A 70029-nucleotide genomic window follows, 5' to 3' on the forward strand; every position below is an offset into this window, starting at 1 on the left:
TGTCCTTTCAAACTTTCTCTGTAGGCCACGTACTCTGAAAGTCTGATCATTCATCTGCTCTTTGGGATTTCCTCCAGCTTGTCCACATCTCTCTTCAGCTTCTGGTACTTTAGAAGAAGCCTGACCAGTGTGGAATGGTTTGGACAGATTTCTGTGTCTTCTATGCAATACTCATGTTAAGTGTCTCAGCATTGTCTTTGCTTCCTCTGCAGCTGTATGATATTTTTGACTCATACTGGGCTTGTAAATGAAATAACAACTTATGCTTAAATTCTGTTTGCAGTATTTCACATGCAGAAACAAAGAAAGCTGGCATTTAGCATTGCTCTCTGTAATCTCATGTCTCATTTTCTTATTCAAGAATTTAACGCAAGTAGCCTTTTATGGAGTGAAGTATTTAAATGCTGCCCATCAGTGAGGAAGAATGGTTGTGAGCTGAACAGATCCCTTAGTGGTTGTCCTGAATTTCTGAATCTCTAATGTCTCAGAAGACTCATTATTAATATCCAAAAATAGGTAGGTTTTAAACACAGCTATTCGGTACTGTTTTAAAATTCAACCTCCCTGAAAACTGGTGCAATAAAATGACAAAAAAAAAAAAGAAAAAACTCTGCTACAATATTCTGCTCAATATTGTAAAAATACAAATGTAATAAGGTAGATTTATATAATTCATACAAATTACAACGAGGTCCACTTTATAAAGTTTTGCTCAGGGTTTGTAATATTAAATTGACAAAATCCCTAATAGCTTGCCTGAGATCTGAGGATTTTAAAGTTAGTTCTTGAGAATGAGTTACAAAACCAGTAGCTTTTTGGATAAATGTATGCTGCAAGATCGTCAGTGTTTTCTTCTTCTTGTAAAAGAGAGGACTGGTTGCCAATGCTACTGTAATGCTGGAAGTGGTCAGCATAGAGATGGGGCTGATATTTAGACAAAAATGCAAAATATATCTTCCATCAGAACTATGTCTAGCATCATATTTACCCCATATTTTACATAAAACTCTTTCAGACTCTTGGGGAAAAAAAAAGTGTCATAAGCTGTTTTTGTTAGAACATCAAGAAATAGTTTGAGTTTCTACATTTGTATTTCAATAATTTTCTATAATTTCCTAAGTAAATTGGTTGACAGTGCTGCAAATCTTCATCTTTGAGAGCTATTCATTGATAACAAGAAAACATTTCAGTTACTGACACAGAACATACAGACTTTTTTTTTTCTTCTTCTAGGAGCATCGTCTTGTTACTCAAAGATGTCCTTTGTTCCAAGGCAGACATGTAAAAAGTACATTTTCTTGCTATTTTGTGTTAAAAAACCTCAGCTTTAATTTTAGTAAAATCACTATAAGTCCCACTTGGAGTCACAGCCCTATATCATAATTTTAAATCTCTGATAGTTAAAAAGTGAGAACGGATCAGTTAAACATGTTAAAGCCCTCTCATCTTTAAATTAAATATATTTTCCACCATTACATTAAATAGTATGAACACAAACTGTCTAATTTCACACTTGTATTTTAAGGGGAATTACAATGTAAAGTCATCCTCAGTACATCATAGAGAAAATGAAACACATTAACCTCTGGATCACGCTGCTGTCCCAGTGCAGGGCCCCTGCGCACGAACAGGCAAACAGGGTGTTAACTCCCTGTCCATGACTCCCACAGGAGATGGGTGCGGTGATCTGCCGGGGTTTGTGTCTGATTCATGAGACTCCCTGAAATGTTCATTCAGCGCTGATTGAAGCATGTTGTCAAACCTGCCATCAGGCTTCCCGGGGGAGGATAAGGATGTTCACATCACCAAAGCCTGATGGAAATGTGAAGCATGGGGATAGTAGCTGCAGCTGCATCGCGAGGCAGGGAAGCATCGTACCTTGTACTTGCAGGTGCTGAGGAGGGAAAGAGCTTCCTATGGCCGGGCCACCAACACTCTGCCGTGGGAAATGTGCTCCTGGTTAACTAGCCAGCTGGTTAACTAGCTGGCTAACTTCACGGTGTGGGTGGTGAGCCTATGTTCATGTTACTTAGTATTGAACAAGAGCTGTAATGAACAAAAGCTGTATTTTACAAAACTTCTATCCCTGGGAGAAGTAAGTTCTCACTCCCCATCAGGATGGCCCAACACAGACATTGTTGACTGAGAACTGGGCAGAGTTTTATGTAATATTTATCAAAAATGTTTAATCCCAATCAGAACAAAAAGCTGAAATGCTGACATTTGCAATGTAACATACCAGGGGGGAAAAGTAAATTTCAGAACAATTAACTTATTTCAGTTTTCTTTTTATTCCAATTTTGCCTTATATTATGTAAGATTTTTATTTAATCCATATGTTACGATGTTTTTTTTTATTTGATATAATTTCTTCATAATTTTGATGCTGAATAAATTGAATATTGAAATGAAAACTCCAAATATCTGTTTTATCTGTTTTAACATTATACTTTTTCTTTTTTTCAAAATGAAGTTTTGTTAGATATGACTCATTCACAGAATGAGTTGATTTCAATTACTGGCAAATTTTCTGCCAGCTGTACATTTTCTTAAAAATCTCCCATATCATTAAAACTCGCTTAGGGATGGTCTGTATAGTGTTGCAGAAAAACGTTGTTGTGACATCTACAGGAGCTTATTATTTATTTATAATTTATTTATCTTTATTTATATCATTACTGGCATCAGAGGAGATTTTTTAATTGTAGTACATACATTCTAGTACCTTTCTACATCCTTTTTACATCCCAGTCATCCCATCAGAACCACAAATAAAAATTCCTGGGAGAAGCTTCCCAGTACAGCAGTTGTCTTTCACTGTCACCTTGGGACGGATGGTCTGCACTGGCACAAAGCCATGAATATGGAGAGGATTGTATCTACTTGTAAAGTTATCTATGCAGTCTGAATTTCCCAGCTTCTGACAGACACTAAGACACTAGACAGTTCTGTCACCTTTTTATTTTCTCTTTTTTTTTTCTTTTTTTTTCTTTTACCTTTAACATTGTCAACAATGCCTCACTGAACCGAACTGAACTGGTAATTAGAAGTAAATGAAAAGTCAGAAGAAAGGATAGGAAGGCCAGTGTGCTCATGTCCTTTGTAGGCTCGTGGAAAGATATATTTCCCATGAACTGTAGAGGTCAGGGCAAGAATCATAGGAATTAACTATTATAGGTATTCTGTAACTTGTATTTCTTACATAAATATCCTATCTGTTTGTCTCATGTCTAAATATTTGCATCAGGCTTCAGCTTTTTTCTGCTACAGTAATAACCAGCCTACCCTAACCAGGTTTGAAATTATTCCAATTCAGCAGCTAGTCTTCACCAATAAGAATGCTTTTCCTCTGTAACAAAGCAGAACTAATAAAAAAAAATGAAATTAGTCCATCTTGGATTTTTCATTTCTTGTTGATAAAAGTCTTGATTTGTTATGGAAAACACTTTAGGATAAATTATAAGTTTTCATGACTTTTTAGAGTACCAGAAAGTCAAACTATCTAGGAAAACTGATAAATATTAGGCTAGTTTAATTTCATTCATATATCTCAGTCTAAATCCATCATATGGTAAGGTTAGGAATATTTTGACATTGGGAGTTTAAAATGCATATAATAAATACAGCAAAATGGAATGTATGAGTAGGTAAGTGGGTGGAAAGCAGGGATTACTATGACTGGCAAGAATTTTTCTATATGACTTACTTTTTCTTATTATCTATAATTCTGTAGCAGCTGTAAGCTTCATTCAAAAGCAAAATCTTACTGTGATGTTTTACAGACACAAAACAGAACTGCTTAAAAGCTAAATATGAAGCACCACCTGAATAGCTGCATTTGGAATTGATCACTGCGTTTCAAGAAGCCCATGGATGGGCTGGGGAAAGTCTTGATGAGAGTAATCAGGCATCTTGAAAACACAGTGTTTGAGGAAAGCTTGAAAGGATTCGAAATGTTCAGTCTGGAAGAAAGAAGGCAGAGAGGAGACATGGTAATGAATGTGTCAAAGGCTGAAGCAGAGAGAAGAATTGAGTTGCTGTTGGCAGGGCAAAAGTCATGGGCTTACACTGCCCCTGGGGAGATAGAGGGCAGACAACAGGAAACATTTCCCGTTGCTATGGTGTGTTCAGCAGGAGACTGGATTGTCCTCTGAGGTAGCGGGATCTCTGATAATGGAGGGCTTTGGCGATGCACTAGGCAAGTATCTGTTGGGCCTGATGGGGACTTAGCTGATCTCATGATGCAGGATTAGATGGTTTTCATACTCCATTTGCTATTCTCTATATTCTGTTCAAAGTAATTTCCATACCAACAGCAGGGAGAAAGCAGAAAGACCTGTAGGTAGGAAAAAGAATCCCCCCAAAAAGCAGCTTGGGAATGTCATGTAATAGCTTATTCACAGGGAGAAGTAATGACGGAGGGAATGATGGAGGAATTACTCAAAGATGGCAAGAAGCAGAATTTTGGCAGCTTGCTTCCATCAGTCATGTTTTGTAGGTGTCACCCAGAGTGAAAGGCTTGAGGGAGCTGTTTACTACAAAAGGCGAGAGCTGGGTCTTTACATAAGTTTCAGAAAAAGATATGCCAATCTATTCAGTCGCCCATGCCGAGTTAGCAATATTGTGAAAAAAACCCACAACCCGTTACATGTAATTCATCCAGAAATTACTTGCCTTTCATAAGCACATCTCTAAGTAAGGATAGTGTAGGAGGGTCTTATAAAGAGGTAACAGTGACTAGAGAGTCTGAAACAACAGGACACCAAAAAAGAGAGTCAAAGCAGGATGTTAAATGACAATTTTAAATGAGGTGGCTTTTCAATCTTTATTATCTTGGTCTTTTACCTGAAATTCACAAATCAGTTTCAAGATCCTGTGAAGTCTTAATTAGCAGGTTTTCATGGGCATTGCAGCACTAACTACCCTTTTTCCTAAGAAAAGGAAGCCAGGTCAGTGAATCCCTAGCCTGAGAAAATGCTATGGTCTGTACTGATTTTCTCTTCAGTGGTGACAGGAATTCAAAACAAACTTAAAACTGAAAGCTGCTAATTGAGAACTGAAACCATGCAGTGCAAATTGGAATGCCTTTTCCTCTGGAAAGAACAATTTTGCTCTCTGTGTGGTGTTGTTTTGCAGCTGTAAGTGCCCACATCTCCAAAGGTGCTCTTCCCATAGTGCCTGCCTCCCCTTCCTTTCTTTCTTGAGGCATTTCTCCTGTTCTTTCCAGTATCTCTTTCCTATAATTTCCAGCCAATAATCTACTTTTAAAGGAAGAGTAAGAACTATTATGCAGTGAAGTCACAGCGAGTGAACAACTTGGTGGGATATAAATACAAGGGAGACAAACAAAAAAGGATATAGATGTCTACTGTGGTTTTGTTAGTGAAGGGATGTTGCTGATTTCTGTGAGAAGTGGAATCTTCCTGTGCTCACTATGACTCACCTGTTTTTCCCTCTGTTCCTTGCAGCCAGATGGCATAAACCAGTAAAGGCCAAATAATTCATCATTCCCAAGACTTGTGATGGACTGGCCCTCATATGAAGCCAGGACGGTTGGAAATCTTTCCATGCTGCTACAGGTAGGACAGTTTCTTTGTTTGCAATATTGTAGAGTTGAATCATAGAATCACAGAGTCGTAGAATTGTCTAGGTTGGAAGGGACCTTGAAGATCATCAAGTCCAACCAACCACTGCCAAACCCACCACTAAATCATGTCCCTCAGCACCACGTCTACCCATCTTTTCAATACCTCCAGGGATGGCAACTCTATCACTTCCCTGGGCAGCCTGTTCCAATGCTTAACAACCCTTTCTGTGAAGAACTTTTTCCTAATATCCATCCTAAACCTCTCCTGGTGTAACTTGAGGCCATTTCCTCTTGTCCTATCACTTGTTACTAGCAAGAAGAGGTTGACCCCCACCTCTCTACAACTTCCTTTAGGGAACTGTAGAGAGTGATAAGGCCTCCCCTAAGCCTCCTTTTCTCCAGGCTAAACAACCCCAGTTCCCTCAGTCGCTCCTCAGAAGACTTCTTCAGCAAACCCCTCGCCACTGGAGTTGAAGTTACGAATGCTGCAGTGGAGTAAAAAGTGTTAATAAAATCCTGGTCTCGACAGGTGAAAGTTTTTTCTGGAATTGTTTTATAAATCCTTGACTTTATGCTTAACAACATATCGGTGTTTCTTTAAAAAGAACAACATCACAAGTAGCCTAGAGATAAACCATGAAGAACAGCTAATTGCCCTTCAACGAAAATAACTCCACTAGCAATCAATCAATGGAAGAACTGACAGCAGCATTAGCTGTCAGTCATACAAAGCCAAACGACTATTTGGAGGACTGTACCAGCATCACTACCTTCATTAGATTATTGGTTCACAAACAGACAGCAGCAGCCCAGCCTTTCACATGCAATATAGCGAACATATTATGTTATTGTGCTCATTCCTCCATTCTTCCAGATTGTTGTCATATGGCTGTTGATTGTGCATGACAAACACATTAAAAAAGCATTTCTTAGGCTTGATTATCCAGTCTCCCCAGGCTTGGTGAGGTGGCCAATTCAATGACTTGAAAAGATGCAGCTTGTGGTGACAGGATGAGAGGAATGATAGAAATTCTAATGAGTATTCTTATAAATCCCCAGGAGACAGCTGCACTGACTGGCTCATGCTGGGACACCCTTCTCAGGTACTTGTGATATCAGCCGTTATTTCAAGTAAGCCCAAGCCACATAATTTGTGATGTTATTCGTAATATTTTCCTTTTTTTTTAATGCAAGCTGTTAGCCAGTTTGCAGATTAATGGGTTGCCTGTGTTAGAAGACAGTTTCATGATGATGTTAGGCATTGCCTTGATGAAATCCTGTTAATTTACAAAGTATGAAAAAGTCTTCTTTCCTAGAGTGTTGGATTAAGTAAACCACAGATTTTTGCGCATGGTTCTTTGATGAAAGCCAGTATTTTGACAAAAAAAAATTATTTTGCATCAGCTGTCTCAAAATACACTTTTCCTTTTTTCCCCTCTGTGTCCCTAGTATGTGCTTGTTTGTATTTTTTGTCTCTCACACAAACACAAAGCTCCGGATTTCAAATGCCCTTTTTGCACTTTCTGTGTCAGTCCAGAGGGAAGCCATGCGGATAATGTGCAATGTACAGGAGCTTTGCCATGTGCCTCTCATTTGAGCAGTAGTTGCTGTTGTTTCAGTTCTCTGATTCTAGAGAGGCATGTATTTATTTTTTGTGCTTATTTTAAGGAACAGTTATGGTTATTCACTGATTTTATGAAATTCCATGAAACAGATCTTCATTTCAGCTTAGCAGGACATTGGCACCAGTAATTTGAATACTGATTTTACCTAAACATCTCCAGTGAAACATTTTGAGGGTGCATCATTCTTTTTAGGGCCTTCATATTTCCTTGTTCTGAAAAATAACCTTCCTTCCTTGTATAGCAAGGACATAAGATTGCTGCCTAGGACTAGTTTTGTACATTTTTGTATTTCATTTCCTCAAGTGAAAATGGGCATTCTGAACAATGGGATACCATGTATAGCACATGGTGATATCTGAAAGCCTTAATTTTAAAAACAATTACATCCTAAGTGCATCTGTCAAGCGAGGGGAAAACCTCTATGTCAAGTAGGACTGACAAAATAGATGAAGATGTAATTGCTTCTGGTTTAGTCTCCTATTTTCTTCATGAGGTTTAAAGCCTTTCCTAGTGCTACTTGGTGTGGTTCTCTGCATCCCCCTGACTTGCTCCAATGGACTGAATATATCCCTTTACCTTTGTGTACAGTTTCTCGGTGTTATAATGGCAGATTTTACCTCTGCTGGGTGTCAGAAGTCCAATGTGCTCAGTGTATGTAAAGTAAGAGAAGTTATTTATTATGATTATTAAAAAAAGATCTGCAGGCAAAGTGATAGGAACTGCTAACTGGACAAAATGTGGAAACACAGAATGTCACCAGGGACTCTTTTAGTTGTGCTGTCCTGTACAAATATGATGGACTCAGTTCTGCAAAAAATTACATTACAACTGATAAATAGGACTATGAAAGCATTTATTCCTCATGCCACCTGTGCCAGTCTTCAACACAACACAATGTTTTTATTTTTTAGTATTAAACGTTGATAGTAGAGGAAGATTAGAATAATGGATCAGGTCCCCTCCTCAGTGTCATCCAAACATTGACTTTATTCTTGTATGTACTTTAGAGCATTGTTATAAATTGTATGTCTGCAGAAGTTTAAAGTGCTTCTTGAGACCTGATATGAGAATGTATTACTGCTATTCTGCAGGTATGTGAACACTGACCTCACTGAAATGAAGTTACTTTTTCAGAATCACACAGAAAATCAATACAGCTGAGAAAGAAAAATTGAATTTCTTTAATCTCAAGTAATATTTTGACTACCATGCTTTCTCTCTTCTTATCATTGTTACTACTACGAAGTATTTATGTCTGGTATAGCGTGAAGCATGGTTAGGTCATAGAAGTTGCTGGCTGTGTGTACAGTCTATCATGTAAAGTCATTTCCACTGAGAAAGATAAACATTGAATTAATGGGTGGAAAAAACAGGATAAAATGAGCCAAAAAAGGCAGTCAGCTGACAAAAATGTTTTTTGACTCTTCATCTGCGAGAGGGTCAAAACTGGTCTGATCTAAAAAAATACCCAACGAATGATGAAAAAGCAACTAAACAAGTAAGAAATTTCATGGTTGCTTATTGGCAAGCGTATAAATTCCACATACAACCATCACAGACCAAACCTCTTGCATGACTCAGTGCAAATGTTGACTACAGCCAGTGGGACTGGCTCTCTTTGTTCAATTAGTAGCTTCCTGAACAACCAGGAAAAAAAATAGCAAGAACTATTATGAATAAGATCCATATAAAAATATGGATGTAATTGCTCTAATTGCTTAAACAATGAGTTGTCAAGTGCTTAGTGCAGACTGTAATGCAGGAGAACTGGAGAAATCAAATTAACAGGTAAATAGTTCCCCTTTTCCTGCATCCTCACATTCCTGCACAAGCCACTGGGAACTTCAGATGCTGTCTCCAAACCAGAATAGGAGCAGGAGCTCTTAATACTGTACCCATACGATTATGTCATTTATGTGACCAACTACTTCAGAACAATAATGACAGAAGAAAGTGTAGTGGAGTTTACGTGACTCTCTGATGTAGTTCTAGATCTCTTAGATTAAGCTGTCCATGTGTCCGTCTTGTAACAGAGTAATAGTTAAAATCGTAGGAGCCACTGAAATTTGTAAATTGGTATGGTGCTTAATCCCCTAAACAGCACCGGGAAATGGTCTGATCCCTTATCCTAATGCGACTTTAACAGACCTCAGTAACACAGCCTTCACAGTGAGCCAAGGCCAGGGCAGAACTCTGCTGTCCAGTTTCAAACTCAGCAGGGTAATTATTTGCCTGGAGTTTTAAGCACTGGTTAGAAAACCGTAAAAAGCAGTTTTGGTCTTAAAACCAAATTTTAGTAAGGAGAGACCAAGAAGCCCTCTTCGCTGAAAGACAAGAAACAAAACATACTGAAAGAATACACAGAGAATCTGGAACAAATTCTGTTAGTCAAATCCATTTGGATGAGTTTCCTAAAGCTTCAATCATTTAAAATGAGATGGGAATCAGCATTTGGAGAAGAGTGGAGGGAGTTCTCCAGCATTTGCTGGAGGAAGGCTGCCCAGGCCAGCTCTTCCCTATGAATGGCTTCTCAGGTGATCTTGCCTACATTTTCTATGAGGCTAAAGCAGTGCTGCTTCCATGCGGTGAAGACAAAGAAACTGTCCCCAAATTCTATTTATTATTATTGAGCTTGTGGGGAGACCCGTAATGACTTTTTGCAGAAGTAGGGCTGGGTATACCAGTGGCAACTGTTCTGTGAACTCCGAGGAGAGGGAGGGCAGGGATCAGAAAGAAATTGCTGGTGAAAAGGTTCAGCTATCCCTGTGTGACAAGGCACATCCTATACGTATCCTATAGCATAGATGAACTGAGTAGCTGATCACTAGACGTCTGGGCATTTGGCATATTTTCCTCAACGCCTTGCTAAAATGGTATGTGTGTTAGTCCTGTAAAAGCGCTTTCACATTCCAGCTGTAGTGTCTTCTCTTAATTAAAGTTAAAACCAAGTGCGTTGCACCTGAAATGCCAAAGGTAACATTTTCCACAAAACTGGCACTGGAAAGTACTTTGTTTGGCAAATAAGCCTCAGTTTCTCCTAAGGCTCCTAGTCCCAGTAGCAAAGCTAGCATCTGCCTCCCCGAGACTGCCAGCCAACGTGGCAGCTGGGACACAGCCTCTCCAGACTGGGCTGAGTCCACCAGGTCATTTCAGAGACAGCTAGTAGGTAAAAATAGGTGCCTGTAGATAATAAGGTGTTATATCTTATTACTAATTCCCTGAGAAAGCCAACATCCCTCTATCTTTCCTCTCAAAAGGATGCTTTATTATAATTACATATCACTTTATTAGGCAGCTGAAGCAAAGAGCACATTTGATGCTAATGAAGTGCTGCTGTGGTTGAGTCTGTCACTATTTTTGGACCTGCACATCTCCAGCACTTTTGATTGGGCGACTGAGGCTTTGGATGTCTCTAGCTTCTTCTGTGGGGGATGCTCGGTGAAAAGCAATGACTCAGCTAGCCAGGACTGCAGAACTGTTTACATGCTCAGAATGAGAAAAGCTGCGGGACAGCAAGAACGCACACAAAAGCTCTTTATATGGTGGAAGTATTTTTCAGGTAGTGGACAGTATTATCTAGATCGAAAAATCCTTCTGAACATTCACTTTGTTTCTGCGTTGGTCATCCGTACAGTCCTTGTTTTTCCTCTTTTCCATCCCCCACCCCAGAGCATCTCACAAAAAAGCCAGTTTTCACAGAACTCAAGGAAAATATTTTAGAGGTTAAGAGAGAGACAAATCACAGCTGTCCACCGGCTGCCTTTCCTATGAAAGATGAGGGTTTTGCCGTCTCCATTTTCTGCAGCATAGCCCGAGGAGCTGCTTGGCACTGTGAAGGCATGATTTGGTGTTAAAATTTGACTTAACAGCTAGCGCCCCCAGAAGCAGGCCTGCTCCCACGCCCCCCTGTGCTGACACCAACACTCATCTGGTCCCACAGTGACTCAGTTCAGGGATCTAAACCAGCATGAAAACATTTCATTCCTCCCTCTCTCTCCCTACCTTGCAGGGCTGTGTTATTGGTCACTACCCAGTCAGACAAGTGTCAGGACTGGGGCGAGGGAGGCAACAGCAGCACGTGAGACCATTTCTCTGAACCAGCACCTATTAAGACAACTTAATTATATTACCAAATCACTTCCTGACTGCCCACTAGGAGACAAAACCTCCCTATTCAGTAAACAAGGTTAATGGTTCCAAGTGTCATTTCACGTCATGATACACAAATGAGGAATGTGTCAGAGTAATCAATAATTATAGAAAATACCATTGTATCTAAATGCCTAATTATTCTTAGACTAGCCCATAGGGCTATTTGGTTACTACAACTTCCCCATTCCCAGAGGGGAAGGGACCGACTAAAGCACTAGTACCTCTTAAGTGTTCTCTTAGACTGCAACTGCATGACTGAATCTTGGTTTGCAGACTTTGCCATACCACATGCTGCTACAAACTATTTTGATCAAGAGGTCTACTTGCTGTTTTTGGAGTTTTTCCCATTTAAGTATTCCTATGTACGATTTTTACTTTAAGTCAGCTTCCCAAGCGTGTTGGGTTAAGATCTTTCTTTGGTAGTATCAGAAAAACTATCTTAGTACTAGCAGTGTCTCGCTGCGTGCCACACTTCCGTATCTTTTTGGAGTTGATTTATGTAAACAGGCCAGTCCCACCACTGCAGTACAATCTCACATCAACTTAAGAAACCCGACCGTACCCATCGCCCACCAAACCACATACAACAGAAGATGTAACTCATCACATACACAGTTCTGATGACAGAGAAAAATAAAGACCATCTTGACAGGGCAGAACACAGCAACATGAGACATGCACCCAGCCAGCAGGCCGGAAGCTCTGCGTCTGGACAAAGCTTGCTCACTGGCTCCCTCTGCTGAACCACACTAATATTTAATATGTTAATTATCAAGCGGAAGATGGTGGAAGAGTAACCAGTGCTATACACTGCCATACTCTCTAACACCAGCCAGTATGAGCTATAAAGATGACCGTAGCCCCTTGGTGTGACAATCCACTAAGCCAGGTATTCTGCAGGTATTTTTGATTTTATTTTTTTTTTTTCATTGACCCTGGAGCACTTGAATCCATTCCTCCTTCCCAATAAACATGGCTAGCATGGGTCATGTAGGCTTCCACCTCAATGAGGGTTATATTACTCCCTTTTCTATCCCCTGTTCATGAAGCTTGTATGAATTTGATGAAATCTCTACTCCCGTCGAGTTTGACCCCATTGGCTACTTTCAGCTAAGAATTAATGGGAAGACAGATGGTGCAGTTATATAAGCCTTGTTTCCTGCATAAGTCTGGCTAAGAATGAGTTCAAGCATGCCAGATTGTTAATATGTACATCCTTGGTTTTTGTAAGAGCAGAGCTATTGCTTCCCAAGCATCTTATTTCAGATATCTGGTAACTGACCTCAACAAAGAAAACAGACAGGATTAACTTTTTCAACTCGCTTTCTGCCAGTTTCTGATAGGAAAAAAAACGTTGAGACTCCGGAATTCTCCCAGGACAGAAAAATACTTGCCTTTCACAGAAACAGCTTCTGCTTTTAACTAATTTCTGAGTCTACAAAATTGAGAATCATGCTTTTGCTTTTTCATCTAAGCAGGTATTCTTCCCAACTAAAAGCATTACATCCCACATGGACAAAGAGAAAAAAATAGCGACTTGGGAAGGGACATACAATCCAATTATTTATTTTTTTTATAGTTCCAGGGATTATAAGTAACCCTGCAAAACTACAGTATTCCTGGTGCTTCCACTTCAAAATGCAAGGCACGGCTCCTGAAATGCCTCTAAAAAGTTGCTATATTTGCTGAGGTTTATGTGGTGATTGATAGATCAAAGCTGTTTGTCAGAAAAACCATCTCAACAAAGCTGTACACAAGCTTTAAAATGCTAACGAGTTACCTAGCAGTGGTTTGTTGCTAAGACCTGATCTTTACAAAAGATACCTGAAGCATTGGTTTCAGCACAGTCAGGGTGTAGAAAAATACACTGGCACAGACATTGGGCTGGATTTTATTCTGCAACATGTCCTGATGGGTAGTCAATCCAGTATTTATATTTGCTATTCCCAAAAGAAAATCTGTTGGGTTTTGTTTGGGTCCCCCACCCCCCCACCATAGTTAAGAAAGCTGAATTCCTGTTTATAGTAAATAGTTAAAAAAAAAAAAAAAAACACAACCACCAAAAACCCAAACCAACCAACCCCCCTACACCCAATACCTTACACACTCGAAATTCTAGTTATCTACATAAAGCCCTTCAGAATGTCATGCCACAAGCAGTTTTCTTATCCACTAAATAATGCGCATTGCAAGATTTGTGCAACATTCTATTATGGATTGCAATGAAGACACCAGAAATGATTTTTTTCCTTCAAATTTAATGTGGTGCTTTCAGAACAGTTAGAACACCAATTTGTGAGGATACACTCCATTTGAGAGACAGAATGTAGAACGCAGGTACCCACGGAGCTGAGGCACCTTCTTGATTCGTGCAAGGATCTGTGAATCCACTGCCTTCTGGTCTGACTTGCGTTGCTCCGTTATCTCGTATTTCTAGAAAGTATGAAGAATAACATTAAAATCCTGCAGACTCTTCTACACAGATGAGAAAATTCAGGGCAAACCCTGAGTTCTGGCATTTTCAGGAAATCTTTTCTCCCTTTGTTCTAAATAAGGGAAAGGTGGTAGGAGACCGGACGTGGCAGAGAGAACTGAAGCCACTGTTTGGCGTATGTTGCAGCTATCGGAGCCAGCAGCATGCTGTTGGCAGTATCAAAACAGTAAAGGTATTTCTCAGTCAAAAAAGACATTTAGCTGGAATAATCATTGCTGCTGTTCTGCTAAGGCAGAAGCCAGGAAGAATTCCCAAATTTAGAAGGGGTTTACCTCAATGTTGCTCTATTCATTCATTTTAATGGCATTACCTCACTTTACTGAGGACCACTGAAAATTCAATTGTCCAAATTTTTAATGGTATTACCCCCTTTCCAGACTGGCTTTAAGTAACAAGGACATTCAGAAAGAATGAACAATCATGTTCCTTACTTCTTTTTCAGTGTCAAAGATCTCGCCTTCCTGGTGCTTGGGCTTACGCAGCCTCTTCTTCTTAAAGTACGCATCAGTGAGATGCTTGGGAATTTTCACTCCAGAGATATCAACCTTTGTAGATGTAGCAATAACAAATTTCTGATGAGCCCTACGCAGAGGGACGCGATTGATAACCAAGGGTCCTAAAGACAGAAGAGAGAACGAGGTTAGCTTTCCTGGCAACAACCACTGCTTTAAAGTTGAATTCTTGAAGCATATGAGATGACCCGTTGCCTTCAGAGATGCGTACAGCTGAAATCCGAACAATCAACAAAGCCCTTCCCCACAGCCTCCAGAAAAGCCAAAAAATGCTTCTTGATCTCTTCCAGGTATTGAAGCTTAATTACCTCCCCTCCACCTCCCCCGAAAGGCACGAAACATGATTCCACTTAGATACATGAACACATAATGTGCCAAACCATCCACATACAGATCTGTAGTACTACTGACCCCGCAGACAAACCTGAACTTAACACCTCTCCAATGAAATCCCCCAAAACAAACAAATCATCACACTTATGCAAAAATTTTTACCTGTAACAAGCAGAAGGCCAGTACCAAGCTGCTTTAAGAAGACGACACGCTGAAAACAGATGAGATGTGACATTAGTCCTCAGGTCCCAGCACTGAAATACTACAGCCAAACGGGGGCCGTGCCTGCGTTACTGGTACAAGCATCCCTACAGCACCCAGGCACGGACACAACTGTGTGAGCAGAGAACCAACCCCCACACAAGCCAAGCTACCAATGCTTCTCAGACCACAGCTTTGCCAGTTACCACATCTCTGACAGATCAAGACCCTCCTCGTGCTTCATCATCTGAGGCTGAGCAAAACCAATTCGTACTTTTTTTTAATCTTTGTCTATTCTACAGGATGGAGAAACAGCCATCTTGTCACCCAAATTTTTTGTACAAGTTAAAGGCAAGAACTAGATAAAGCCCAGAAGAGTACTGCAACGTGTCACGTGGTCAGGGCCATCCCCCAGTTGCATTTTTTTCTTTCTGGTCAAGACTTCCTTCCCTGAATGACAGCCTTTTAACTAATGTGACATCAAAGTCAAGGAATTCAAGAAAATAAAGGATGTCAGTTAAGACCTGTTAGTAAACATCATTAAGACCAATAACACAGCTTAGTGTAACAATCAAGTGTTACCTCAATAATTAGATTAAGAATAAAAATGTAATTCTTCCTTTGCAATAGGTAGTCTAAGACAAAATTTTGGCCTCATTGCAACAGTAATAGGAACAGGCATCGGGTCTGCCATTCTGCAGCGCAGTCAGCATGACACAAGTCTACACTCTTTTCTGCACTGCAGTAAGACTCCCTTAATTTTGTCTAAGCAACTGGACTAGCCTGTTTTAATTCCAGCTCTGTGTAGAAGAACAGTAGTTTAAGGACTGTTTCCCCTAAAGGCAGGATGAGAGAAAGCATCTAGGCAGAATTCACAGAAAAGCAGGTTTGCAGATTCGCATCTCGTGGCTGAGCAGTGCCTCGTGACATCGGCTGGTAAATTCGGGTTACCTCTGCTCAGTCAGAACGGTTTCAGTGCAGAAATGCTGCAAAGCCACCGTGAGAGTGAAGAGGAAGAAGCCCCCCATTACCTTGCCTCTGTGACGACCAGTCAGAAGGATCAGAACAGTTCCCGGAGTAATAGAGGCCCGCAGCCTCCTCTTGTGCTGGCTAAAGGGCTTCTTGCCGTGACTCAACAGCTTGCGAGGAACATCTTCAGTGGGATAGTATCTGGGCTAGAAAAAGAGAAGCAAAACATTGTACCAATGTATTCCACAAGACAAAAAGCTTTCACTACAGTTTAGAGTCTTCCTTTCCTAAGAGAATACCCACAGAATTTGGGGTTCTCCAAAAGGCAGAAACTAAGGCTAACAAGCGCACAAGCTGTTCCTGCAGACCCTTACTCCTTCTGATGTTAAAAATACCCTTCTCTCCATCTGAGGAGATCAGGCATCACTGCATAACAGTCTCCATGTTGAAGCTTGGATGTCCTAGGGCATGGAGTGAATTTCCCACCTTATCAGGGTAGTTCAGCGTGTCACTGAACAGAAACGGGAGTTAAGCCATTGATAACCGGTTCAATGGACAGTGTTGGTATCAGGCAGGTTATAGATACTGGGATGCATTTATTACATTTTCTCCTTTGTATAAAGGGACTAAACCAGAGGTGTGAAAAAGTAATTGGTATCTTCTGGAAGGATGAGATGGTTCATACTATTTCACTAAAAATGACTCTTCCAAGATTTTTTTTTTCTGCTGCACTTCAGGAACACATTGAGTATTTTCTGTACAACTACGCAACAGCAGCAGTCGAGACCCGCTCTGTGTTTCCCAGCACACTCCCAGTTCAGCACAGCAATTCAAACATAGAGCAGAAGCCATTCTTTAAACTACCGACATCTCCCGTGAGAAGGACAATCACTAGGTCCGTATCTCGAGGAGTTGACTGCCAACAGCTCAGTGCAGCACAGTACAGGCTGAGGCGGCTGCGCCACCCCAGCCCAGAGGCACGTCATCCAGTCAGAAGTTACACGAAACAGCCTTAAACTGTGAGTGTCTGATTTCTTTTTCTTACCATTTTGCGGATTTTAACCACACGACTGCCTCCATTCTTGTCTCCACCAACTGGCTTGGTGATGGTTGCGCGTGGCGTTTCTTTCTTCTTCTTTTCTATCTGTAAGCAAAGAAAAGGAGAAATGTAGGACACTGCAAACCAAAGTCACCCTGAAAAACATGACTACTTAAACACAGTATTTACTGTCCTACCTTTGTTTCTGGAGCAGTGTACTTGCGCTTGTACAGTGCTTTTCTGGCATACATGGCTGACCGGGAATATCTCCCGATGCCCCGGGCCAAGACAGGGTTACGGCTGGCATGATACTTCTTAATCCTCTTTTTCTTCTCACCTACTTCCTTCTGGCTTGCCTTCTGCTCAGCCGGCTTCTTCTCACCTGTCTTCTTCTTGCCCGGCTTCTTCTCACCAGGCGCCTTCTCGCCTGGCTTTTTCTCACCGGCTGCCTTCTCACCCGCCATCTGTGGATCCAAATAAAATAGAAATTATGATTTATTACAAGATGTGCAGAGGACTGTCTAAGTTACGGAAACAAAAGAATGGGAACTCCATCCTTCCCACCATTGGAACAGTTGTCAGCCACTTCTTGCAGCCGCAGCTAGCCAAGACACCACAGTGCCAGAAGCCATCCCGCTTGCTGCACGCCCATCCGTCACACGGAGCGCTGCTCCACGCCACCCAGAACACCTACAAGTCCGCCATTCGCACCTTCCTCAGCAGGAGGCCCCAGGAAACGCAAACACCCGCCGAGGCCGCGGCCGCCCCGGGGGTGGTCAGAGCCACCTTGGGCTCCGGATTCCCCTAACCCCGCCGCAGCTGCTCGGCCCCGCCACACCACGGGGCTACGCCGGCCCTCCCTGGGCTGCCGCTCAGCCCCACCGGGTCCGGTTCCTGCTTCTCAGCCGGGCCCCGGCGCGCCCCGGGAAGCTCCGGCCCGGCCTGCACAGCCAGCCGCGGCCTGGCCTGGCCGGAGGCGGCTTCGCCTCCCGCTCCACCCCCGCCCCATACGGGCCCGTGGGCCTCACCACCGTCTCCCCAATAGCGCCGGGCCAGGCCCGTGAGGCCAGCGCAGCCACCCGAGGGCAGATGGCGACGGATGTCACCCGCCGGGCCCCGGCCCTGCCCGCCGCCGTTCCGCCATTCTTACCTTCCGGGGAGGGAAAGGGACCTACGTCCGGGTACGCCTGGCCTAAAGAGAGAGCTGCGTCTGACGTCACCGCGCCGGCCGCGGAGCACGCTGGGACTTGTAGTCCGGGCGGGTCCGGCAGCGCTCCGGCCGGTCCCGGGTCACGCGAGGCGGGTGGACGGCGGGAGGGGACACCGCACACCCGCGTTCCGCCTCGGAGGGGCTATGCGGTGACCGGCGGCTCCGGGAGCGGCGCTGGCGGTCCTGCCGCTGCCCGACCGTCCCTCCAGCTCGGGGCACCGCCGAGGAAAGGCTCCGCGCCCACCCGGCCCGGCCCCGCGGGACGAGACTCCGCTACTCCCGCGGCGGGTACCACCGGGTCGGGCTCAGGAGGACCGAACCCCCGCGCTCCCGTTCGAGGCGGAGGCGGGGCGGCGTCGCAGCCCGATGACGCACGGGCGGGTGACGCAGGGCGGGCCGCGCCGCGCTGCGCTCCGTGCGCCTCCGGGGCCTGAGGCGGCCGTTGTTCACGCTCCCCTCAGGGCGCCCGTAGGCCGCGGCCCGCGCCGGGGGGGAGCCCACCCCCCATGTGAGACGCGGCCGTCGAGGGGGGCGGTCGGGAGCACCGCGACCCGCCAGCGCCACGGGGGAAAATGACATCGCGGAGGTGAGGCGGGAGCCAGCGGCGCCGAGCCCGGCGGGGAAGGGAAGGGGGTGGGCGGGCCGGGGGCCGCCTGCCCCCGGGGCGCGCAGGGCCCGGGCCCCTCCGCGCCCGCTCCCGGCGGGGGGGGCTGCCGGGCCGCGCCGCCTCCCCGCGGCCGGCCTGGCCTGGGAGGGCCTCCCGCGCCCCACGGCTGCTCCCGGTCCCGCTCCCTGCCCCTTCCTGCGGCGGGATGTCCCCGCTCCCGCCGTCGTGGGGCTGCGGCTCCCGTCGGGGCCTGGCTCGCTCCGCTCCCCGCCCCTCGCCTCGCTTCCCCCGGCGAGCGGAGCCTCAGCCAGCCGGCACGGCACGGCACGGCGGGGGACGCCCTCCCCGGTGGGGCTGGGGGCCCGGCGGGGCTCGGGGCCGGCTGGCTTCGGGGTCCGCCGACCCCCCCCCCCGCAAGGGCCGGAGCTGCCACAGCGGCGTTGGCTTCGCGGGGTGGTGGTGGTGGAGGTGGTGGTTCAAGCGAGTCTCCCCGCGCCCGAAGGTGCGTTTGAAGCGGAGCTGAGAGATGGATTTAATTGGTGCGGGGACCCACTCAGTTCTCGGGCCAGAACGCGAGGCCGGGCAGGGTCGCGTGGCTATCAGTAGTCCAGCACCAGTGATGTTACTGGAACTAAAACGGGAGCCAACTTTAAAATGAGTGTTAGTCAACTGAGCCGATGTGGACCCTCAGCTTATTAGCAGCATTCAATCTAGCTTCAAAACCTTGTGGCGTTGGAAAATCCCGATGATAAACAGTTGAATGTGTTTCTTTGTTGTAGCTTCTCACTGTCCTTAATGTGTTTTGATGTTTGCCTAGTGTTAGCAGGCCTTTTCGGGCTGAGAGGTTCAGGTGAATGTTAGACTTAAGAGGAATTACTGTCATAAAAAAGGAAAAAAGACGTTTATATTTTTATCTAACATATCTATGCTGAAATTTGATACATCTCTCTAAGTGATATCTATTAGAGTATAACCTTTCCAACATTGGGTTGTCCTCTTTCTTATTCTGCTTAAGATGGTGAAACTAGATGGGCTCGTTTTCAGTCTGTCGCCATTTATAGTTGAATTTGGATTTTGGCTCTTCTGAAGTGTGTGGAGGATCTCTAGTGTGTGTTGGGTTTTCTGAATGTCCCTACCCACGCTTCAGAACAAGTATATGAGTTACCTTTTTGAAACATTTGCAGACTTCCTCATTGACGGGAGTAATCCTCTTATTCTGCTCAGGTTTAAATTGTAACTTGTGAGGGAGAGTGAAAAAAGATGAGAAATATAAACTGATGAGCCTATAAATAGGAGTAATTAAACTACTAGTCACCACCTCCCTGGCTGCTGTGGTTGTGACAGCTGAGACTAAGAACCGGTTTAATCTCTCCTGCTCTTGAAAAAGTGATTAGAAAAGCCCAATCGTGGCATGGAAAAGTGTATTGATTTTTTTCTTTTCTCTCTTCAGTTTGGTAAGAGAGAAATATGCTGGCAGTGTATGACACAGATCCTGCTGATCTTCTCTGGACTATGCTAATAAAACAAGAAAAAGAGAGAATTGTAGCAAGGCTGTATTTCCTACCATATATTGGTCTTCAACAAAAGGTTTCCTGCTTAGCTGATACTCCCTTAGTTTTGTAAATGAGACCCCCACTATTTCACTGGCTACTTTTCTGCCAACATTTTCATCTTACTGTAAACTAATAAGGGACTTGGAATGGTACGCTGCTGAACCCCTCAAATCAGAATTGCTGTAAGGAGTATTCCACACATAGTGAGGACAGCCAGTTTAATTAGAGTGTGGGTTTATGTCTCCGTGTGTTACTTTCTTGATTGTATTTATTGGCTGTGATGTCCTTTGCTTGGGATAGCCTCTGCACCTGCTCGTAATAGAGGTTGAAGAAGGAAAGTAGAAAAAAAGTCTAAAATGCATTCCATCCCTATAAAAGGAAGTGTAAGAGAAAGTCCTCTATAGGGCTTACGTTACTGGTATCTGTGTCTGCAGTCCCCTTTGCTCTCTCCTCCAGTTTTGGAAGGGATGTAGCCGCCAAGGTTCAAAAGCACACATGTGATGGCAGTACTTCAAATGATGTGATCTTGATCACTGGTCCGGAACCATTTAACAGAGATCACTAACACCCCCATTTTTCTATTTGGGGTGCCTGACAAATGCATCTTCCTACTCAAAGCCAAAAATACAAAGATGAGAGAGCAGGAGTACAAGTTACCGTTAGAACAAAAGTTGCATAAAGTGCGATAAACTCCATCGGTTTCCCAGATGCAGCTTTTCTTTTGCTGCACTTACTTTTTGCCATCTTCAGTAGGAATATATGCATATGTGGGGGTGAGATTTTTGTTTTCAGACAATCGATCATCTTTTAAACCTCTCTTTTAAGCAAAAGGTATTTGTAGTCCATTCTGTTCATTAAATTATTACGTTTCTGTAATTTTACATCTTTTTAACAACTACTGTACAGTTACTTCCAGATGCATTAGGGTTTAGGGTAAGATATAGATGACATTATGTTAATTAAAGTTTATGGGATGTCACCATATAATGTAGGGCTGATTCCAAGAATTTCTTCTTTGTGTGTTTATACGTTTTTGGATATAAACTCAAAAACTTGCAAAGATGTCCCTTGATTCCGGTGCGTATTTAAAAAGCTTATAAACTGTTTAAAATGTTGCTGCACTTTTTTCTGTTGTCTCCTAATGGAAGTAAAATTTTGGAAGTGGAAGTGTTCAGAAAACGACAGGTTGGTCTGCACTATATTATTTCATGTTCAGTTCATCCCAGGTACCGATGCTTGTGCAGTTTCTTTTGTGAGATTTCATAAAAACAGAACTTTTCTTGACCTTAGTAGTCATTAGATAAACGTAGCATTATTTATTAATTCGTTCCCATTTGCTGTGGTAACTTGGAAGTGTTTTTTGATATATTTTTTTCATGATCAGAGCTGCATGGGTTTGATTTTTTTGTTGTTGTTGTTCTTCAGTTAAAGATATGGTCATATTCAGTAGTTTTTCTTGGTGCAAGCAGAATATCCTTAACTAGGAAAAAAAAGCAAGATTTGCAAGAGGAATCATTTACTTCTAAAATGGAATCGGTACATAAGTAATCCTAATTCCCATTTGAAAGGCTTGTTAGAGGTTTGGATATTTTAGAATCTCTAAAACTCCGGAATGTTTCCATGAGCAACAGTGCCCGAAGAGAATAGGCTGGATAAAGCTTTCGTAGGAATATTGTCAGGTTTTCAGAACAGAAAGAATTGCTGCAACAATTGAAGTAATAACCCTAAATTTAGACATGCACTTGCATATTTTGCTGTCTTAGCAACTTAGCGTGAAATGCTCACCCTATCAGGAATGATCAGAAATGCTATTCAATTTCTTATTTTTTTTTAGATACAGCACTCATATCTGTAATGAGATTGGTTGCGGAGTCTTTTGCCTTAATGTAATGTTTTGCTTTACTTTGGAGAAACGAAGAACCTCATGTACAAAGAGGAGTAGCCCGTGTTCTTTCTGCAGATATGGCTGTGCGTTTTCACTTGTGCCCTGTGTAGGGTCTGATTTATGGCAGCTCTGAAAAATAAAAGAGATCATTTAATTGCCAAATACAAGTCTGATGAAGCCACTAAAACCGTTCTTAGTTGCTGTGTCCGCTTCTTTGTCCCTGGGCTGTGTGGTGGTTTGTGTTTGGGGTTTTTATAAGTTTGTCTTCTAAAATTCTGCCTCATTAAAAACTTCTTTCATCCAGAACGCACAGATGTAGTTTAGTACTGCAAGAGCGCAATAAAAATCCTCAATTACAGATAAGAGGAAACGCAGATGTGTTAACTGAATGGCTAAGAATAAGCCTTGCAAAAGTTAACACCATAGGTGGGGACACTGAGCTTCTTAGATATAGACCATATACAGCTCTCCTTTGGCAGGGCACTATATTAGTCATTCAGAAGGCTGTTTGTGGGTGGTGAGTATCAATATGAGATTCCTCAGTGTTCGTATTTAAGCGGGGTATGTTCGGACCAGAGAAATTGCCATGGTAGTTGGAAGACAGAGCGGTGCTCTTGTGTCTGGCAGCGGTCAGCACCACGTTCCCGTGAGGAAGGTGGAAGAAGACCGGGCAACTGAAGAGCTTGTCCACAAGTTCCTTCCTGACCCCTATCAGCTGGTGGTCAGCCTGTGCCTCAAAGCATGAGGTTTTGTTAGATTTTTAACCTTTAAAATGTTGTCAAGTGTCACTTTAAATGTTTTTCTTTATTTTTAAGTATTTTTCCTGATTGTCGTATAGTTTTTGTGTGTTCCTGTCTTCCCGGAGTAAGGAAAATGACTTGTGGTGTCTGTTTACATTGTATGCCTCTGATATCATTTCAATCCAAGCAGTCTGAGTAGGTATCGGTATAGCTCTTTCACTTACAAAGCGTCTCTTACAATGCATGAAATTGTAACGCAATACGAAATGATTAATTTATACTTTCTGCTAAGGTAAAGATTCGTATTAATTTAGGAACAAAATTCAGTACCTCCTGGTTTTGAAGCTGTTGAATTGTTCTGTTTAGTCTTGTCATGTAAGTTAACTCTGAAAACCAGAAGATCTTCTATTTGTTTATTGACACTCTTAATTTTTAACCTCTTATAGATGGTTTCATCCAAATATTACTGGGGTGGAGGCAGAAAACCTACTGTTAACAAGAGGAGTGGATGGCAGTTTTTTGGCACGGCCCAGCAAAAGTAACCCAGGAGACTTTACGCTCTCCGTTAGGTAAGTTTTAAAAGTTTCTTGTCTTTCTCCCCAAATCCGTAAGTCTTCATTTGATGCTGTTCTGTGGGGAGAGGGTTGTAAATGGACTGTTTGTAAGAGAGGAAAGAAGGCTCGGATAACTTTTTAGTCAGTTCGCTTTTTTCCCTCTTCTTTTTCTCCTGTTGTCCCTGAAGAGGTTCTTAAATACTTCTACCCAACTTGGGGAAACTATAGGTTGGAGGGTAGTGAATTCTGATCCTGCAGAGAGACAGAAAAGTTAAGGGGAAGCAGAAGTTTCATGATAGCATTACTTTGTGCCCTTTAAAAATCTATTTGATAACCATGTGAAAGTAGCAGAGGTGATCTGAATTACTGATCAAGCACATGCAAGGAAATGCTATCCAGGGTCTCTTCTTACAGGAAAAGTCAGCGACTTTTTAAGGGCAACTGTGGTGGTATTTCGGATTCCAAAATAGGCTTTTTGTAACACTTGTCCCCTGACACCGTGTGTATAGTGGTAGGGATGGGGAAAGGACGGCAAGAGGAAGTAGATAAAGGAAAAAGGAAAAGTGGGATTGGTGATAAGAACAAAGCTGCTTGGATAACTTTGAGATAATGTTCTGTTGAACAGAAGGAAACTCTTTCAGAGGGCTGTTCTTCATTAATACTAGAGATTGGGGGAGCAAATAACTTACAGCAGGCAAAGGCAACTGTTGACTGAAGGAGAGATCTTGGCAGGTAGTGTGAACTTCTAGGGAAAGGAGCAAACAAGCTCTGATGGGTGTTTTGACAATGCTGAATTCTTCTCACCCCTCCATCCTTTGTGCTTGTGTGTGCGTGATTCTTGGGGGTCTGAGGGGCTTCTGTTGGAGATCATGAGGCCGCAGAGCTTAACGCTGGCTTCGAGGATCCCTTTGTTATGGAATTAAGAGGTTTTTTTTCCTTATTCGTCCTGACTGTTGGACATCCCTTTCTTCTTGCAAGCCACTGAAAGCACATTTCAGAGGTGCGCTATCTTAGCTGTTCTGCAATTTCAGTTGTAAAGTGATGCAAACGTAAGTATGGAAATCAGCTGATTTGTGTGGGTTTTTTCCTTTGTTTCGAATATTAGACGAACTGGAGCTGTCACCCACATCAAGATCCAGAACACAGGAGACTATTATGACCTCTATGGAGGAGAGAAGTTTGCTACGTTGGCTGAGTTAGTCCAGTATTATATGGAACATCATGGACAGCTCAAGGAAAAGAATGGAGATGTTATAGAGTTGAAATATCCACTGAACTGTGCTGATCCTACATCTGAAAGGTCAGAGAAATAGTGGTGAAAACCTCAGTGCCCACGCACTTCTTAATAAACACATATATTTATCCCTATTAACGCTACAGTCAGCTTCCCTTTGATGAAAGGGTGGCCACTCTTGTACTAAAAGTGGTCCCACTGATTTCAGTGAGGTTACTTGCAAAGCAGACTAATAAACATGATTAAAGGTAAAACAATCTAAGCCCCAGAACCGATTTTATTCATGATTCTTCCTGGTGTTATACAATACTGAGAAAGACATTTGGGGTTGGAACTCGATGATCTTCAAGGTCCTTTCCAACCTAAACCATTCTATGATTCTATGACATGCAAAACCTCAAATTGCTCAAACGCATGTTTTTAGGAGCATGGCTAGTAAGGAGAATCTGAGACTTTAGACTTGATGTATGCTGAGGAAGTATGTGTATGTCAGAAATAAACCTCTACGGCCAGTAGATATCTGTTTATTCTCAGAAGTGAAGGAACAAGGAAAAATATTAAACCCAAGTTCTCTCACTCCTAAGAATGGCTTGCATTTAACCGTAGTGGGGAGGATTATTGTCTTTTTGGCCATGTTTCTTGAAGAAATGAGATTGATGTGATTATCCTGTCCAGTTCCTGATGTGCTGGAAGGGTAAGGTCTCAAAGATTCTAAGTTCCCACAGGTTTAGCAGGAAAGTGCATCTTCATGAAGGAAATAAAAGAAGAATAAACGTGTTGACTGAGGAAGAGGTTGCAGCGTAAACTCGTGTTTATTGGACACCAGGGAATCCATTTGGACTGTTGTAAAAGATCTAAATCAAAGCTTCATTTGAGGCTTGTGTGAAATGCAAATTTCGGTGCTTGCTTTGAAGTGTTCCTGTAATCACTCGTGTGTATGTACATGTACGCTTTCAAGGCTTATTTTGTTTTTTCTTTTTGTAAACTGTGAGGCTTTCTGTGGGCCTGGACACTGTTGGTCAGTGTGCATAAGTGTTTTACTTTATTATAAATGCATAGAACAAGCGGATTCAGCCATGGCTGGAATGACCAGTAGGGTACCTGTCTATATCTTACTTTATTTAAAGGTGGTTTCATGGGCATCTCTCTGGAAGAGAAGCTGAAAAACTATTAACAGAAAAAGGAAAACATGGAAGCTTTCTTGTGCGTGAGAGTCAAAGCCACCCTGGGGACTTTGTTCTTTCTGTCCGGACAGGAGATGATAAAGGAGAGAGTAATGATGGGAAATCTAAAGTGACACATGTCATGATTCACTGCCAGGTATGATGAAGCACGAGCTTCTTTAACAGGGCTACTTCCATGGGCAGTGGGTTTATTCTAACAGAAGGGCCATCTTCCCCGTCACTACGGAGAGCTGACTACATTTCCCCTTTCCCTGTGGTACTGTGCGTGCTATATATCATCTGTTTGATTGAATTGACTAATTTGATAGCATCAAAATTCTATTAGCGTTTTATTTTTTTTGACTGCTTGCCTGACTGAATCGTGTCATGCTATACTATGCTGTCAAGTACCTTCTAATAGATTTGCTTTTGATTGCATCAGAAATCTGTCTCAAATCCTCTGCTGACGGAGCCTTTCATGTTCATGAATCTTCCTAAGTGAGTTGCAGTCTCCTGGATAAATTATATAAAAATATGACTAATTGGACACAGAGATCCATCTGAATATATTTATTTCTCCTGTCAGTTTATAAAGTTGCACCTGATAAATTGTCAACATTCTGTGAAAATTTTGAGCATTGAATCCGAGGAACAGTTTTAAATCTAAAGCTTGAATTTAATATAAGGTAGTTCTTCACCAAAGTATTATTAAATTATATTATTTTTATATTTTCATATATGCCATGGGCTACTGTTTAAAAAACCAAATTCTTCTGTTATCCTGAAAGATGGTGCAACATCTTAATTGTTTAAAAACAACTAAAGTGCAATAACAGAAATAGTTTGGAGATAGCAATGCCCTACCAAGACTGTAAAAGCTAAACTACCAGATTCTTTTTTTTTTTTTTGAGAAAACCTCTTTGATTTGCAGTTAACTGCTAGTAGCATTTATGACATTGAGGAAAATAACTTAGCATTGCTTCCTTAAAACAGGCATGGTGGCAGTCAATACCAGCGTTTCGGGAGCCAGTGATAGTCGTTTAGGAATTTGAATTGATTTACAAGGCTTTAGATACTTCTTTTTTATTTTATTTTTTTGGATTTCCTGGATTCTAATCATGTAGCTCAGGTAGCCTGATTGAGCTGACCGAACCTCAGGTCAGAAGGAATCAGCTCTCCTGAAAAGGCAGACAAAATGCTTTTCAATTAGATGACAAAAAGGGTAATGTCCTCCATAGTGTGTGTGTTTCTTTTTATTAAGATTCTACTATCCCTTAGCAGAAAGATTTTGCTAGATTCTTCTACATATAGTTTCAAAGAGTACTTCTCATGTGTTGCATAGCCTAAAGATGATATTAGAGTAGATGTCATTGTTTGAAGTGCATTTATTTTGATGAGCATCTGTCTGTCTTTCAAGGATCTAAAATACGATGTTGGTGGAGGGGAGAAATTTGACTCTCTGACAGATCTAGTGGAACATTACAAGAAGAACCCTATGGTAGAAACTTTGGGCACAGTATTGCAACTCAAGCAGGTGAGTGAATGGAGAAGACACCACTAAGCTTTGTTACCTTCAGCATATATTGTTCAAGTGCACGTGTTTTCATGTGTTCTGAGAGGCATTTTTTTTTTTAATTTCTTAACGCAAAAATGAAGAATTAAACTTCATGAAACTGGATGATGAAGTCAGTCATTTAAACAGGAACAATCTTTTATATGCCTGTGAAGGATAGACTCTTGTGTATCTGATGCATGCAGAACTTCTCTTTGTTTCATCATGGTCCGTAGGGATTGTAGGACTAGTCCAGAAATGGGACAACTTAATGTACAGAAGAACAACCATGAGACTTTACCTAAAAGCAATTGTTCCCTGCTCCCCTTCCTCTCTACCCTCACTGCCCTTCGTTGTTTGATTTGTAAGGTTTTGAAGTCCAAATAGGTGCCTCAATCCTAGAATTGCCTGTATGAAATATACTTGGTGTAGGGGATTTGTGTTTTAACTGTCTGCTCACAGTTGTCATTTGTTATACCTGTATTTAATATTTGTATCTTTCTCAGCCTCTGAATACTACTCGTATTAATGCTGCAGAGATTGAAAGCAGAGTGCGAGAGCTAAGCAAGCTAGCCGAGACTACAGATAAAGTCAAGCAGGGCTTCTGGGAAGAATTTGAGGTACTTCATTACATTCCAAGTGTTACGGTATTAAATCTCTACACTACTAAAAAGTTAGGTTTGTTACTGCCTTCCTGATGTTTTCTTATCTCCGCCTCCATCCCTTCAGATCCCTGTTCTTGCTCCCATCTCCTGCGTCAGGTACAGCATGGGTGAAAACTTTACCAGTTCCACTCTTGTGTTTGCTAGTAAAACAATTGAAATATTTGCCTTTTTTCCTGATTCTCAGAGCTAATTATGTTCTCCAATGCTAATTCATTCAGTACCTAGCACAATCCCTCCTGAATATCCTCCCCATCACGAGGGAGCCTTATGTACACCTGTATCTGGCCTACCAGGACAGTATCATCGGATCTGACCCACCAGGACAATTAATCAGGTTCATTCCTGTGTTCCTTTTCTTCATGTGGACAGGAAGAGGTCTGTAGGATTAATGTTTCTGGAGGCAAAGGACTAATTCCTAGCCGGTTACTCTTGGTGAGCCGAGTGCTAGTACAGTAGCGGCAGCTGGTGCAGTTGGAATACGTCAGGTGTATTGTGCGTATGAGGGGGGGGTCGCACCATGCGTTCTGTTGCATGTGTCAGTGCAGAGGATGTTTCAGTTTGCGCTCTGCTGTGTTTGGGAGGTTGAGTGCTATTGCTTCAGTGTGATTTCTTAGTCAATATATGCACTTGCCCTTGAGTTTGTGGCTTTTTGATAGCTGTTTTAGGGGATCTTAAAACTATTGTGAAGTAGTAGCGGTAGCAAGCTCTGAGATGAAGCAACATTGATTATATGTATTCCTTGGACTCCTGGAGATTTATTTTTGTTTTGTATGGGTGTTTCATTTCTGCCTGCAGCCAAAATTCCATTTTCCTCCCAGAAAGTAGCACTGCCTTTCCTGATGTCTTATCTGCACACCTCTGGTGTGTGTAACATAGCTGTGCTGGCCCAGCTCTCCCCTTCTTTGAAGCGTTAATGATTTCAGGGGGCTACTTATGTTTGAAAGAAAATACAACTGAAACAGTTAATTTTTCAAGCAGAGGAAATTGATATGAGCATTAACTAACACATTCCAAACTACGAGAGGCTAGCCTGCGTCCTGACCCTTCTCTGACAACTGGAGTCACTTAACAGCTGCGTGCAGGTGATGGTTGTGGCCAAAAGCTTTGGAAGTGTCTTAAATATAATGGACCACACGCACATAAGAAAATCACAGTGGAGTCTGGAACTCCACCAGCAGATGGCAACAGGAAACCTGAAAGACCCGATCTTTTGACAGAGACAGGTTTTGGCTGTGTAATAATGCTATTTTGAGAAACTTCTTGTATAGTGATGAGTTTGCAAAGCAACCGTTCTTGAAGAAACTCTTGATCAGACGTATTAATTATCTGAATGTGCTGTCCAGTCTGCTCTGAGATTATTGTCAGGAGGAGAAAAATAAATCCATGGAAAGCAAAAGACGCTTCTGGAGAGACCGTGTTTCATTACAAAAGTTGGTGGAATATAAGAAGGTGAGGTCGTGACAGTGGGGAAATCATAAAAAGAGGATTAAGCTTTCTCCTCTGTGCCCAGTGCACGGGGGGCAGTCCTTGACCCAGGGCTGCTGAATGGCCAGACTCCCACCTGGAGGGGGAAGGGAGCCAGCAGAGGCTGCTCTGGCCATTGCTGAGGACCTGGGACTCTGCTTTACCCTGACAGGAGAGTGGTGGATCCCCTGGGGGGCAGTTCTCGTCTCTTGCTTGAGAACCTCACCTGGATGTGAACCGGCCTCAACCTTTGAATTGGTTCTCTTGCAGAGTTCAACACGTGAACTTTGATATGGGGCCTGAAGGGTCGGGAGGATTAGCCCCACCTGCTCTGATGGCTAAAACTTCGTAAAAAGCAGTTTACTGATGTGCTTTATCATATCATGATACAGTCATGTAGATTGCGCCTGTGATCAGCGTGGTTTAGCCTGGACATACATTTGCAAGTTAGCCAAGCAAAGGGTGTCTGTTGGCTTCCCTGGAGACTCATAAGCATACCTTACTCTTATTCAGAGGGCATAAAAAGGCAAAAATGTGCCCTGTTGGCTTGCCCTTCTTGTAATTGGTGCTGACTTACTAAAAGCTATGTGAATTAGTGGTTGTTTTTTATTTTTCCTTGAGGGAAGCACTCTCGTGTGGTGCTTTTAAGAGTGGATTGTTGATTTGTCAAAGTATGACTGAACTGTTACTTGACACTGATGACTTATTTTCTGACCTCTGGTCTTTGTTGAATAAATTTGTCTTGTAATGGATTTATCAGTTGGTCATCTGCAGCAAGGTGTTTTCCTGGTGTGTGGCTTTCCTGAAGAAGAGTATTTGCTAGCAAGCCACAAGTCTTACAGAAAAAGTAAATGTAAGAAATGAATGATTTTACCTGTGAGGCACTGCACTTCTCTTTCCCCTTCACTGCCGTTGGTGAGGTCAGCACTAAGTCTTATTTTTTTTTCCACTGTATTTTTGGAAATGAAGCAGTCTCGTCGCAGTTTGTGTCCTGCTTTTTCATTCACCTCAGGTAAGCTCTAGCTGTCAGCCTTGGTGGCAGGAGGCAGGGCAGCAAAAGTCCCTGTTGTCCGTGGCTCTCTGCCTGTGCTGTTTATGATTTGGCAGTCCAGATGGTAGTTATAAATTACTTGTCTTCAGGCATATTTAAGAATGTACCTCTTGTCCCGTGAACCACTAGACAGAAATGTCGACAGTCATAATGTTTTTGCTTCTGACAAATGGCTGTTTGGTGAGCTTAATTCTTGGATGTTGTAGTGAAATCGAGTGCTGTGTTTCAGATTTATTGTTGCATTGTCTACATCTCTTAATGGGCTTGTTAGAAGTCGCTGCTGCTCATGGATCTCTCTCAGGGATGCTCAAAGCGATAATAATTAACTGTATGAAGTGAAGATATGTTTGAAGCCATGGTTTCCACACACTTAATTGTTTCCATTTTTATTTAACCTACTAGCAAAGTTTAGCTTTTGGTTCTTTTGCTTGGTGTTTCACTTGGCTGAGACTCAAAAGTGTTAATATTCTGTAAAGGTGCTGGGTGATAACGGCACTGGAAAGACTCTGGCAGTGTGGCAGGAGGTGAGCTTACTGCAAGGTGCTGTTTCACCCATCGCTAGTGGTAGCAAGCAATGCTTTATGGGGATGTGTTTTCTGTCTTTGCTTCGTAAGCGTGAAACCTCACAGCTCTCCTGTTTGCTTTTGTTCTTTGGTTTTTCCCTGTCTTTAGGATGAGCCTAATTGTCCAAGGTCACTAAGTGAGGCAGTAACGATAATGGAGACTGAAATAGAAGTGAGCAAACGTGCCTGACATGCCCAAGCTTCAAAGTAAAAGCAATCTGTCCAAGAGTGTTAAGGGTGGTAACAGCAAGGGGAGCAGCTTCCAAAGCCCAAGTGTTCCTTTTAGTCAGGCCAGTACTGCTTTTGGGATTAAAACTTGGAACAAAGGCATCGAGATTATGGTCCCTCCAGCTTCATTGCAAGTAGGGAGACTTGCGACTAAGCAGCGTGGCTGTGCAGCATGGAACTGGTGTTGTCCCTGCTGTATTAATTGTGAACCAGGCACCGAGAAATTAGCTCCTTGCCAACAGGAGAAATTCCCATGCAGATTTATTGTTTCTGCACTGGAGTGATTTATGGATAACACTGTTTGTAGTTACCTAATGCCCCCCCCCTCCTCCCCCAACAGGGTAGTATGAGAAATTTGGCGCAAAATTTTGGACTGGTTTAGTGAAATGGCCTTGTGTTGGTAGGAGAGAATAATTGGAGCACTTAAAAAGTGTTATGTGACTGTGGTGGGGGGTTGTACATTGGCGCTTTCCCTGTCTCATCCATAGCTTTGAAAATACTGTAGCATTCCCGTGTGGACTTTTGTTTGGGGGGAATAGACAAGAATATCGTCCTAATACTTCCTAATACTGCTGAAGGGCTTTTCACTGTGCTTGCTATTTAAATACAGTTGCTTGTGTTGATGTGCTTTGTTGGGTTTTCTCTTTGCTCCTTCCTCCTCTTTGCCTGTCTAGAGTTGGTCTGGCAGCAGCTTGCAAGGATCTGCTCTTGTGGCGTTGCTGTAACACAGCCTTCATAGTCTCGGGGACTTGTTTTGGGGGCTTTTCAGCACCGTTAGTACAGCCTTGCTGTAGCTGAAGGAGCTGAAGAAAGCTGATAAGGCCCGGAGGAATCCAGTACGGCCTATGCAGAGATGCGGTGGTTCATGAAGTGCCTTCCTCCTGCAGGTTGGCAATGTTTTGGATGCGTTAGTTACTAATCTGTATGGGTACTAAAGTTAAAAAAAATTCCACCGAACTGGCATTAACTCCTTACCTGCCTGATTCAGCAAAAAGGAGAAATGCGATAGTACTCTTTCCTAACTTTTATGCTTGGTGAGAAAGACCTAGTGATAAATATGTTTATTTGCACCTGCTCCGTAGAATGCTGCTTGTGTGGTTTGGTTTATTTAGCGTGCCTTTTAAGATGGCCACATTTCCACAGGCACGATTTTGTTGTCTCCTTTGTAACCCTTTACGGTTTCCTTGCACAGTGCTTTACAGCTAAAAGCTTTAAGGGACCAACTTGCGTCTGCTTGCTCAGAACAGTATCGTGAGGACTTGCTGGTTATATTTGTGGTTTAAAGAAGCTTTGAATTCATAGGTGTTTATAATTACCAGCTGGAAAATAGCTTGCCTTGTCACTCATGCTCCTGTGTTTCTTACATACCTCGGAAGCGATGCTGTACTAAGCCTGAACGGACATATCCAGTACCTCTCTCTCTTTCTCTGACTGTCTGGCATTATAATCGAGTATCACCATTTTTGTGAGAAAGGATCGCTATAATGACGGTGAAACAGCCCATGCTTTATCTGTGCTGTTACAATTTAAATTTTATTTGTGCTGTTTTCATTTAGACTTTACAGCAGCAAGAATGCAAACTTCTCTATAGTCGTAAAGAAGGTCAGCGTCAAGAAAACAAAAACAAAAATAGATACAAAAACATTTTACCCTGTAAGTATTGATTTCTTTCATTATAACATAAGCCTGCTACTTTTATATGCGTTACTTTCTGGAGCTCGTAAATACAGGGTTAATTAAGCACCACTGTGCTTTTTCTTCTCCTTAGTGATAATTTCCCTTCTTATGTCGTCAGTATTAGCCCATGCAATTTCCAATTTGTGTTCAAACATTGACACTTTGTAGATACCGATACTTTGATTACCAAATATTGTTTTATATCTTCAGCTTTCACTTTAAAGCATCACATCCCTAAACTCTTATTCAGCAAACTGGAATGCTTAAATTTAAGTTAAGAGGATTAATTTGTGGTACAAAGCTGCATGGTGCGAATCCAGCAGCCATTTGCCTTGACTTAATGCTTGACTGTCCATGTACTTATGAGTTACTAGGGGGCATGAGTGCTTGTTTTGATCTAGCTTGCTATGAGTTGGCTGCTTGTTTTAAGAACTGGCAAAAGAGGAAAGGTTGAATATTCTAGCAACTAGTTTACTGAGTTTGATAACTTCATAGCTTCTGGTAGCAGTAAGAAATGTACCTGTCTGGGGGATATTTAAAAATAGCTGTATGTTCACAACTGTGTGGGATGCAAGCGCTTAACGTGCGTATATATTCTTCCAGTTGATCATACCAGAGTTGTTCTACATGACGGTGATCCAAATGAACCCGTTTCAGACTATATCAATGCTAATATTATTATGGTAAGTAAACTCCTACCTGCAGGAGTCTTGTTGGCGCAGCCCATGTCTGCCCACTTAAGTCCAGGTTAGTCTTGGTACCATTTGTCACCATTTGTTAAATTGTTTTTTCTCTAGCCTGAGTTCGAAACCAAGTGCAACAACTCAAAGCCAAAAAAAAGCTACATTGCTACTCAAGGGTGCCTACAGAATACAGTGAATGATTTTTGGAGGATGGTGTTCCAGGAGAATTCTCGAGTTATTGTTATGACAACAAAAGAAGTTGAAAGAGGAAAGGTAAAAACAGACTCAAACTGCCCTTAGGAAAGGTCATGGCATTTGAATGCAAGTAAGGACTAAACTGACTTGGTTATATCGATTTATATGCTGACATCTGGTGTGCCGCCACTGACTTTGGAGACCTAGAAGGTGCTGAGCGTCCTTTTTTATTGGTGCCTGTGAGAGTTGGAGGTCTGATGATATGATAGGAGCGTACCCTCCTTTTTTAACGGTTGACTGATTAAATTTTAGCTACTGAATGCGAATCTATGTATTTTAAAATTATTCGGGGGATGTGGCACTGGAATGCAAGATGTAGCCAAACAGGCATTCTGCGTACTTGAAAGGGTGAACTTCCTGTTCTTGTAACAAAAGTATTGCCATTTATTTCAGCTTTCCAAGCTTGTGTAGACTTTACCGGAAAAGCAGAACTGTGGGACTTTATTTCTATAAGAATGAATTTAGGTGATATTGCTTCTTACCTAAAAACTACAATATAATGTGAAAGTTATTGCCCCATACTCACCTCATTCAAGTCACATTGACTAGACTCTACCAGAATGCTGTTCTCTCTCCTGGCGTTACTTTCTGTGCTTGAATTTGATAACATTCTCATTATGTGCTGAGCTAGTGATTACAACTGAAACTGTACCTGGTTAGGAATTGCTCAACCAGGTGCGGTTTAGCACTTTTATTCCTAAAGTCAGGGCCTTTGCCCTGTTCTGCGTGAACACAGCTGCCTGTTCAGCCTCAGGAACCTGCGAGGCCCTTGTGAACTGCTCTGGCAGTATTTAATACTCTGAAAGAGGAAATTTTCCTGCAATGCTGTATCCCAAGAACCTTCATTTTACCTTTTAAGTGCAGAGATCTTGTCCTGTTCACTGTCTTCTGGCAAATCTGAGGCTCTTACTTTGTTTCTGGGTTCTAATGACATATGGCAGGAAACAGGAATAGGAAATAGTTGAAGGCTGATATTCTATCAACAGTCACATACTGCTTCCTGTGTATAGTACAGTCTTATCTTTGGAATGTGTTGCTTCTCATCTTTTTTGGTAAACAGTTTCTGTTCTCTTTTTTTTTTTTTTAAGTTTCTCTGCTTTTTCCACGTACCATTGTCTACCTTTTCCAATAATGCAATGATCTGTTTCAGAATGGAAAGTTGTTAGCTTGTTAGATGAGTGTCCCTTCCAAAAAAAACTGAATTGAAAGTATAGCTAATGTTTTTCCATGGGTGACTGATAATTGCAGGGGCTCCTTACCACTGCCACAAAAAAAGAGGCTTTGTGTATACGTACTGAAGACAAATAGCAGTAGATTTTTATGGGCTTCTCTTCCTAATCTGGGTATCAAAGCTGCCATTGGTGGTGTTTGTAGAAACTGTTAGATTCTGTCTTGGGAATTTTAGGCTTTGTAAACTTCTGCCCATCCATCACCCTTATAAAGGGGCCTGATTTGTGTTTCCTTCCTGGGAATGCACTGAAGGAGGGAGGTGCTACACCTTCCCAGTGACCTTCCTCTTAGATCTCTCTCTTAGAAGAACAGAAATAAATTACAGGGTTGCTCTGGAAGAGCTGACTTGCATACATTATTATTTTTTTTAATAACCTACAGAATGGCCTGTGCTCCTCTGCAGGTTCTCCATGATTCTTTCCAAATTTTGCTAAGCCTGTTTTCTGTGCTCTGGCTGTATAAAGCATTTTAATGTGTTATTACTTAATCAGTGCTGCATGCATTGATTTTTTTTTTTTCTTCTTTTTAATGCCTGTTTCACTTCTTCGAGAATTTCAAATAACAGTCCTGATATAAAAGAAAAGCTTTTTATCTCAGGCCAAGATACATTCAGCTGTGCAGGAAGGAGAGAAACCTCTACATCAGAGATGACTTCAAGAGCATGTTGCCTAAGGAAGTGAGGAACTGTGAAATGTCTCAGATCTGCATACAGTTCTGAATGTGCTTTAGAACACAATGTAGAGGCAGCAAATACTTACAAATTATACTGATGGTGTTTTGGAGGCAGTCCGTTGAGCTGAGAATAGACGCACCCCCTCTATCAGACTAAAGCTGGTTTTAACATTGTGTGTTACTGTTCAGACTTGCTATGCCAACTGTTCCTGTGTTCAGAGTTCTGTATTGAAACGGCAAGTTATGTTGGCATATGCCAAGACCAACATCTTTTCTTCAGCTCGTACCTTTTTGGAGGTGGCGGGGAAAGAAGGGCAAAAGTAACAGAAAAGCATCTTGTTGCCTAAGTAGGCTGGAAAGCATGTGTTCCACCATCTCTTACTGTATCTTGTGTTGGCAGAAGGAACTTTCTTGCTGCTGTGTTTTCTCATAAATATGCAGTAGTAACTGCAAATAGGAAATGTTTCTCCGTAGTACTCGGTGTTTGGTTGGCATTTGCTGTCGCTGGAAGCTGCATCTATATACCCCCTATAATTTCTCATTTGTTACTGCGTGTACTTGTATTATGTTCACAGGCTAAGAGGATTCACTCTGTCCTGAGCTTTTACAAGAACCAAATGAAAGTAGTAATAGGTGAAACCATTCTTCAGTGGCCGGAATATATCCCTGGCCAAAGATAATCTTGCGAGAGAAGCAGCGCAACAAAAGCTCTACGTTTCAAAACCTACGTACGCAAAAGGCTTCAGTCCTGTGGCACAGGGAGCAAGTCTTTGTTCCTTTGGTGATTGAGAGCTATGTTAGCCCTTTCTGCTCCAAGTGATGAAAAAGCAAGCGTCTAAGTTTCATTTCTTCTAAAAATGGCTTATACCTTTGACTTGTATTTATTTTGCAGGCTGTTGGGTTTTGACCGTGGAATAGCCTGTAAGGCTACAGCATTCCACTGGAAACTCGTGGTATTTTGAAACCCGTAGTCGGGTGGAGATACGAGTATTTTAATTTCCGTGTTTTGAAACTATTGAGGCAAAGCAGGTACTTAGATGATCATGAAAGCTGCTAAAAGGAGAGATTGCCTGTAGCTGTTTGTCTGAAATCGTCTGGCATTTCTCATGGGGAAGGGAAACTTCCCCCTCAAATGTACTTTACCCCTTTACCTTGTCAGCTAGCTGGCCAGTTGGCGCTAGTAATTGTCTTCTATGTACTCAGAAATAAAAGCTTCAGAAATGGGTTTGTTAACTAGTTTACGAACCAGCCTTCTTACTGATTGCTCTTTTTTTTTTAAATCTTGCAGAGTAAGTGCGTCAAGTACTGGCCTGATGAATATTCCCTAAAGGAGTATGGTGTTATGCGTGTTAGGAATGTTAAAGAGAGTGCAGCACACGATTACACACTAAGAGAACTTAAGCTTTCTAAAGTTGGGCAAGTAAGTATGTTAGTAACTCTGTCCTTTTAATTTAGGTTGCAGATCACAAAAAAAAAAAAAAATTGCAGAAATAGACTGTTTCTTTGGAATCAATAAAAGCACTAAGAGATTAATAAATTGAGCCCTGTCTCTTTCTTTGAAGCTCCAGGTTTAGTTCCATACATCTTTCTCTTTGTCCTTGGAATAATTGAAGGTTCTTATACCTAAGCACTTTTTTGGCAGAAGATGCATGGCTGCAGAGCTTTGAGGAAATTTGGAAAGAGGGATGATGCTTTTAAGTAACTGCACTTAAGTCTAGCTAGGCATTTGCTCCCTTTCGTGGAGATGGGTGCACTAGAAGAATGGTGTTGTGTGGGTCCAGGATGTAGAAAGAACACTTAAGGGAAGCAATAAAAAAGATGAGGAAGGAAATAGTGAACCAGTGTCGAAATAGCACTTCCTTCTTAAGGGACAGTTTGGATCAGGGTGCAAAAAGAATTGTGTAAGAAGCAAATAAGCAGAATGGATTAGATTGGTACATCCATGGGATGGAACCGAGTAAGAAGAAGTGTGTAAGGTAAGTGCCACTAAGTAGGAATGATGAGTAGGACAGATGAAGGTCCCTCGTTGTTGGTCACCCTGAGACAGAACTTTGCTGTGGCTTCTAAAGGTGAAGATGGAAATGTTGGAAACAACTGCATGAGAAAGAGGGAGCCGAGGAAGCAGGTGGTGTGATTGACTTGTCAGGTCAAGAACAACTCTGGCTTGTTCCCTCCGTTGAGGGTTGTGGTGCTGTGGGTACTGAGTAACAGGTTGGCTACGCCACTCCCTGATGCGCCTCAGCTTTGGAACATAAATGCTTTTAGTTGGATTTTGATCTGAAGGATTTTGTTTTCATCTGTTGGCATCTTCCTTCCAGGGGAACACAGAGAGAACAGTCTGGCAATATCACTTCAGAACTTGGCCTGATCATGGAGTCCCGAGTGACCCTGGTGGTGTACTCGACTTTCTAGAGGAGGTGCACCATAAGCAGGAGAGCATTTCTGATGCGGGACCAGTTGTGGTCCACTGCAGGTATGGTGGTGTACTGCACCTCTCCTACGACTTCCTAGGCCTGTGGAGTTCTGTTGGATCCCTCTTTCTTTTTCTTTTTTTTTTTTTTTTTTAATGTGGGAGGAGCTGAAAATTTTAAAAGACGACAACTTTCTGCTAGAGCTACTCAGACTTTCTTCCATCTGTCAAGGTGTTTGTGCTTTCTGTTTTGCAAAATGATATGTTCTAGATGGGTGTCAAATGGTTGCCTTCTAAGCAGGCTGTCTTTCAGAGCATGCATGTCTGTATGAGTAAGAATTTCTGGTGTTGTATAAGAAGGTGGTGCCAGTCTTGGCTCGATACATTTCAGGTGCAGGATCACGGGAATTCTAGTCTCCCATCCCACACCCTGTGAGTGCTCTCTCCTCAGTATCGGCTTAGAAATGAGATAGTTTTTATAAGGCAAAGAAACATTAGATCTGACCTTTTAATTTTTATTTTCTGATTCAAGGATGTTAATAAATGCTGACATACAGAAGTGCTGTTATAACCTCTGTCTCTTCCATGTTGTGTTGATTAGGTCTCTAGTTACTTTTGGCTGTGTGGCTGGGTTTGACTCTGGCTATAATTTGGAAGTCTAATGTCTCTCAATGTTAGACTCTTACTCGGACTAGTGTTTTGGTGTCTGTTCAAAAAGAGCAAAACAATTAACTTTATTTTCCCCCTTCTCTCTTTACAGTGCTGGGATTGGGCGAACAGGAACTTTCATTGTGATTGATATTCTTATTGACATAATCAGAGAAAAAGGTAGGTTCCTTCCCCCCCTTTTATTTTCCTGTGGGACATTGACAGATGCATCACAGTAAAACAACAGGAGTGTTCGTAGAACAGAGGGATTCTAGTGATGCTACAAAGTAGGTGTGTGTGTTTGCATTGAAGGGACTTGCTCATTCTTCTTGACTTAGCTGGAATCAAAGTGCTGAAATGCTGCTCCAGTTCAGCGTAATGAAAACTTTCAGCTGAGGATTAGCCAGGAGTCTGATAATGGTTTTTTATTATTATTTTTATCATTTATTTTTCTTTTAAAATCATTCATGAGTGTGTGGCTGTGAAAGTACCCTTGCATGCTGAATTTGAGTAACTTGTTTTCGGAGAACGGTGTTGTATTTATGTATAAACTGCCATAAACACTAAATCGACATCCATGTTGAGCTAGGTTGTGTTTAAAGTTGTCTTGGGACAGTGTGAAGTGTTGCAGTTTTCTCGCCCAGGGCAGCTTTCCACATTATGCTACACTTCTACAGATCGGTGTATTAGTAGTCAAGCACGAGTCCTCTGTTAAATATTAACGATCATTGCAAGATCATTCGGCAGTGCTGTCTTCTGCTGGAAGATGAGACCAACCTCTCCTCCAAAGACAAAGTTTATTTTACTCTTCTTAACATTATGATGATTCTTCCTAGGTGTGGACTGTGATATTGATGTTCCAAAGACCATTCAGATGGTGAGATCGCAACGGTCAGGGATGGTTCAGACAGAAGCACAGTACAGATTTATTTACATGGCAGTACAGCACTACATTGAAACGCTACAGCGCAGAATTGAAGAGGAGCAGGTATATTTGTCCTAAATACAAAATGTTATGTCGGAACATGTTATCATTTGAACGGGGAGGGAGCAGAGTTGCTCAGTTGCTGCCTGTGACTTTTGGAGGTACGGCTGCTGCCTGTATAACCAACGCCTCATGAAAAGGCTGTAACCTGTTAACCATGTTCAGAGAAGTTAGCCTGTATTTCAGTTCATTATGCTTAAGATTATGCTATTAGGTGGAATTAGAAAACTGTAAAATAAAGACAGTGTGTTTGGCCACTGGCAGAGGAAGAAAATCAGCAGTCTGAGAGACTTCTCCATAAGATTGCAGCTAGTACTGGTTTACCTTCCATGAAAATGCTTGCGTGTATGGGACCTGTCCCCCAGTCCCTGCACCCCAGATCTCAAATTCCCTTAATATTATCTAGTTTTCTCTGCAAGAAGAATTAAAGATAAGGCTCTGTTAATTAGTACAGAACCTTGCGCTCTGTTGAGTTTTAAAGAGATTTCAATTCTGTTAGCGATATTTCTAAAGCATGATAATCAAATTCAAATGCTAGTCACTCTAATACCAATTCTTGAGTCTTAAACTACATGTTTATCAGTAAGAGGTAAGTATGCTGGACTGAAAGATTAAAGAGTGAGTGTGGTGATCTTGCAATATAGTGTCCAACAAAAAGCAGTTAAAGGAGCGATTTGAGATGAGAAAAGTTTTGGAATATATGGTGACAACTACAAGACCTTGACCTCATTCTTCCTGTTTAAGTACTTCATTGCACTCAAATTCTACAGTCTTACAGAAGTTACCTTGTTTTGTAATATAGAACTGACATTCTGCTCACTGTTGCTTTCATTCTCTGCCCTAACTCTGGTCATCTGGGAGTTTTATCTTTTTGTTTCAGAATTTCAGTACCTTTCTGCAGCTGGCTTGCTGCTCAGGAGGTAAACCCGCGGAACTGATCAGGCAGATGTGGGGAGCTGTGCAGTTAGCGCAGTGCCAGCTGTGAGATGTAATCCCTGTTTAGAGATAGAGTGTGCCAGCTCCAGCTTGGCACTCTTGTCTGGCTTCTTGCTGCTTTGGAGTGTGGCAAAGCTTATTTTGTATTTGCCTACATGATGTAGGTGCACTGTTCAGCAGAGAGGATAGAGAGACTTTATTCCTCTCCCCAGGACAGCTGTTGTGTGCTCTGATGGTGATTAGACACAAAGTGAAGAACAAGAAATCCCTCAGGTGTACTTTTTTTCCTGGCTTTGTTGTCTCACTTCGCCTTTAGAGCTGCAGCATATCTCTGTGTGTGTAATTATGCAAGCCTTGCGTCCTCAGCTTTTTGAATATGGTCTCTTTCTACTGCTGCCATTTACAAAGCAGATCAGTACCTCTCTCTTGATCATCGTAATGGGTTTTGAATAGTATTTTTGCTATTGCATGGAGCAGTGTATTTCTCCTACAGCGATGAGGCTCAGTTGTGTTTCATCCTCTGTTCCGTTACTAGCTCAGAAGGCACAGGTATAAAAGTTAAAGAAACTGGAAATAGAGCATTGCTTTACTTCAGGAGGTCTTGACCTATAACTAGGGCTAGTGGCAGCTATAGGAATAAAACAATATAGACAAAAGCAAAGCTTTGCGGTGACTATAGCAACTAATGTCCTGAAATAAACCTGGTGAATTGGGAATGCTCCAAAGCATGTTTTGATAGAGCAGGAAAAAAAAAAAAAATTGGCTGCGTAGTACAATACTATGCAGAGTGCTTGAATTTCACCCCAATAAGGTAGTTTGGGAATGGAACGCTGTGTGTTTTGAGAAACTTTAACTTCTGGAACCTTCTTCTCTACTCTTGCTTTAATTGCAGTTGCAAAAGTTGGGGAAAAAAAAACGGTGAAGTCAATTAGGGCACCTTTGTAGGAAACAACATGAGGTGGTGCTCCCTGTCTGCTTTTCCATCTGGACGAACACAAGCTTTCTTTTCCAGTCAGAAGTTAGGTAGTCGCACGAGCTGGCCTGTTGTCGTGCAGGACTGCCGTCCAGCTGGGCTGAAGAAGTGGATACGTGAATAGCTGCATCCGTTCACGTAGATGTGCCGGCTTTTTGTTTGTATTCAGGAAAGCATTTCCCTGCTCTGCTAGCATTCCCTCCTGCATTGCAATGCTGAAAGCCTCAAGTTTTCATAGAGTTAAGCGTTGTGTAAAATATTGCCTGTCTCCTTACAAGTGTAGAGGAAAAGCAAAGTTAATTTGTTTTAGTTTTGCTTTGTTGTTTTTTTGTTTTTTTTTTTTTTTTTTCCTGTGGATATGTGTATATTGTCTTACATCTAGGAAACAAGTAGCTTGTACCACATTTCTCTTATTCTGAATTAGAAAGGATAATTCCAGTGAATTGAGAGGAAGGAAGAGAAGCCAGATATCTACTTTTTCTTGGCTTGTTTTATCTGTTTCAGTCAGCTTAAGTAATAGAAGAACTGACTGATTCTTTTTAAATTGCTTCTACTGTACAGTACATCTGTAACTTGAACCACCATTCATCGCGCGGTTTGAGGTGGAAATCGAGCTCTACTTTTGGGCTTCGGAATTATTATTGGCAGGTGAGGGGCTTGTAGCCGTAACACCATACAATGCAGTAGAGTTTGAACTTTTGCATTTTGTATAAATCTTACTTTTTAGCATTAAGTGTCCAGGTAATTGATCTGGACTGGTGGTCTGTTTGAAAGGGATTTGTTAGGAGTAAGTAGGAGGCTGAGAGGGGAGAAGTTCAGTAAAATAACAGAACGAGTTGAGCAAGTTTTGAGCAAGTCTCAGAAGGCCATCTCGGAAAAACTTCAACCTACGTTGCTGTACAGAGAATTCTTAGTGGAAACTCAGCAGCCAGAACTCCCCAGAGGCTGTGAGAACTTCTGTTGCAAGATTGAATCAGGCCAGTTATTTAGTACTTGTTTGAGTATTAAAAAGCAACCCGAAATAAAACAAAACACCAAACCCCACACAACCCCCCTCCCCCAAACCCAGTACCCAGTAAAACTTTAAAGTGAGGCTTTGATTTATACGTAGGTTTTGGTGTATGGGTGTGTTGTGAATGTTTGTCTTGAAAAAGAAGCAAGCCATATCCCCTTTCTTTCCCAGTGTCGCTTTGCTTGCTGGAGCCTTCAGTAAGTATCTTTAGATGAACGCCAGCAAAATTGGCTGCAGCTTGTAACATATGCTGCAGAATACAAATAACAGCTTGGGTTCTTTTTATATCAAACCTAATGGGCTAAGATGTTGTTTTATTAGAGATCTTGTGAACAACGTTGTTACTCATTTGGCCACATCTCCAAGCTGGAAGTAAGGTCAGTGGGAAGCCCACTGGCTGGTACCGTCTCTTAAAGAATGAAATGTGGTTTCTCCTGCCAAGTAAGATGAAGATTGCGTACGAGTGCTGGCTCATAAGGTTGGTGCGTCCTGCTGGAGATGGTGGTGGAAAGAGGAGTACTGAAAAGTGAGGCTTTGCAGGTCTTGTAACAAATAGGTACGCCCAACCTTTAGGTCCTATCCATGTCGTGCATGCGGTCTGCAGAACTGAGCTCTCTTCTGTTCATAGACAAACCTTTTTTCTAAAAACATAGGTGGCTAGTTATACATGTAATTTCTGCACTACTTCCTTGATTGTTTTCTATTAGTAATTCAAAACCCGGCTTTTTGTTGTGTTTTGCTTCACAGAAGAGTAAGAGAAAAGGTCATGAATACACAAACATTAAATATTCTTTATCGGACCAGACAAGTGGGGATCAGAGCCCTCTTCCACCCTGTACCCCAACCCCAACATGCCCAGAGTAAGTTTGCTTCTGTTAGCCTGTAAGTTTTTAACTGTACTAACTAATCTTCAGGGACTTCAAATGAGAATGAGTTATCATGGAATCTGCCCGAGACCGTCGCCCTGTGCTTTGCTCTTAAACTAAATTGAGCAAAATAAACTGTCACTGAATTACATTGGTGTGTACAAATGCGGTTTTCTCAAACTAGATTCTCTGGCCTGTAACTATTTGTTTCATTTCAGAATGAGAGAAGATAGCGCTAGAGTATATGAAAATGTGGGGCTGATGCAACAGCAGAAAAGTTTCAGATGAGAAGATGTACAGAGACTTCCATGCAAAGGCAGGTTTGTATGTTCAGGAGCGGGTGTGCGTGTCCAGCCTGGAGTTGTGGGGTTAGGAGAAAACGTACACAAACCTGAACCATGAGAAGAGCTATAGGAAGGACTTTCTAATGCCTGAAATGCGTGTAATCCAGCCCCCTTAGGGCATTTAAATTCCAGACGCTAATTTTGATTGAGTTGTGTCTGTGTCTGCCCTTTCAAAACTATGTGGGATATCAACCTGGTGGTTTGGTCTTTGTTTCATGCCCTGCCCCACCAGTGCCATAAGTTGGAAGTCTGTTATTCAGGATTCTGGAATTCTGCATGCTAGCAAAGGATAAGTAGCAACTACAGTCTGAACCTTCTGTGTCTCTTCTAAGTGATCTTTGATCCTGGTCAACGTTAAGGATTTGTGTCCGTTTAACGAGATTCAAAGAACACTTAATCTCATGCTCAGCCTCCTGAAAGATGCGATGAGCAATATTGCTGTTGTGCCTGTCTGCTGTGAGCAGTTGGTGTAGTCTTATTGTCGTACTAGTAAAAATTCAATCCTTGCTTTTGCTGGGAGAGAAATCTAGATTCTTTGTTGTTCTAAATATCTGTTATAATTTGGTTCTTGCAATCAGACAACTGAATATATATATATATATATTATTGGTTATTAGCTAATAACCAGTATCTGATACTTTGGTGAATGGGCTTTGAATTTAAGGTGTCTTTAGTCATTAACTTCTTTTGGATTCTAATCTAAAGCCTTTTGTCGCCTTTCCCCCTGTGTTTTCAAAGACCTCAGAAATCCTATTTTCCCTTTTCCGTTTGGTAACTGTAAGTGTGTTTCATCCATTTAGCTCAGGGATCTTCTCCAAGTCTATACACTATTGCATCTTCTACTGTCAAAGTACCATGCAGTTTATAAGCAAGGTTTGAGACTTTTGGTTGAGTGTAAGGCTTTCTTGAGTCAAAATTGAGCCCTTATGTATAATGTCAGAATAAGAAATAACTGCTGTGTTTTCTTTTCCTAAATAATTTTTATTTTCTTCTCCCTTCCTTTCCCAGAAATGAATATGGTTTTTTAAAAAGGTCAAGAAAGAGACAGAAGAAGCTTCACATGAACGGTGAACTCTGAGGGCTTGGTACCTTTTTATTTACGGTTTTAATCCTTCAACAGTAGGCAAAAATTAAGACCATCTACAGATTGTTTATATCTCTCTTCTCCATTACCTGATTTACAATTGCTCAGTTTCCAAATAAAAGGAAATCGTTTCTACAAGGTAGGCAACTACTTTGTGGAGTCAGTTTTGAATCCAGCAACCTATTGGACTGTCATCCATTTGTTTTTTTAAATAGCGTTTTTGTTTCACAGTATGGCTGTTAGTTGGGTTTTTTCCTTATTTGAGCAGTTGTGGGATTTTATTTCTTTTTTTGGGGGGGTGGGGTGGTGGGAGAGCAATGATGTGGATAAATCCGTTACACTAATGTAAAATACTGATGGGAACAATACTTGATTGTTTGAAAACAGTGGATCACCAGCGTGAATAGAATCACCTTCACGATAAAATTAGTCCTAATACATTTCAAGCTCAGGCTGAGTTTCATAGGGCTGAGCGGTTATTATTATGAAGGTGCTTTCTGTGATAACTGATGGCTTTGAGTACGACTTAGCTGAGTGGCTGGATGGGCTATTTTTGAATAATGATGCAAGGTAGCCTTTACATCAAACAAAATTTCTTTCACGTGGTCTCTACCCAAAATAGAAATTTACTGTATCTCTCAAAAGACACAGTGGCCGAGCGGGTTGTGAGGACGCTGTCTATGTTAATTTGTCTGTGTTCGTCTGTTAAGCAAGAGATTGAACTTGTAGAGTTAAGGTATTTTAAAATGTTGCATGATGGCACCTTGACAAGCATATTAAAACCAGTGAAACAAGTAACCCACTGTGCAGGCTGTTACCTTAGCGTAAGGTAACCCTTTCCCCTTCTGCCGGGGAGGTGGAAGATGTTGAGCCTTCTGTTTTTTTTTTTTGGTAAGGCCTTATGCTAGTGTAAGGGGCTAAATTAAAGGGGGGGGGGGGAGGGGGGAGCAGTGCACAGAAGCTAGCTATCCACTAAAATTGCCTTAGTCGAAAAGGGCAGCACGGGCAGGAAGGCCAGCGGGCTTGTTCTGGTTCGGTTCAGCAGGCAGGAGTTTATTACCGTTCTACCTGAAGTGCCTTTCAGAGCCGCGTTGAATTTGCTGTCCCTATTAGATTAAAAATCACGTCCGTCTGAAACCGCTTCGGATTGTTGTCAATGAGACAAAGTCCTCTTCTAGAGACTCTGGAACGCAGAACTGCTCTTAAGCTGCCAGTTAATTGGGTTTCTTCACTTCGTTTGCTGCGTCCAATTATCTGGACCAGAAGCTCCCCTCGAAGCCGTTCGCAGCTGCGTGTGTGCGTTAATGGCAGAATGGGTCCTTAGGAGTGAATACCGGTGGTGTCTTACCCACGTCTTTCTCCGTGTTTCTGGGGAAGTTCTGTGACTTAAGTGGTGTTAAGGAATTATTGCCGTTTTTATACGGCAGGTGCAGATGGTGAACGCTGCATTAAATTGCTGTATGCGAGGGTGCAGGGCTGATGGAATTGCATTATTGGCCTTACTAGTGAAATTATGCTAAAGCCCGGAATGTAATTAATGCAGCTTTGTGAAAGGTTAAGTGGGAGATTACGTTACCTTTTCCTGAGAGTGCTTTGCAAAATCAAATATTTGAACACTTTGTTTGAACTGAATGAAGGTGCTTCTGTAATGTTTAGCAGAATTTTGTTACTTTGCCGATTGTCCTTTTTGTCTTTTGAGGCTTTGGGGTTTGTTTGGTGTTTTTTTTTTTTTTTTTTTTGGAACTCCTGTCACCAGCATACCATAATGTGTGTTTTATGTCATAGCCTTATGCTCCAGTCATAAATACTCGTGCCCTTTCTGGATCTAAAATTTCTAGTCGTGATGAGAGAGAAATCTATTCGCTTGGTAGTGAGACACCTATTCTACACCGCCTGCTTCCTCTCCTGTCCCCATTTACAGCTTCATCCTGCCGAACAGGGATGGGTTATAAGTGTTGGTATTTGTATAGAGCAATTGACAGCAATTAAATATTTGTCTAAAACTTTGTGCAAAGTTAGACAAATTCTATGCTTCATACATTATAGCAAGGTGGAACGCGCGTTCAGGTTTGGAGCTATTCTGCACCAAACTGAAAAGTCAGCGGAAAAGTCAAGAGAAACGAGAGAAGGATCCTGAGTGAACCTGAACTCTGTTATGAACTCAGTTAATGTGATGTGTCTTAAAAGACTGACCTGTAGAAGCAGCAATCTGTTACACGGCCAACATAAAGTTGCCTCTTCGACCTCATTTTAGCTGTTTAGAACCTGCCACTGTAGGATTTCTTTTTTTTTTTTTTTTTTCTTTTTTCTTGGAACCAGGGAATTCTTACTGCAAAATGTGTATTAATCCCGGGGAGCATATGGTGGAAGAATGTCAACGAGCGGGGAACAGAATCTGAAAGATTGTGAATAAGTACTCCTCTCTTAACCGGAGCGTCAGGCCCTGCTGAATACCAAAGCGGAGACCTTGCAAAATAAAATCTGCCTTTCGTGCACCAGCAAGAGAGGGGTGATTCTTAAAGCATTTTTAAAAATTATTTTAATCAATGGCTGGGGTTTGTGACAGATGAAGCAAGAAAGAGAAATGTCCTTTGGTTCAGGGGAGATAAATGAACGTGGGTTTCGTGTATTTCTAGTGAGTTTTTAGAAAATAAATTTTAAGCATCGATTTACAAGCTTTTGCTGTATCAATGGAACGGAAAAGGGATGCAGTTCTGAAGTGTTCTGTTGTAGAAGACTTTATACCACAAGGGAAACTTTAACCCAACTCCTAAGGCACAATAATTTATGCCAGCATGAATTTGCTGCAGACTTCATTTCCTGAATGTTTTATAGCATACACTTTCATTTCAGCTAGCTGTTGTTAGGACTGATTGGTTCTCCTATTAATCCTGACCAAACTTTACTTTTTCCTCTTGTGTGTTTGAAACACGATTAACTAGGATACGGCTAACGAAGTTGTAAAACCTGTTTCCTTTTTTCTTGTAGGGATGGGAAAAATCACAGCTGGTAGCAGGATGTGTTGTCAGGTTTTGATTTTCTACCCATAACTTCCTTATTTCAAATTAATTTTTAATTTCTCCCTTTTAAATAGTGAAACGTAATTAATAATTTCAAGCCTGTTTATTTATGACATTATTGTGATTTTTTTTTTTTGTTACAGTACTAAAGACTAATGAAAAAGGATCCTCTTATTAGGTGGAGTAGACCTTGCATTTATTTTTTTCCTGCAATGTATGAAGTATTGTACCAGAGTATTAAATGAAATGTAATATTTTATTGAAAAAATCTCTATCCTTTAAAAGGAATACGTTTAGGATGTCATCAATTTGATGTGAATCATGTAAATGTTGATAATGCGCTGTTTATTATACATCTAGTGTTTCAAAAGACTCACTTACTGCCTTTTGCCCACATACATTCTGTAGACCATTTACAATTGTCAAAATGTGACATTAAAATAATAGTTCATGTATAGAAATATTGGTGGTTGTCCATTGTTTTCTGTGCTAGTATTTATGGGTCTTAGTTCAGCTGCTCTGCTAGCTGCGTTGTGGTTTTTATTGCTGCGAAGCTATATTATCAGAAACAAAGGTGGATCTGTAAACATAAGAACTTCAAAAAAAAAAAGAAAAAAAAAAAAGAAATAAAAAAAAAAAAGAAATAAAAATCATTTTCTTAAGATGGTTTGTCAGTTACTCTGTTCTCCAGCTTGCAGTCGGAAAAGATGGTGTTGTACGGGCGCTAATATCCACGGCTAGATCACAGTGTTTGCCAGGAGCACTGCCGAGCCCCCCGCGGGATGAGACGCTGTCGAAGAGAGCAGCAGTCCTTCCTCGGAGCTGGTGGAGCAAAACTCTTATTTGATATGATGTATGTGAGCTTTGATCTTTGTGTTCCTGCCGTCCGCTGCCAGCTGGCTGCCCCGTGGGAGGTTCTCCGTGCTGTCCAGGTACTGCCTTTCCCATTAGCCCGCGATCCCTTGTCCTGGGAGTCCTGCGCTCGTGCTCCTGCCGTGGGCAGGCGGCCCCGCTGTCTCCTGCTTCCTCTTCCCTGCTCCACCTGCAGCTAATTCACCTTCTTTCTTTCTTTCCTGATTTTTTTGTAAACTTGGTGTGGAACATGCTCAAACCTGGGATGGGGGAGGATTGGCCTCCCTTTTTTTTTTTTGCCATTAGTGTATAATCAAACAGTTTTAATTGGGGGAAAGGAAGGACAATCCTCTTCTTTGTCTGCATCCCGCTTAGCTGCAACCAGTTCTTCTGGGGCGAGGGAGAAAGGAGCTGTTGCTCCCACACCTGCTGCTAATTCCTTCCGGATCTTTCATCTCTTGCGCCGTTTGTCTTTGGGGCTCTGCTGTTTCCCGAGATCCTTTTATGGCAGCACCGTGCAGTGCCTCAAAAGAGGGTACTTTGAGAAGGAGCCGTGTTACACCCCCGGCTCTTTTCTGCCAGCTGCTGCTGCCGTACTTGAAAAGCTATCAACATTTCTCACTCTGTAGCACTTGGAGCTGGACCCTGCCGAAAAATGTAATGTCCTACCTGTTCTCCAGGCTGGAGCAAAAGAGCACACGCGTGCCCCTAAGTATTGCGTATCAGGCTAATTTTATGTCCGCTAATACCGCCTTTTTTTTTTTTTTTTCTGAAAGCCGTTGGGAACGTTCCCACTCGGCATGTCATTGCTCTTACCGATTGCCAAAATCTGGGTAGCCTGAGTGGCTTCACTTACACGTGAAGGGTTTGTAATTCGAGGGAAGGTTCCGCTCAGCGTTAGCTCTGCCCGCGATCCCGCTTTCCGAGCTGGGGGGTCAAAATGCAACCGACCCGTCCTGCAACTTGGTAGGAAATATAATGCCGCGTGTTGTAACAGAGAGAACACGAGCGGTGCCGGTTGAAGGCAGAGCACATATCAGCTGAATTTGTAGTAAAACAAGCTTAATCTCGAGGCGATGGCAAAACATCGAGATAATCTACTGAAATGCCAGGGAGGAGGCAAAGCCCTGTGGCTGAGGCCTCTGCAGACTCACGTACCAGCTGAATTCAAATGAGGACAGGAGCTATGTAGAGCAGCTTGGTTTTAAGGCGATTATCCTGCAGAGTAAGATTTTTTTTTTTTATTATTTTTTTATTTATTTTTTATGAATGCGTCTAACAGTTTGCATCCATCTCTGTGTATAACGATGGTTTTATAATCCGTTCCAGGGTTGGGGAGGGGAGGGGGGGACCGGTCCAATCTGAGAACTTTGACAAAGACTGAAAGCGATAGTGATGTGGGGACACTTCGAGCCCCTCCTGCTCTCTCCCAGGCGGCTGTGTTGCATTTTTGCGTGCCCCGCGTAGGCAAGTATGAATAGAATTTATTCTCGCAGCGCACTCGGTGTTTGTACAAACCTAGATGATCGGATGTTGCTCAAGGACAAGTTTATCTCCATAAAACCTCCAAACTCTGGCTGACTTCCTCAGCGTGAACTCCAGTTAGTGTTTCGGTGAATTCTGAAACGTGCCTCCTGTTACACGGCGAGTCATAGACATCGCACCGCTCTTCCCATCCTGTAACGAGCTGAGACACGGAGAAATGAAGGTGTCTGGAAAAACGAAGGTGTCCTTCCATCAACCTGTTTACTCTTTCCAAAGGAAACGTTTTTCCAGCGCCTCTCTCTTGGCGGAGCTGGTGCAAATGGGGTTCCGTTTTCGGGGCAGCAATTCTCTTTTCGCGTCCTGGGGCGTTGCGCCCGGTTGTGCCTTTTAAGCCTTGGCGCACTCGGCCCCTCGCGCGGCATCAGGCACCCCCGAGCCCCTCGCACGGCGCTTGTGCTTCTGCTGCTCTGCAGTCTTCCTTTGCCTTGAGCTGCGGCCCGAGGCTCAAACGTGTAGCTATCTTTTTTTTTTTTTTTTCTTTTTTCTTTTGTAATGGTTGCGAAAGACACCTTCAAAGGATTCTTAATATGCCGATTGCTTCCCGTTTCCCCCGCGGAGTAAGGCTCAGCATAACAATTCAAAGATCAAAACGTTTGATTTGAAAAAAAGAACCCTCAGCTCTCCCGATGGTGCCTCCAAGTATTGGCGGGGCCGCTTCGTTTTCAGTGCGCGTCATCTTGACAGCTCCCTGGGTTTTTTTTTTGACTATGTGCATGTTTCCTCCTAATGGAGGAAAGATCTTTGGATTCTTCTGCCGGTGCTTTTCTCGGTTTCCTTATTTGTGTCGTTGGATGTGAAATGGGAGGGGGAGGAACTCCCGAGGCTCTCCTGTGCTGGAAATCAGGCTGGAAGATGCTGTGATTCCTTCTGGTCTTTTTATTTAGTAGTCCTGTGTCTGAGCTTAGTTTATGATTGGTTTTGCTGGCCGCAATCTTTAATTTTACAGCTCTGTGAAAGCCCCACGTATATTTACAACTGCGTACGATAGCTGAAGGGATGTAAAGTGCTGCGTAAGAAACAGGAGGGACAAATAATACCGTGGTGCGGTGGCTTTTTTCAAACCGCTCGATCTCACTTTGTCGTGTGCGTTTACGATTTTTGTCTTTGTGGAGTGGGGCGAGTGTCCTTTTGAAGGGAGGGAGCGGCTCTGCCCTTGCTGGCGCCTCGGCTGCGGGTGCGCGGAGCCGGTGGCGGGCCGGCTAATGAAGATTGATTGCGCTCGCCGTTTCAGACGAGCCTGCCCTCGGCTCCCCCCCCCTGCTGCAGCAGTCCTGGCTCGCTCCGAACCTGCTTGGCCACCCCGGTCTCCCCGTGGGAAACGGCGTCTTGTGGGGAGCCTGCGCGGTGGATACAGACCCGCACGGGGAGACGTTCTCCCGCTGCTTCTGGCATCCTTTGGCAGCCGCTGACGGTACTTGTAGCGCCGTCTTAATTTAGCATAGCGGAAAGCCGCTTTAATTGGGGGGGTTCTTTGTGCGCGTAGGCTTTTGTGCAAACAGCAAAGCTCCCCGGGACTGCTCAGCTCTGCGCTTTGCAAGTCCTTTCCCCCCCAAGATCTGCCTTTTCACCGTTCACCCATCTCGACTGCAGTACTCGGTGCGTTGTGTCGGTGCGCGATCAGCTCCCCGTCCTTCCGTCTCCCGGAGTCCTCTTGTTAATCGCAGATGTTTGCAGTGACTTGCGTTAGTGTAATTAACGGCCTTTCTGCACGTCGCAGTCAATTCGCATTCCTCATGGCTCACGAGCTCAGGGAGATGCAGTACTTCCAGAGCATCTACGCTGGATCGCGTTGCGCTGCTGTCCCTGCAGGTGTCCTGCGCTAACCCCCGCGCAGCCTTCCGCCTTCTCCGTTCTGGGATACGGAGGCTGCTCTTGTCCCCTTATAAAGAGATTTGACTAAATGCTGTATGGAATTTGAAGTCCATCTCTGAGGGTTCTCCCGCGAGGCTCTGCCGGAAAGTTAACCTTTTTGATTCATAGCAGCTCGTAATTGTACAAATCGTCAGAGGCTGCACTGAATTTCTATTAGCTTCGGTCCATTTCCCAGGCCTACATCTGCATAGTAATATCAGCGTCTGGACAATCTGCTCCTGAAATTCAGCTGAATCAATCAAAAGCCTTTGAGTGAAGACTTCCATTGCAGAGGGGCATTTCTGCCCAACATGGAAAAGCAGTAGACTGATACTCAAATTGCTCTTCCCAGGCACGGGTCGCTCCATGAACTCAGTCTGGATCACGATGCTTTTATCAGAGGCACGAGAGAAACGCGAAGCTGCTCTCCCGAAATCTCGGTGCCTGCCATTGATGAAAGCTGAAGGATGGAGCCAGCGTGGTGGTGTCACCCGGCAGAACATGTCGGTGTGTCCTCAGGGTGACGGTCTGTGCTCCGTCCTTCCCGGAGGAGCGGTTGGGGTCCCGCTCCCTGTAGCCACGGCTTGCCCTTGGTAAATGAAGGATGGAGCCCTCCTCTTGCCCGCTCCCCAGCCTTGCCTCGTTTTTGCTGTCCGTCCTCTCGGTCAGCAGCACTGTACCTTGAGCTGTAGGACAGGAGGGTCGCAGGAGAACTGATGTCGGGAGGGATCTCCCTCCCGGGGGCTCGCAGCCTTTTTTTTTTTTTTTTTTTCTAACCCCTTATTTCATGAAAGGCGCGAGAAGGAGGACCGTGATAGTGGTGGCCTTCCTTCCGCAGGGCTTCTTCCCCTTTTTTTCGGCCGGTCACCGGGTGCTTCTGAGGCGCAGCAGCCTCGGCGCTCTGGCGCGGGATCGGAAGCGCCGTGGAGAGGCTTTGTTGCAGTCCGTGCTGCACAGGGGCTGGATGCTGGTGCGTGAGAGCCCGGAGGCTCTTGGATGTGAGCGCTTGTAGCTCGACTGCGGGAGTCTCTTTTGCGCTTAAGGCGTTCGGCCCCTCTGCGCTTCGGGGCGATGGATGGGTTGAGCCGAACGAGTCGCCGGGGGGCTCCGGCTCTGCTGAGTTCGCCCCTCCGAGATGTGGGGAATAATAGGCTGTGCCGGTGCGTCAGGAAATACTGTGAAAATAAACACCGTGGAGACCTTGGGCCTCTCGGGTATTACCCTGGCAGGCACCGTAATTAGCTAGCGTCCGGCGGTTAGGTATGGTTCACCTGCCCCCGTTGCCGACTCCGCTCCCCGGGAAGCCCCTTTGCTGGAGCGAGGAGGGAATTTCGTACTGGGGCGCTGTCAGCCCCGAGCATCGCCCGCCGCCTTTGGAGGAGGCTGCGAGCAGCGTTTGCTAAAGCATCCCTGTGCCACCGCAGCCGCGCCGTCACCCCCGGCCCCTCTGCGGCTCCGCGCCTCGCTCTTACAGCCTCTCGTGTTAATTCTTTGCGTGGTAAAGGTGCAAAAAAGAAAAAAAAAAAAAAAATAACCAAAACCCAGTATGCGTTTGTGTTTTCCATTGTGTTTTCCCCTTTGCCGGAGGCTGCGTTTTGTTCCTGTTGTCCTCCGGATTTAGCGGTGATGCGCAGGCACGGAACGCGCCCCCCGTACCATCACTCCGGGGCTAATACGCGCTCTGCCTGCTTTATCTCTATTAATAGTTATTTCCTCGCTGAGGATTTTTATGCTTCCGTGCGCTTAGGGAAGGTTGCTTTCAAATTCTCTTCCTATCACTCACGATAAATGGTGTGTCAGTTCCAGGATGAATAGGCAGGATGGGAAAGGTGTTGCCATAGTAACGGGGGGATTTCAGTGATTGGTATCCATGGCGATTGTGGCTAAATTCTGAGAGATTTTTAAAAAATTCTTTATTTGAAACATAATGAGTGCGCCGCCGCCTATGGCAGTGGGGAGTCCGTGTGTGTGCGTGTGTGTGTGTGTACGCACACGTGGGCACACGCACTTTTGGGAGGAAGCTTAATCGTGCATAAGAAAGGAGGGGAAGTTTATTTTAAGGCCGTTCGGATGCTGCGTCATGTGTCTCAGTGCTCCCATCGGAACCTGCCTGCGCGGGGGCCTCGGGGGGTCCTCTGCTGCGGGGGGGGGGGGGGGGATGCTGAGTGACCCTCGAGGCCGGACAGCCCCCGCGGGGGGGGAATGTGTGTTTGGGAGGGTGCGAAGGATACCCAGGTCCATCTCCTTGCGGTGGTGATGGGGGCAGGGGTGGGGCTCTCTGGAGCCCACAACATAGGAAGGACATGGACCTGTTGGAGCGGGGCCAGAGGAGGCCCCGGAGATGCTGGGAGGGCTGGAGCCCCTCTGCTGGGAGGACAGGCTGGGAGAGGTGGGGATGTTCAGCCTGGAGAGGAGAAGGCTCCGGGGAGAGCTCAGAGCCCCTTCCAGTGCCTAAAGGGGCTCCAGCAGAGCTGGGGAGGGACTCTGGATCAGGGAGGGGAGCCATGGGATGAGGGGGAGCGGTTTTAAACTGGAAGAGGGGAGATTTAGATGAGATATTAGGAGGAAATTCTTCCCTGTGGGGGCAGTGAGCCCCTGGCGCAGGGTGCCCCGAGAAGCTGTGGCTGCCCCATCCCTGGAGGTGTTCAAGGCCGGGTTGGACGGGGCTGGGGGGAGGTGTCCCTGCCCGGGGCAGGGGGTGGCACTGGATGATCTTCAAGGTCCCTTCCAACCCAAACCATTGGATGAGTCTACGAATGTGGGAAGCATTTTCCTTCCTGAGATTTTTCCTTTGCTTTTCACGGAATCACAGAATGGTCAGGGTTGGAAGGGACCTCTGGAGATCATCTAGTCCAACCCCCAAACAGCGTGGTTGTGCCAGGGATTGAAAATACAGCTGAGTTTTGTTGTTGTTGGGTTTTGACGGCTTGACTGCCATTAGCCCTGCACGCTCTTTTGCGCTGAACGCTGTATTTTGTACATCAAACCTCAGTATTTGGAGGTTTTTTGAGGGCGTCCTGTGGTGCAGCCCAACCCGGTGGCTGCGTGGGCTTTCTGCTGCCGCCTCCTGCGTTGCTCTCGGCGCGGTGGCTTCCCATCAGGCTGACGTCTACCGCCACCGCCCTTCCAGCGCGCTCCGCTCCACCGGCTGATGAGACACCAGAGGTAAATCTTCTGTATAAACAAAATACATTGGGCCTCGATAGACCGTATTAGCGCCGCTTCGCCTGCCGCGGCGTCTGGCCCCGGTGCCTGGCTGGTGGCATCGCATCAGCTGATGTAATTTTGGGGGCAGCCATCGCCACGGGCAGTGTTTTGTACCCGGTGGAGATATTAAATTACTTGGTGTTTCGGATTGAAATGTAACCTTGGTTTTATGTCCCGGTGCCCGACGCGAGGAGCGCTGGAGTGTGTCAGCCGTCGAAAACGAGGAGATCCGTAGCGTTTTTAGGGTGGATGGCTGAGCCCTTCCCGTGCTGGTGAGAGAAGGGAAAGATGTCCAGCGCCGGAGCGGAGGGGAGAGCACAGCATTTCCCTGGCAGAGGCGCTTTTTCCTGGGGAATCCATCAGCTCTGTCCCACGCCGGGTGCCGGGGTTTCTTTTTTTTTGTCATTTGCCGCTGAAAAATGAAGTGTGCGGCGAGTGATGGTTACAACGCCCGCCAAGTTTGTTAAAGGATCTTTTTATGAGCCGATTTGCACAACTCCCTTTCCAGGCTGCTAGGCATGATAAAATACTGCCGTTCAAGCCTGTCACGGGGATAATTGGTTGGCATTATGAATCATAAAAGTATGTTCCCCCCTGGAATTTTATCCTGACATCTGATTTAATTTTTCTTGACATCCCATCCGTTATATTGCGTCGCCTTGCCCTCCGTGGCGGGATCGGCACGCTGGGAGCGAGGACCAACAGGTTGCTTAAAGAGCGGAGCGGCCGTCGGCGGGAGCGTTCGCCCCTTTCTAAATGAGCTCAAAGGTTGGGAAAGTGATGGGAAAGAGAGAGCAGGATCCTCCCTCCCGCTTCAGCCTGCCGCCAGGAGGAGGGACGGCTCTGCTTGCTGGTGGGGGTGCGATGGGGCCGCGTCTGAGCGGGGCCGGTAGGGCAGGAAGGAAAAGGCGTTGGGCTGTCGGTTTATCCAGCCGGGCTCCGCGTTTCTGTGCGGAATGGTCAGGGCTGGAAGGGCCCTCTGGAACTCCCCCAGTGCCAGAGCGGGGGCACCTCCAGCAGTGGCACAGGACACCTCCAGGCGGGTTTGGAATGGCTCCAGAGGGGGAGACTCCCCCCTCTCTGGGCAGCTGTGCCAGTGCTCTGCCGCCCGCACAGGAGAGAAGTGTTTCCGTGTATTTAACGGAACTTCCTGTGTTCCAGCTTGTGCCCATTGCCCCTCGTCCTGTCCCTGGGAACCACTGAAAAGAGCCTGGCTCCATCCTCCTTCAGCCCACCCTTTAGATACTCGTACGCCATGATAAGGTCTCCCCTCAGCCTTCTCTTCTCCAGGCTAAAGAGTCGCCGCGCTCTCAGCCTGTCCTCGTAAGGGAGATGCTCCAATCCCTCCATCATCTTAGTTGCCTTAGGTGGAACTTCCCATGTTCAAGTTTGCGCCCGTTCCCTCTTGTCCTGTCACTGGGCACCACTGGAAAAAGACTGTTCCTGTCCCCCCGGCACCCGCCCTTGGAGGATTGATAAGCGTTGATAAGATCCCCCCTCAGTCTTCTCTTCTCCAGACTGAACAGCCCCACGGCCCTCAGCCTCTCCTCAGCAGAAAGAGACGGGGTAACTTCTCCTGCGCTGGCCACTGGAGACGTGGAGCAGAGGCGGTGTCCTCCACGCGCCACGTTCCCTGGGACCCCCCTGGCCCGCGGTGACAGCCCTGGCACGGCCGCGGCGTGGTCTGCAGCCCCCCGTAAGCTGGGGGGGGGGGGGCGGATGGTGCCGGGGGGTGAGCTTGGGTGAGAGGGTCAGCTCCGTTCCCGGGTTAAGCCCTGTGCGGTTGTGGGTCTGGGGACACGCAGCGATGCCGCCGGGCGGGGTTTGGCTCGCTGGAGGTGTAACGGGCTTCGTGCGAGGCCCTGAGCACCCTGGCGTCGCTTGGAAGGCAGGAGACCCCCTCGAGCTCTCCGTCACTCCCATCACTGCTATTTTGGCACGACTCTAGATGGGACCCCCCCCCCCGGAGCATCCGCCGCCGGGGCCGGGATCAGCCGCTCCGGTGGGTCGGTGGGCGCCCGCCCTCCCTCCCGGCACAGCCGCCGCCGCCCGCGCAGACTGGTAATTAGCACAAGCGTAGGATCTTATTAATTGCAGCAATCGTGATGCTTAGATTTCTGGGTTAATTGCTAATATCTGGTGTAACGTTTTTCCCTCTGGGTATTTGTCACCACAGTAATTAACCTCCCCCGTTCCGGGCAGCAGACGCGCTCTCGGGCAGCCGGCAGCCCCGGTCCTGGGGGGACCTCTCTCCGCGGGCGCCGCGGTGGGCTCTGCGCTTTAGGGCAGAGACCGCAGTGCATCCCCCTCCGGGCATTTCATCTGATGTGTTTTCGGGAAGCTGAGGAACGCCGAGGCCACGCTGCTCTGCCTTTGAACCGGCAGCAACAAAGCCGCTGCCAGCGATGCGTGTTTTTCGGCAGAGGCTGGAGCGTTACAGCCGGCTTCGCTTTCTTATTATTCCTGCCGTGACAAATGGGAAGCGGAGATGGGACCACGAGTGCCAAACGCGGCTGCCTGATCGCGGCGCCCTTCCGTTTCCCCTCCCGGTCCTCTCCTGCGGTCCTGATGGTGAACGATGATGAATGTCCCGCTCTGGCTGCGGCCAGGGCAGGAGAGCAGGAGATTAGAGGTGGTGGTGGTGGGGGGAAATGAGGTCTGTAAAGGTCAGGGTGGCGTCGCAGCACGGCTGTCTGTCTGCTCCATCGCGCTGTGATGGGATCCGCGAAGGCAGCTTTGCTCTTACCAACGTGGTGCCTGAGCCTTCCTGGGCGGGGGATGGTTCTCCGGTGATGCTGGTCGCGCTCTCGCGGGGCTGGGGCTGGATTTTAGGTTTAGTTTGCAAACTTCTCCCTGCCAGCCGTGGAGCTCCGCATAAGAGGAGCGGTGTTGAGTCGCATCTCATTTTGTTTTCTTCCAGCTCGTGGCGTGGAGATGCTGCTGAGAGCAGCCTTCGGCTTTGCCCGTGGGTCGTACGGCAAAACACCCGGCTCTCCTGAAATCCACCTCAAACAGCAGCTCGTAGGCGGTGCAGACGCCAGGTCAGGACTAGCCGGGGGCAGGGCGGGTTCCCCAGGGGGGTTTGTCAAGAGCTGTGGGCCGCTCAAGTCCACCTCTGTGCGGACAATCGTCTGCTCCTGGAAACGGCCCGACTCCGATTAGGCTTTACTGTAAGGCAACGGCTCTCCTGGGCGAGGTGCAGCGCACGGACCTGCCCCGGCAGCCCGTCGAGCCAACCCCCCTCCGTCACACGCAGAGGCATCGTCAGGATAACAGCCCCGGAGGGAAGAACCGGGCTCCTTCTTGTGCGTAGGGTGGGTCAAACCCAGCAGAAACTTGATGGCTTCTGCAGTCCGGTCTTTCTGAGCTGCCTCTTGAGAACGGTCTTTATTGAGAACGATGGAAAGATGCTGTCAGCACCGCGCTGAGGTTGGTGTCTGCAGTCGAGCGTGTGTACAGCAGCCCGTCGGGAGGGCTTTCACGGAGAACCTCCGCTGGTGGTGAGACACCCAAACTATTTAGTCTAATGAATCAATATCTCCCTTTTTTTTTCTTTTTTCTTTCTTCTTTCTTCTTATTTTTCCTTTTTTCTTCTTTCTTCTTTCTTCCTTTTTCTTCTTTCTTCCTCCTTCTTCCTCCTTCTTCCTCCTTCTTCCTCCTTCTTCCTCCTTCTTCCTCCTTCTTCCTCCTTCTTCCTCCTTCTTCCTCCTTCTTCCTCCTTCTTCCTCCTTCTTCCTCCTTCTTCCTCCTTCTTCCTCCTTCTTCCTCCTTCTTCCTCCTTCTTTCTTCTTTTTTTCAGGAATCCCTGCATTCTAATCCCAGCTTCAGACTTCATCTCTAAACCCGCCCCCCCTCCCCAGCCTGGGGTACACCTCCGAGCAGCGCAGGCGCAGCGGTTTGGAGAGCCAACTCTTTGGCCAGCAGGTCTACCCGCCTGACTTTTTAGCCCCTTAAACGGCCGTTTGGACTTGAATAAATTTTCTCCCACTGGGCACAACCCGGGAGCTGTAACTACAGCGGGGGGTGGGTGGGGGGGAGGTGAGCCCCCCAACCCCCCGGGGGGCTGCGGGGATGCGCACCTGCCCCGATGCCTCAGCGCGACGGGGACCCACCAACAGGTGAAGGGAGAACAGGTTTAATGGAAATCACCACCTAATTTTTCAGAGGATTATCCTTCGTAATCGCCTTTTAAAGCAATTTGGGCAAAAGCAATGCTGCTTTGTGATTTTATATTTGGTTGTTTTTTTTTTTTCTTTTTACCTTCCCTATTCTTGGAAAATAACAAGAGGCGCCGATCTTCTCTGGGAAGGGGAATCTAATTAATTGCCTTTAGCCGGGCTTTTGATGAGGGATGAAGTGTGAATGCCAGGGACGTGGGTTTGATCCCTGGCTGCCGCTGGGTCGTCTTTAGATACTCGCCGGGATTTCAGATCAGCTTTATCCTCCGTAGCTGCTTCCGTTTTCCACCATGGCCCATCCCCGCGTCGTATCTGCGCTGTATATATGACAACCTCTTCTTTGCGTGGATTTAGCAGCTCGTGAGGATCGGAAGAGGGAAGATGGCGCCATCCTGGCAGCCTGCGTCCTCCGGTCCCACTGGTGATGGGGTGATGGGATGGATCCTGTGCTCCCATGGGGCTCTCGGGGCCGGGGCTGGTTCCGGAGGAGCTGGAAGGTTTGCGCATTGCAGAGCAAAACGCGCTTCCCCCAGCGATGGGAGCTCTCACCGGTCACCGTTACCCGTGAACTCATCTGGGTGGGAAAACAATTGCTCTCCGTCCGAATAGCTCCGGTCTCCCGCTGCCACCTCAGGTTCTTCCCCCGGAGGAAAGAGGAGGACAAAACGCTTTTTCTCTACCCGGAGAATACTCTCCGCTTGCTTTCCGTGGGGATAAGTGATGATGAAGCAAGTGGAAGTCATTCTGGACTGCCCTAAAGTTAATGACTTTGCACTGATGCTGTGGTGATGATTATTTTTTAGTTAGAGGTGAGCGAGGTGGGATCTGAGCTGGCTGCAGACCCGTGTCTTCTAACGGCCCATTTGCCGCCTGTCTTTAATCATCCCCGTCGTTAGGCCTTTACTTGCTTTTGCCTTTTCTTTTTTCTTAAAAAAAAAAAAAAAAAAAAAATCCCAGAAGTAAAAAACCAGGAAATCTCCCCCCACCTTAAACTAAACCAAAATGATGCTTAAAATTTAATTGGCAACAGCCTAATTAATTGCACAGATTAATACAGCGAGCTGGAGGAGGCTTTATGTATCCAGGTAACTGGGATAATTTACATTGTCGGAGGCTGTTGGTGGGAGTTTGTTTTTTGGGGTCTGTGGGGTCTCAAGCAGGAGAGAAGGGGGGTGGTCACCGGAAAGCACTGGAAGTTCCCAAAAGGGGTTGGTGGACGGAGATGTGGCTCATCTGGTCTCTGCTATGTGTCCTGCTGGGTCCAAACCCAGAGGGCTGAGGGCTAACGGGAAGGATGCTCCTGCTTTTGGGAATCAAGACCCTCTGCTTCACAGGGTGGTCCAACACTGGGCACATGGAATCATAGAATCACAGAATGGTTTGGGTTGGAAGGGACCTTGAAGATCACCCAGTGCCCCCCTCTGCCCCGGGCAGGGACACCTCCCCCCAGCCCAGGTTGCTCCCAGCCCCGTCCAACCCGGCCTTGAGCACCTCCAGGGATGGGGCAGCCACAGCTCCTCGGGGCACCCTGCGCCAGGGGCTCACCGCCCGCACAGCCAAGAAGTTCTTCCTGATATCTCATCTAAATCTACCTTCTTCTGGCACACATACTGTGTGCTGCTTCTCCGTTCCCTGGAGAAGTCAGTTTTTGGCCAGTCTCAGGTGGCTTTCTGCTCCAGTGCCAATTCCTCTGCTTGAACTTGCTGTATTGCAGCATTCAGGTCAACTTCTCCTCCTGGTCATCTCTCCAGTGAAAGCAGAGCACGTAAATGCAGCAGTGGTGGAGCGAACAGTGTATTTATGGGTCATTGCAGCGAGAGCGCTTGGATGGAGACCCGTAATGTGCATCCTTCAGTGTCCTCCCTTGGGTTTGAGTCATCTCTGGAGGCCTCATCTAACCAGGTTCTTCTCACACCCTCGCTCTGGAGCCTCGGTGTCTCTGAGCATCAGACCAGGTGCCTGATGTGACACGTGTCCTTCGTGTTCCTCTCTCCTTCTTTTGCCTGGAGCAGGAGGAGAGGGAAGCGGGCGAGGAGCGCTGATGGCCACAGCCTGGGGATGAACCAGAAGATCATGTCTGAGTGTAAAAACTCTCCGGGGAGGTGCAACGAGAGCGTCTGGGCTTCGTGAGCAGGCTGGCTGCGGCCGTAGCGGTTCGGGAGCACCATGGGGAGATGTGCTGCTGAGCCATCAGGAGGTACCGGCCTCAGGTTGCCGCTAACGGGCTTGGTGCTGGTCAGACATCAACCCTGGTTTGTGACAGGTCTCTGGGACAGGAATGGGGTCTGGGCAGACCCGAGGACGGGGGTGCATTGCCATGGGGGTGCCGATGGGTCCCCGCTGCTCCCAGGACCTTGCCCGGCACCGGGGGTGACGGGTGCTCCTACGCCCCAAAAATCAAAGCTGCTCTTTCATCATTAATTCCTCCTCCTCTCACAACTCCTTCCAGACAAGAGCGCTGACGAGCCGCAGCCCGGCGGCCGCCCCCTGTCCTCCTCTCCAAAGAGGTGACATTTGCAGCAGCCGCCTGGCTGGGGCTGTCCTATTATCCCTGCCCAAAGGCAAAGGAGCGCGCCGGCTGGCTACAAAAGGGCTCATCAGCGCCGGGAGGAGCGTTTGCTTCTCCGCCTGCGCCTCTTCCGAGACGTGAAGGTTTTGCAGAGGAGGGGAGGCTGAGGAGGAAGGTGCCTCCGCGTCCCCAGGAGCCCAGACCCGCTTTTTCCCTCCCTGCCGGGCCGCTCGCAGGCTTGCGAGGGGGCAAACGTGGCGCGGGAGCTGGTTGCCCACCCCAGCCCTGGCGCGCTGGTGCCTTTCGGGAGAGAACCTTCTCCCTGGGTGGGATAAAGGCACCGGAGTTGGAACGGATGCCGGGGCTCAGCCGGGTGCTCGTCCTGCCGCCCGGCTGCTTCCTGCAGCTCCCCGCTCCCATCCTTCCTCCCGCCACCCGCAAACCTCCCTGTCACCTCCAGGACCATGAGGCCAACCAGGACGGTGGCCTTTCTGTCCCCCCCTGCCACCGGGGTCCTCCCCGGCACCCTGTGCCCGTGGCTTGTGTTGCTCTTAGTGTGTGATGGACATCTGGTGTGATGTCCTCTTGCACCTCCCCCTCAAGCTCTGGAGCTCTGGCCGTGCTTTTGTCCCCATCCTGCTGTTTTTCACCCCAAAGCTGTGCCCAGGCCAGCCCCACGGCCGCTGCTCTCCTCCCCCTCCATGGCCGAGGGTGACGGCCGCAGCTTTTCACACATCGACTGCGCTGAGCGGAGCGGTGATTCCCCCTCCACACCCCCCAGTGAAGGTCGTGAAGCATCAGGAGGGACTTTGCAAGGAGATGGGGGTGGCAGCCGGCCAACGTGGTGGCTTTGGGCTTCGGCACGTCCTTCCCTTGGAGGTGCTGTTGGAGGGGAGACTGAAGGCTCCCTGCAGTAATTAGCAATGATGAAGCGCCACCTAAGCTGGGACATCTCCTAGGTAGGGTCATGATCTCTTCAGGCTGTGGTGGGTCCATGGCTTGGGCAGGGACCACGGTCGTCGCACCTCCAGGGAGTGATCTACATCAGCAGCAGTGTGGCCAGCAGGGCGGGGGGGGGATTCTGCCCCTCTGCTGCGCTCTGGGGAGACCCCACCTGGAGTACTGCCTCCAGCTCTGGGGCCCCCAACAGAGGAAGGACGTGGACCTGCTGGAATGGGGCCAGAGGAGGCCCCGGAGATGCTGGGAGGGCTGGAGCCCCTCTGCTGGGAGGAGAGGCTGGGAGAGTTGGGGGGGTTCAGCCTGGAGAAGAGAAGTCTCCGGGGAGATCTCAGAGCCCCTTCCAGTGCCTAAAGGGGCTCCAGGAGAGCCGGGGAAGGACTTTTTCCAAGGGCATGGAGTGATGGGACGAGGGGGAATGCCTTTAAACTGGAAAAAGGGAGATTTAGATGAGATATTAGGAAGAACTTCTTGGCTGTGGGGGCGGTGAGCCCCTGGCGCAGGGTGCCCCGAGGAGCTGTGGCTGCCCCATCCCTGGAGATGTTCAAGGCCGGGTTGGACGGGGCTGGGAGCACCCTGGGCTGCGGGGGGTGTCCCTGCCCGGGGCAGGGGGGGGACTGGGTGGTCTTCAAGGTCCCTTCCAACCCAAACCATTCCGTGATTCTATGATTTTATGTCCCCAGGCCCTCATCCTGGTGGCACTGGGGAACCTCCACACATGGGGAGGAGAGCTCCAAACACCTGCAGTTCAGGTAAAAAAGAAGGGCAAGCTGGTCCCAGTGGGGCTTACCGAGCTCCGGGCCCTCTCTGGGAGGGAAAACGTGATGGGACCAAAATGTCCAGGGCCAAACCCAGCGGTGCGCAGACAGGGCCAGCGCGGCTCTGCCACCTCCCGCCCCGCTCCCGCTGCCGGGGGGGGGTGACAAACGCCCCGTTCCCGGTGCGGGGTTTTTACCTGACCCCGCGTGTTGTCCAACCACCACGTGCAATCTACCAAAAAAAAAAAAAAAGGGGGGGGGGGGCAAACCCAACCCGAAAGCCCGGGTGTGTTGATGGCCGCCTGTTTCGCCGCAGTTTAACCCCCGTTCCCCGCGCCGGCTCTGCGCCGCCCTCGCTCAAAGCCTCCCGCGCGTTCGGCTTGCGGCGGCGGGCGGCCCCATTTCCAGCACTTTCCTCTTCCGATTGTCCTCAGCGGTGATTTTTCTTTTCTTGGTGGTGGATTGTTTGTGGGTTTTGTTTTTTTTTTTTGTTGTTTGTCGCCTGTCACAGCACTCGCTACTGATTTCCCGGGAGAGGAATAAAAGCGGCAGCGCCAGCACCGCGTGGAAAATCACCGTCGGTGGGCACCGTCCCGGCGCTGAGGGTGGCGCCGGGTTTGAAGCCGCGACGTGTGTGCGCCTCCACGTAGGGTGGGGGGACGAGAGAACCCCCTACGCTCTTTTCGCTGGATGTTTCCCCTCTCTGCATCCCTCCGTATTAACGGCTCTTAAGTCCGGGAGGAATCTTTTAGCCTCAGCTTCGGTATTACCGCGGCTGTAAAGCTGCTTTCCCCGCGTTCGTTATTAGCCCTCGTTATTTAGCGCCTCGTCAGGCGGCGGAGCGTCCCCGTCGGTGGGGATTGCTCCCTTCGCCTGACATTTGGGCAGCTGTGCCCTAAGCAGCTGTTTGGAGCTTTTAGCAGGTTCTGGTGTTGATTTTCGTGTTGTTCCGCCTTCTTCATCAAAATGTCACCCGCAGCTGAATCAAATGCCCCGTCGCGTCGGTAAACTCATTTTGGAATGTCATAAACCCCAAAAAAACCAAAAAACAACTCACCCTCAGGTTGGTTTAATGAAATCCGCTTTTCATAAATGCGTGCTGATTGGCACTAATTAAATTTTCGCTTCTTCATTAAGTGAGTCCTGTTTTGGATCTCACTTTGTTTCGCCCGGATTCAATGTCAGCCCAACAATTTGGATGGATTGTTTTAACGTACAGGGAAATAAATAACGCCGCTGTAATTTAAAGTAACCTTTTAAAAATGAGTTAAAAAGCAAGCAAAAAAAAAAAATATATCTGGGAATAACTCCTTGGCCAGATCTCTAAACCAGCTTTGATTCAATTGCTCCAGATCTTGCTGATTTTTAAAAAGTTTGGTGTTGATAATCTCTATTTCTTGGTTTCTTTTCGTCCGTGTCGCGGTACAAAATGCCTCTTCATACTACGGCACGAATACAGCATCTCATTCTTCCTCTTCCATATTCAATAAACCCAATTTCTCTGCGTTATCGTCGGCACTTCCGCCCCGTCTGTTGGCGGCGGGGCTGACACCCCGGCGCCGGCTTCTCCGCGTTTAACCTGACGGGGCTCGACAGGGGCGACCGCGGACTTCTGCCGAGCGCCGCTTGCTCCCCCTTCCTTTTTCTCACTTTTTTTTTTTTTTTTTTTTTTAATTTCAATTAATTCTTTCTCCTAGCTTTCGGGGCTCACCAGCGTCTCCAGCTTTTGTGTTATTAGTCCTTTTAAAGCACGTGTGTGTGTGTGTGTATGTGTGAGTGAGACTTTGCCAGTTCAGGCGTTGCTGTGCCTGAGTACAACCTGAAAAGCCGATGCGCAATCGCATCCTTCCCGCGTCCTTCCCGAGAGGCTTCGAGAACCCGTCGGCTGCTTCGTTTGCCTCCAGAGAGACGAGAAAGCCGAGCGATCGGTGGCTTAACTCGGTCTTAAAACGGAAACGGCGCCTCTCGGCTGCTCCTTGGCTCTCTCTCCCTCTGTTTTCCTCGGTTTAAATCTGCTTTTTGGCTCTCTTTTGCTTTTCCCTGGGGGGAGACGCTGGGGGCTCGTGGTGCCGCACCCCCGCCTGCACCTGGGGGTCCCTTTGGATTTTTTTTGGGGGGGAGCTGATGGCTGCGCAAATTTCGGGAGGGGGAACAGCACGAGAGTCCGACCTCGCACCCAGAGGTTTTGGGGGGGCACCCGCAGCCGCATCCCTATCCCTAACCCCCCCCCCCCCCGTGGGTGACTTCCCCGGCACAGGGTGACAGCGGGGGGGGTTTGGGGGGGGGAACAGCGGAGGAACTGTTGACAAACAGCCTACGGAATCTGCCTCTGGCGAGTGTTTTATCCCTTTGGATTATTCTTCGGTGGTGCATTTGGAAAGCCGTTAGTGGATCATTTTAGGGGGGGCGGGGGGGGGGGGGGAAGAAAAAAATCCCGTCTCCTTTGAGAGGATGTGTTACGTGTCTTAAATGGTGCCGTGAGAGCCTTAAGCGCGCTTTTAAAGCGGTTTGCTGTGAAATACCGCGCTTGCTTTGTCTCCCTCTTATTTTCCTTTTTCTTTTGGGGTGGAAGAAGAGGAGGAGGGACCGCTTCCTCCTGGTGGGGCGGTTTAGCCCGGAGAAAGGTCCTCCGGGTTTTTCACAGTTCTTCTTCCACCCTCTCCCCCAACTCTGCCCCGACCCGGACATCCCCGTTTGTTGGCTCTACGGTGCGGGAGGTGTCCCGGTGTGCTCCCGACGGGACGGGGGTGAGCTGCCCCAGTACTTTGCAAAGCGCCGGTGCCTGACGCGTGTCCCCAAAAGAACACCGACGCAGCCCGGTGGCACGGGAGAGCCGTCCCCTGGGCCGTCCCCTCCGAAGGGAGCTGATTCTCTCCAGACTTAACAGTCGGGGAGTATTTTTCTTCGGCCTCAGGTTGATGAGGCAATAACTAACCACATCTGCTGCGGTCAGTGGCTTCGTGGGAGCCGTTTGTCCCCGTGGTGCTGGGAGGCAAATGGGGGGTGGCACAGGCTGGGAAGAAGAAACGGGGAGGGAAAAAAAGAAGGGAAAAAAAAAAAAAAAGAAAAGGAAAAAGAAAAAGAAAGGGAAAAAAAGAAAAACCAAACAGCAGAAGAACCCAATTTGCCTCCCCCTCTTGCTTGTTGTCCCGTTTTTCTTGGTTCTGGGCTATTTGGCAGCTTCTCCCAGAACGTGGTTTTGGACTTGATGGGAATTAAGGGAAAAAAGAGAGGAGAGTCCGCAGGATCTCTCCTTCCACCGTGTGTTTTAACCGGATGACACGAAGCTCCAGCGGGGGCCCGTTCTCTATTGCTGAGCGAGCGGAGGACGAGCGCTGCGCTGGTCTCACCGCCCGCCATCCCGCGGGGAGCAGGCCGGGAGAAGTTCTGGCGTGGTGAGCTCTCCGAAAGCATAAACGCTCACAGCACCGAAAGCAAACGTGGCCACAAACGCAGGCAGGCGCTTTGCTGCACCGGGATTTATTTCTCTCTCGCCCACCCCCGAGCAGCCCCGGCCGGGCGGGGGCAGGGGGTGGCCGGTTCCCACGGTGGCAGGAGGAGCGTGTCCGCGCTGCCGCGTCCTTCTCCCCGTCACAGAATGAATCGCAGAATGGTCGGGGTTGGAAGGGACCTCTGGAGATCACCTACTCCAACCCCAGGGCCCCGGGAGCATCCTGTCGAGCTCAGCTCCGCGCGCAGCATCTTGGCCGGCTGTCGCTGCCGGCTGGGTGATGGGGAAGGTCCATCCCGCCCAGTGGAGCGGTCCCTACTCCAACAGCTTCGTTTCCAAGCGCAGCTCCGCCCGAGGGATGCTCTGGCCAACACGTGGCCACTTGTCCTCTCCATCTCACTGCCTTTAATTGGGCAGTGTCCGCCCTCGCCAGCCCGGAGCTGCGGCTCTCCCTCTTCGGGGGACACCAGGAAGAAGCACCGGGGTTTATTCCAGCTCATGGTGGGGTTTCTCCCACCCCGGGGCCACCGCCTGCGCTGGCAGGAGAGGAGCACCGGTGCCCGCCGAAAGCATCTGCCGGAGGGATCGCTGCCTCACCCCCCTCTTGATTTACTACATCCCCGTTCCCGCTGCACTGCGGAGCAGATGGAGGCGGTCGGTCCTTCTGTCTTCGGGGCTTTGCAGAATTCCACAAACATGCTTTTTTTTTTTTTTTTTTTTGGTCTTAAATCCTTTTGCGCGGGGAAGCTTCAATGAATTTTAAATAAGCTCTCGAAGATATGCATTAAAACCTAACGAGCCAGAATATCAATTATGCTGATGTAAACGAGGAGTAGCTCCAGGGGAGTAAGCGGTGGCTTCGGGTTGACGCTGGTGTTGAGAGATCAGGACCCGGCTGAGTGACGGGGGCAGAATTAAACCCGCTTTCTTCTTCTTCTCCCAATTATCAGGGTCATGGCTGTGCGGAGGGAGCCGTAACAGTTAAGCCCTGAAGGAGAAGAGAGTGAGGAGCTGGCAGGTCAGAGGGGACTTTAAAAATTAGGGCAACTGGGGATGCAGAAGGTCTCCGGTCTCCTGGGCTGGGGAAGCTGAGGATGCCACACACCGAGCATCGTCCTGCCCCAGGGCACAGGCAGAGCCGTCGTCTGCTCGGACCTTCATTGCTCGGTCCTTGCTGGCACCTTCGTGCTCTCTGGCTTGTCTCGCTGCCTCGTCTCGGGACACCTCCGCCTGCGCCGGTCTCTCTGGCTAAGAGAAGTCTGTCCTGCAGGCTAATGCACCAAAATCCTCGTCTTCCCTGCAAAGTTCCCCGTCTCCTCTGGCTCGGCCCCATCAACTCTCATTAGAAAAAAGGAGCCGCTAATTTTCCTCACAAGAGTCCTGCCTCTTGCCAACTCGATGGAGGTTATTAATGTTGTATTTGTCCCTTCCGTGTTGTTTTCATTTGAGCTCAATTTTCTCTTTATTAAGTTTACTAGTGCTTGCTGTTTTCTTTCGTGTAGCAATTGAACCCCTAAATGCAAAGGGAGGTGCAGGTTGGCCAAAAGCTGTGCCCGGCGCTGTTGGCTCCAGCGTTTGCAGGCTCTGCCCCGAGCACCGCGGCGGACCTCTGCTTTTGGGGGTTACCAGTCGCTGTTTTAATGATTTTTTGGCAGTTCTTGAAAGGAAACCTCTTTATTTTATAAGCCAGCTTTGATAGCGCAGAACGAAATCACCGGAAGAGATTGAATCTGAGCGGCTGATGAGTTTGTGTTTAACCTCTTGGCCCGGCTCAGCCGGCAGCGGGGAGGGCTGTGCCCGGTGCGTCCGGCGGCAGCGCGAGCGCCGAACGTCGTGGGATGGTGCCATGACCGTCCCTGGTTCAGTTGTGCTTCTTGGTCCTACTTTGGTGCTGGATCCCCCTGGGATCTACGCAGCGGGTGCAGGGCGTGGAGCAGGACTCGCCACCCGGGCATGATCCCTCTGTGTCCAGGGGGGAGGAGTGGCATCTCCAAAGCCATCCCTGCTTTCTGCTGGGTCGGGGAGCATCTCTGTCACGGGAAAAGCCCTCGGGAACAGCTCCGGCACTTCACAGCAGCACCTGCCCCAGGTGTCATCACGCTTTTGGCTTTCCGCTTGCTCGGTGGACTGGATGAGCATCCTTCAGAGCTGTCCTCCAGGGACATGTCCCAGCGTGGTCCCGTCACCCTCTCCAGGGCACTCCCAGGGGTGGGGACTGTGTGTGCCAGCACCTTAAAGCCTTTCCCCCCGGGGCTCTCGCTGCAGCCTGGGCTCCCCACGGAGCCTGCTGTGATGTGGGCCGCGTCTCGCCCCGTCCGCGGTGACGTTGCTCCGAAAACCTGAATGCTGCCAGAAAGCCACTGAGGCACGTGGTGTGCGCCGGCCGGGGAGGGCACGGCGGGAACGAGCACGGGGTCAAATCCCGCAGAGAAAACCTCGGAGAAGGGGAGAAACTCTAAAGTACCGGCGTTAATGCCGAGGCTGACACGCGACGTGCGTCTGTGTTGCAGAGGAACCCGCTGTGCGCAGGGAGGGGACGGGACCT

At 46.2% G+C, this 70029-nt stretch overlaps 2 protein-coding genes across 4 annotated transcripts; one reads left to right on the forward strand and one right to left on the reverse strand.

The window, feature by feature from the left end:
• Positions 1-13602: 13602 nt before the first annotated feature.
• RPL6 (ribosomal protein L6) lies at positions 13603-18184 on the reverse strand. Its single transcript, XM_082491491.1, has 7 exons — positions 18063-18184; positions 17110-17376; positions 16919-17017; positions 15936-16079; positions 14866-14914; positions 14290-14474; positions 13603-13797 (listed from the first exon to the last, which is right to left on the reverse strand). The coding sequence occupies exons 2-7, from the start codon at positions 17374-17376 to the stop codon at positions 13645-13647; spliced, it is 897 nt and encodes a 298-aa protein (XP_082347617.1). The 5' UTR covers positions 18063-18184; the 3' UTR covers positions 13603-13644.
• Positions 18185-18523: 339 nt separating this feature from the next.
• Positions 18524-45327, forward strand: PTPN11 (protein tyrosine phosphatase non-receptor type 11). Of its 3 annotated transcripts, none has more exons than XM_082491581.1 (16): positions 18524-18708; positions 23354-23476; positions 24567-24761; positions 25823-26015; positions 27276-27392; positions 27917-28030; positions 32938-33034; positions 33662-33741; positions 33856-34014; positions 37187-37318; positions 38217-38371; positions 39069-39136; positions 39793-39944; positions 43610-43722; positions 43947-44048; positions 45081-45327. In XM_082491581.1, exons 1-15 carry the CDS (start codon positions 18695-18697, stop codon positions 44014-44016), a joined length of 1782 nt encoding a protein of 593 aa, XP_082347707.1. In that variant the 5' UTR covers positions 18524-18694; the 3' UTR covers positions 44017-44048; positions 45081-45327. The 3 variants fall into 3 exon arrangements, with proteins under 3 accessions (XP_082347707.1, XP_082347708.1, XP_082347709.1); XM_082491582.1 differs by having other exon boundaries at positions 43947-44044; XM_082491583.1 differs by lacking the exons at positions 32938-33034; positions 33662-33741; positions 33856-34014.
• The last annotated feature ends 24702 nt before the right edge of the window (positions 45328-70029 follow it).

The sequence above is a fragment of the Vanellus vanellus genome (genome assembly GCF_965231255.1).
Source record: "Vanellus vanellus genome assembly, chromosome: 16".
Lineage (NCBI taxonomy): Eukaryota > Metazoa > Chordata > Aves > Charadriiformes > Charadriidae > Vanellus > Vanellus vanellus.

Excerpts from the sequence above, each read along its gene's own strand:
- PTPN11 (XM_082491581.1), top strand. Across the intron at positions 28,031-32,937 it reads GCTTCTGGGAAGAATTTGAG|ACTTTACAGCAGCAAGAATG; the intron begins GTACTTCATTAC and ends GTTTTCATTTAG. Across the intron at positions 43,723-43,946 it reads CCAACCCCAACATGCCCAGA|AATGAGAGAAGATAGCGCTA; the intron begins GTAAGTTTGCTT and ends GTTTCATTTCAG.
- RPL6 (XM_082491491.1), bottom strand. The coding sequence starts at position 17,376 with ATGGCGGGTGAGAAGGCAGCCGGTGAGAAAAAGCCAGGCGAGAAGGCG. Across the intron at positions 17,018-17,109 it reads ACACTGCTCCAGAAACAAAG|ATAGAAAAGAAGAAGAAAGA; the intron begins GTAGGACAGTAA and ends CTTTGCTTACAG. Across the intron at positions 16,080-16,918 it reads TGGTTAAAATCCGCAAAATG|CCCAGATACTATCCCACTGA; the intron begins GTAAGAAAAAGA and ends CTCTTTTTCTAG.